Raw genomic sequence first — 72089 nt, 5'->3', positions numbered from 1 at the left:
AACACCTGAATTATTTAATGATTTGAAGATGAGTCCCAATACTTTTGTCCATATGTTGTATTTAGTATGTTTGTATCTCTATCTCAGCAAAGCTTGTTTCAGTTATCAGTAATTAGCTTTGACACTTTCTTACATAGGAACTAGTGGTTTTGTAACATTGCTGGAACTACAGTGGTTTTGCGGGAACGTTGTACCGGCACTCCCCTGGTGTATGACTCGGTGTACTCCGCACTAACACTCGTGAATGAGTGATGGGCCGGGAAACAGATAAGAGCGAGCGTGTTTCATTTCTCCTCTCTGAATTAAGAGAGAGAGAGAGAGAGACGAGTGGAAGCCATCAGGCTGTTCATTTCGCACTCTATCAGAGGGAATAATGGTGCTTGGCCCCCCTCCTGCAGATGCCTGTGGGACACAGACAAATTCATACAGCCTGCTAGCGTGAGCACGGCCACTTCTACACACAGATTGACAGACAGACAGACAGACAGACAGACAGATGAACATTTACACACATATACACACTCATACACATCCAATCCCTCCATCAGATTATGCTCTTCAAGGCTGGTCTGTAAAATAAATAAATAAATAAATAAAATCTAACAGTGCCAGACGCAGTAATGATCATAATAACCATGATATCTTATACCCCCCCCCCTTCCTCCCATCTCCATCCCCCAAACACACACACACACACACACATAGACACACATAGACACAAACAGTTCTGATGCACATGGCCATTGAAGATGATTTACACAAAATTGATGTCTCTGGAGCTCGATAAACAAATTATGATACACAGGCTCAATCGCAGCCTGAGAACACCCCATGAATGGCATCTACATATAAATGGAGTTTGCGGAACGACTCGACTCTGCGCTTGTTTTATTTGTAAGGAGATAAAGCAGCAGCTATCTATCCCCTCTGGTTAGATCTGCTCTGAATCAACATTATTTCAGTATTTTGCTGTGGAGCCGGTGTAATAATGTGCAGTCGAGGCCTGGATTTGGGTTAAAGTCGCGAAAAAAGAATGCTTTGGAATTGGCTGACGATTGTTTCCTTGAACAACCAGTTTTCCTCTATTTCACAGCTGAACCACGCCTGCCGTCTTAAAAATAACGGATTCTTAAGAGTAGTGGGTGTTTAAATTACGGGATACAATAGATATGAAGCTATTTGACGCTTGAATCCTGTAAAAGAAAAATAGAAGAGAAAAAAAATAATAAAACAGTAAATATTCTAGATTGTTTAGTATTTCCCTCAGTAGAGTTTGTCATGGTAAAGTCAAAGGGAAATTCCACTGAACGAGTGCCATTTGCTTGCTGTAACTCTGTAACCAAATTAAACTTAAAATATATATATATATATATATCTTTTTTTTTTCAACTCTGAATCTAATAACACATCTATTTAACTATTCAAAACATGTACTGGTCAAACTCAGGCAGCTTTACTTAATTTTTATAAGGTTTTTGAAGCCAAATATTTAAATCTCAGGTTTAAAAAGCATGTTTAAAAGCAAGTCCACTAATTTATTTGATTTTCTCTCAAGGAAGTCTTTATTTTGAAGAAATGCTTGACTGCATGTTTAAATAATTGATATTTACGAAAAAAATTAATCACTCCTGTTATTGGCACTCATTCCTGTTACTTTTTTATGTTTTGAGTAACAGGAATAAAAGTAACCATAATGAGTTTTTAGTTTAGAGTGAGCAAAAACATAAAAAATAGCTAAATAGCGGCTATGCTAATAGCATAAGGACACTGAGCTCATTCTAGTGATTTTCCCAAAATGTGTATTTTAAAAATAAACAAAAAACAACTAAGAATTAATGTAGGTAACATGACAGAGTGTTGAGATTGACCTCCTCGGTTATAGTTACAATAAGTATAAGTTACAATAATATAGTTAGAATGATTTTTTTTGTCATTTCCTAACCTACACCTCAATCTAAATTGAACCTACACCTTAACCAACACCTTAGCATGGCTAATATAGGATTGGGTGGCTGACAGTTGACTGTTGTCAGGGTTTTAATTGGTCAGTGGCGCAGTTGCTCTTATCTTTTTTCCACCCACCAAGATAGAAACACACCAGATATTTATCTCAACACACCTCACTTCTAGACCACTACACCCATCAGTGTAGATTTATTAATAAACTCTGATTCTATTTTAATGGCGTGGGCACAAGTCGTAAAAAATTAGAGTATTGCCAGGGTATTGATGGGGAAAGATAGCAACAAGCATTGCTACGTGCCTTGTGCAGGGTGTAAATTAGGTCCCCTTAGCTTAAACCTCAAACTAAACCTGATTGTAAGCTACACCTCAACCTAAACCTAAACTTTAAACAAAATAGAATGTTAAATCCTTGCTGTTTCCATCCATTAACAGGAAACAGTTTATGGAGTTGTTGTGCCACTGTTTTATTAATACTTTTTCGAGTACATGTCAGACAGGTGGTGTGTACTGTATTTGGCAAAACACAGCCGCTAGTGGTAAGATGTGCAAAAAAATGCACTGCACTAGTGCAAAAAATGTGTGCACTACAAATGCGAACATTTCTTGAGGTGTATATGTTTCAAAATGTTGAACATGTTGCAGAAAGAAGTGGATGAGAAGATGGATGTATGGATAGATGGATGGATGAGCGGCTATACTTCTAATCTTCCCAAAGAAACTTTTAGTGGATTGTTGTGTTAGAACCATGTTAAATGAGATGTGTGAACGTACAGAACATTTTAAAAGTTGAAAGAACTTTTTGCAGAATGTAAAAGTTGTGTACTGATTAAAGAAACCAAATCTCCAAGCACCGGCTCATTTAGGAACTGTTATGTGTTAAAAACTGGTTCTATCAGAAGGAAAATAGAGCTGTCAAGTAATAGAGAGAATAATCTGATTAGTAATTAGCTGGATTAATTTGCCTGATAACGATGTGACAGAGAAGATCCTTCAAGCAGAAGAGCAGAGATGGATGAAAGCCATGCGTCATCTAGCATGGACTTTATTTCCTCATTTATCACTGTACAATCGCAGCACTTGCTGTTCCTCTGGACGTGAGCGTCGAGGCTGTATCTGAAATGGCTCTCCTGCCCTGTTTGACATGGAGCACACTACTCAAGACTTCAGCTAATGGCTTTTACATCAGTGAACTTTATGTCAAGCAGAGGAACTGTTTAGGATTCCATCCACTGTCTGGATAATGGCCGACGTCTTATGTTTATGGAGTGGCTTCAGTGCGGTGTGAATGGTATGCAGTGGTGATCCTATAATGTGCTGTAATGTGGAGCATTATGCTACAGTTACAAATCACCTAACATTTCTACACAGTTTCAGTCTGATGCCAAAGTATATATATATATATATTTTTACTTTACTGCCAGCACAAGTAGCACAGTTAGATAGTTATACTTAATGTCTAAGAGTTTAAATTCTCATTGAATTGGATGCTATGGATGAGCCATACCTAAGCCTAAGGTCTCCAAACCTTTGATCCATTACAGGGTCTAAAGCTTCCCACTGCAGGTAAATTAATCCTAAATACAATTTTCACACCAAATCTGAAGTTTTTTTGTCTGTTTATACAATCTTTTTAATGTAACCTATACTCTATTTGACATTCATCAGAATTCATCATATTTTCGGCCGCCCCCTATTTTCACCCAGTTCCGCCTATTGCTCAGTTTTTTTTCCCCCCTCCGCCAACTTTATTTTTAAAAAACAATCCTGTCATAAAAAAGGTTATTTTAGTATTGCTATCAATGATGTAAATCTGTACATTTCCGTAGCGTGACAACTATTTTTTTTTTATTTTTTATGTTGTACACTACTTAGGGAGCCTCATTCTAAGTGAACAAGGGTGTCGCCATGTTTTCCTGATGTAATCAGAGTTTGTATGCACACACAGGACAAATACAATGTCATTAAACACCACTGCGAGACCCTGAATCCCATAGGCACAGTGCAGAAGCGCCATGTCTCCAATAGGTGGCGCAGGCAAAGACGCGGCCCACAAATAAATAAACCCAGCGATTCGAAAATGTGCATTATTACATACATTATCAGCCACTAATATCAGGTTGCTGTTATTATGTGTATATATTTTCCAGTTAATATGGGGTATTTTAAGCTGAATGTAAGGTGGCCAAAAATAGGGGACCCTTGTATTTCCGCAGGTCTTGCCGCTGGGGGCGCCATTGCATGTCATTGCATTCAATTTATCACCAGTCATTGTATGTGGACCTTAAGCCAGCTCGGGGCCCTAGGCAATTGATTAGTTTGCTTGCCTTTTTGTAATGGCCCTGTAAAAAAGGATACATTATTTAGCCATGCCCACTCCTTTGGCTTGTGTCATTGGTTTCTTTAAACTTGAATTTTTATGCTGACATTCCTCCAAATGCCCCCAAATGATTTTTTTGGGGGGGGCACAGAAAATACGCCTTGCGCAGCTTGAAATGTGCCAAATCTTTCCTTTCTGTTTTACTGGTGTACTTTTACGGATGGTGGAGTGGGAGAGTTTCACTAATTTGTGTGAAATCCTATTTGTTGTGCACATGCTCAACATGCACAGAACACATATCCTCTTTTGTGAGAAACAGGCCAAGTCATCAGGGCATCTATCAGCTCAAAACAGAGCACAGGACACAACATGACTATGCACTCTCTCTCTCTCTCTCTCTCTCTCTCTCTCTCTCTCTCTCTCTCTCCCTCTCTCTCTGAATGCCTCTGATTGTGTACGTGTGTCAGAGAGGCTGCTTAGCTTGTTAACTGTAAAATACAGTATAAATACATTTCTCATTCTGTGTTTAAATGGACTAAAAAGCAGACAGGCTGTATGTTGTGGGAATGAGTGAATTTAATGCAGCGTGAGAATATGATTGTCTTTACAGTCTCTTGTGATTAGCACCTATACGGTAATGGGGTAACATGGCAGGCAGTGAAGTAATTAAACATTTTGATGTCAGTCAGCTTCTGTAGAAATCATTGTGTAGGTTTAAGAAGGTCTAAGTTCTATATAATGTGATGTGTGGAGTAGGCGCGGGAATCGATGGTCTGCCCCACACCAGGATTAGCAGCCCCGGTCGGTCCCAGCTGGCCCTTGTTGGACAGATTGAGCAGCCAGCTCAGAATAGCATAAAAACCCTGCAAGACGGACCTAAGGACAACCAATATTTGTTATAAAAAGCGCAATATAAATTTAACTAATTTAATTTAACGGACTAAAATAAAGCGACTAGAGCCCCACTGGGCTGTTTATATGATTATTTAAGTTTGTTTTGGGTGTTCTACTTGAAGCTCTATCTGGACGGGATTACTTTCTCACGGGGATTGTCTGTGAAAATTATTTCACATTTTTACTCAGTGATAAAACTCTTGAATCTGGACTGCAATTGAAAAACAGGAGGACCAGTGAGTTTTTTTTTTTTTGGTTTTCTCGGTCACATGACATCACGTTTAGTAGCTCCTACATTTCCACTCGTGCCCAAAGTATAATTACGGTGCGTGGCAGTGGACAAACAGCTATTTTGTTCAGCGAAAACCAGTAGGTAATTCAGCCTGTAATTTTCTCACAGGACGTCTGAGAAAAACACATGCATGGTCGTTCTGGACGGGAATAAAACCACAGAGGACCCCTCCCATAAAAGAGAAAACTACCCCAGGATCCCCAGAGAAAATAATCCCGTCTGGATAGAGCTTAAGGGTTACGTTCTTTTTGAGTTCATTTACTTTCTGTGTCTGTATCTTTCTGTTCTTCCTACCAGTTGTGTCAGTTTCAGCAGTGAGGAGAAGAATTTGCATGAGCAAATATATGCCCCTATTATTAGCATTGTAAGCCTGTTGGAAGCATCAGCTAAAAGTGCTGTATTTCATAATGCTGGGGCGAATTGAGGTGGGCTATTTGACAAAAGTTTGCACTCATCACCATGTTTCACTACACACACACAAGTCCATTTTACACCAGATTTCTCCTTTAACCTTCTTAAGCTGCCCCAGAGACTGTAAAAAAAGATGGACGCCGTGTCACCGTTCCCATTCATTCAATGAAAATGAAGCCAAAATCTTCCACCATGTTGGCGATCCTGAAACCCGGGTCTGCGCAGTAGAGACCAGAGGAGGAAGAAAGACTGTGGAGAGACCGCCTACTCATTTAAATAGCCCCGCCCCTGAGGGCTGCCTCGAGGTCACAGGCTGCAGAGCGGACGGTCTGTTATTGGTCCCGCCCTTTTACAATAACCACACCTTTATGAATAGAGCTGAATAACATTTAAAAAAACGAATTCTGTGGGGATATAAAAATTTAACAATATAAGCAGAGGTTACACTAGCTGCTGCATTTAAATAATGGAGGTAGAATTACAGTATATATTACAGTATACAGTATATTATAAAAAAATGTGATTGAAAGTTGTTCTGTTTTGCCATTGAAACCTATGGGGATGGGTGGGGTTACACAGCTTTCTGAAACCGAACAGCAGGGGGCGCCCGACCTGTGGTGGCTTCACTTTTGAGAGACGATGCTCTGTCCAGCTAAACACAGTCTATAAGCTGCTCAGTTAATGATAAAAAAAAGTTTTTTTAGAGCTAGGCCTGGGCTCTTATGGGTTAAACTTTATTTAATAAAATTGCATTCGTCTTCTTTTTAATATCTTCAGTCCCAGTATGATTATGTAAGTACAGTGCGGCAGTGTTCACTCTTTTTAGATGTATTCAGGCCTAGCCCAGTGTAGCGCTGTGCTAATGATGACTTGTTAGTATCTTGGCTGTTTCTTCTTCTGAGGGCTCTTGTTAGGAAGCTCCCTCGCTGTAGCAGCCACCCTGCTGGAGCATGTGGCTGATGATGAATGTTGAATAATGCATCTGAACTTCGCTGAAGGAGAACTTTTGATTTGGGCCGTGGTTCGGCACGGCAGGGCTGCTGTTTAAAGAAGACTCGGGGTGTTGTGCTCAATTGGTCTTGAGGATCTCATCCATCTTTAGTGGAAGCCTGAAGAGGGTTGAGGGGGAGGCTCCCTCTGTGTGTGTGTGTGTGTAGGTGCAAAGTGCACCAGGCTGGCTCGGAACGGGCAGTGATTCATCTGTGAGCTACTTGAGCGTATTGATCTTAATGGAGTTCACAGCTTACAGTTTGGAGTGCCGGGGCGGTGGTTAAAGCTGTGGGTGAGATGCTGCTACAGAAGGGGTTGAGGGAGGAGTCTTCTCCACCTTTCTCTCTGAGAGAGAGAGAGAGAGAGAGAGAGTGAGTGGGGGTACCAGGCTCTACGAGCTCATCTAAACACAGATGTGTGTATTCCTTGGCACGCCGCTGAACCATGTGTCCTGGCACACTCGTAGTGCAAAGATAAACAACGATAGCAATCTCTTTTCACGTCTGCAGTGCTTCTTTCTCGCTTCCTTTCGTGCATAGAGGGATAGTTCCACATCATGCAACAGGTACAAGATTGAAACTGGTACAAAACTGAGGCCTCAAGATCTCAAAAAGCAACACATTATGCCCCGATCTGAAGAAATTCAAGAACAGATAAGAAAACAAAAGTCATTGACATCTATCAATCTGGAAAAGGTTACAAAGTCATTTATAAGACCACAGTGAGAGATATTATACACAAAAGGAGAAAACATGGAACACTGGTGAACCTTCCCAGGAGTGACCAGCCTACGAAATTACACCAGAAGGGCATGGACAACTCATCCTGAAGGCCAAAAAAGAACCCAGAACACAATCTGAAGAACTGCAGGCCTCACTTGACTTAGTTAAGGTCAGTGTTAATGATTCAATAATAAAAAAGAGACTGTGTGAAAATGGCATCCAAGGCAAAAACCACTACTGACCAAAAAGAACACAAATGCCAATCTCACATTTGCAAGAAATCATCTTCTTGTGATCATCCATCTTCCTCTTGATTATATTCTAGAGGTTTTCTTGTAGTACACTCCAGGAAGCACAGGGGGCTACTACTATTGTTTTACACCAAAAACATGGTCTAACAGTTGTGGGATTTTTTTATGAGAGGATAATTGCTCTTGTTTTTCTACTTTACTCACATAAAAACAGCAAGAAGCAGCAGCAGGAGCTCCTCAGATAAAGTGCTGTTAACATTCCTCTATGGGCAGGACGGAGCATTTGACTACACAGAGCTGACCTACCATTACTCCAGTGTGTTAGCTTGTTATGCTAACTGGCTAGCGTTAGCTTCTTTGGCGGTGCTGGTCCACCCAGCGCTCCGCAGCGCCTCTAGCGATATGGTGATATGTTAAAAATGCATACCGGTTTTAATTTTCCCTCTGATATATATAGTTTTAAGTGGTTTGTTATTTTTTTCTACAGCTGTATGTGTATTGATTTAAATGTTGTGTGTAAAATGAATGGGAAAAGAGAAAAAATGTGTGTATTGTTTTTGCAGAATGATTGCTTTCTCTCTTTCTGAGAATAATTCAAATATACACACACCCACTTAAAACACACACACACACAGCACTAATCTAGAGGAACAGGGAGCTGTCCAAACACGCAGACTAACAGCCTGGGCTTCCTGCCGCCGGTGTGGTTGCATAAGCGAGAGGAAATAGATGGGGGACTTTAGATTGGGTAGACCCTCATAAATCCTCCCAGGTGTGTGCATGGCATTCCTGCCGCCGTGGCCTCCAGCGGGCAGTGAGGAGTGAGCTGTCTGCGCGGCTGCGAGACGTCCGGCTGCTCCTTCAGACTGATCCTGCACCCGCAGCTTGGGGCAGTTCGAGAATAGATGGACGACATATTCATTACCGCCTCTATTTTTAATCTCTCTGTATTCTACAGCTCTGGAGGACTGCTGCCTGTCAAACACACACACACACACACATACGTACACCCACGCCTCAGCCTGCACTCTTCATAGCAGTGGCATGAAAACTAAAGTGTGGCAACGCTAGATAAAGCAGTCATCGTAATTACCCTACTCTTCAATGCACACACACACGCGCATCGCACTTCATTGTAATGCATTCATTTCCTTTTCCTATTATAGCACCAGCATCTCGGGAGACTGCAAAGCGAGTTAGGTACGATTTCATTTCATTTGAAGACTCCGCATAAATGGCTGTTTAGTCGCTGTCACTTCATCATTACTATTTATTGTTTTCATCACACGCCGTGTCTCATTCCCAGCTTTTTCCCCGCCGGCCTTAGTATCCCCCATCCTCTGTCTGGTGGCATACAGCTGCCATGTGGAAGCAAAGTCCAGAGAAAGAAGTAAATGAAGAAGAAAAAGAAGACAAGAAGCTGTGTTATAAAGTGTGTTACAATGGTATAAGGTAAGAGAGTAGCAAAACAGGGAGTTAGGGAGGAAGTGGGAGGCCCCGATGCACAACTGTGCAGGAAGATAAATACAGTAGCTTAGAGTGTGCAGTTTGAGACAAAGATACCTCACAGTTTGTGAACTGAATGGAACTTAATGGAACCCGTCAAACCCCGGTATCAGCATTCATGGTAAAGAGGCAACTCCAGGATGCATGGAGTGAAGTCATCAACATCAGATTACTTCCATAAATAGACAGATAGAATGTTGAATCTAGAATCTGCTAGGCTGTAATTGCTGCAAAGGTAGGTTTTGATCTAAAGTTCCTAGTAATTATTTCCATTAAATCCATATTTCTTCAGACGCTGACAATGTCTGCATGTAGTGTTTATTTTTTTCTATGTTTTAAATATATATCATGTGTTTTCAGTGAAAACAATACAATTTCACAGTGATCCCAAAACACACATTTGAGCGGTGGTGTATAAAACCAATAACCAAAACAAATAAAAGCTGAATACATTTATTTTAAGTACCATATTTTCCACACTGTAAGGCGCATTGGATTATTAGGCGCATTATGTGACACTAGTAAGGAACAGGGGTGTCGCCATGTTTTCCTTCTAATTCAGCAGGTGTCGGTGCTGGGGGGAGGTCAACTAAGTTATGTAAAGCTAAGCTAAGTAAGCAAAACAAATTAATTAAGTAATTAAAGTCAAACAAGTGTGGGAAGTTTTTCTTCTAAGAATGCTTATTTGGGTGAACAAAGCACTTTTTAGCACAGTTTATTTACAGTGAGCTTAGATTTTTCAGAGCTTAGATTTTCTCAAAGAGTGCAGCATTAGCATTACCGGCTAACCGCTAGTGGTTAGCAGGTAATGCCACCCGACAGCACTGCACTTAGGAACCCTGAGTGTTCTGGTAAGCCAGGGCAATATTAACTAGTGGTTCGTCCCACATAGCTTGTTTTAACACGGTAAACGTGCAGGATACAGTAAGATATACTCGTCTCTGAATGGCGCAAGAGCTAGCGCTTAGTGTGGTTAGCAGCTAATGCTAATACTGCTCCAGCAGTGCTAGCCAGGTCAGCAGCAGGCTACAAGCTCATATACTCACCTCTGAATTGGAAAAAAAGAGCTAGCGCTTAGCATGCTTAGTGGGTAACCATACTAATATACCTATTGATTTAACAGAGCCTCTGCATGCAAGGAACCCCTCAAACATCACACAGCTGAGAGAATTCTGCATGGAGGAATGGGAAAACTTTCTACTAGACTGTTAGATGGGTTAAGGACATTTCTAATTGAGGTTATTTTGGACAAAGAGCGATATATCAACTAGTAGGGCACAGGAGGTCCTAACTTTTTTTAATGCATTTCATTGTTACTTCAGAACAAACTGTTGTTTTCATTCCACTGCTTGTATTTTCCACAGCTTCCCCGTCGTCCTCCCTCTCCCCCCCTCCTCTGCTTGGTGGCATATGGGCTGCCGAATAGAAAAGTCCAGAAGAAGCAGAGATAAAGCAGGAGGGGAGCTGTGTACAGTGTTAATGGGTTAGCCGTCCCTCAGGAGTCGTGTCTGTAAGCTTGTCACACAGTAGCTCTGCTCCTCTCTGTGAGATTTTCTCCATTCATTTAGAACATTTCTTTAAAGGTCAGCACTAAAAAACGGCGAGCTCAGCTGTCAGAACAGTTGTTCATTTAGTTAAACTTCTTACCAATGGAGGAACTGCTCATTTTTCCATTGTTTTACACCAGAAAATGAGACATCATCTCTACACATTCAGTCCTGAAAACAGTCATCACACTCTGATAAAGCTCTTGAAGGTAGAGATAGCATCACCATCCCTGACTTGTCTTTTAAAACCTTTTTTCAGTATAAATGAAATACAACTAAAACCACAACAAACAATCCAGATATCTCATGTTTTGACGAATCAACTTCATTCCATTTGTAAAAGGTCTGCTTCCGCTAAAATCCACTTGTTCTTGTTCTCTCTGAGTTGTATATGCATGCTGCACATGAAACTGTTGCTCAGCCTCTATTGTCTTCAGTAGCTAATAAAAGAAAATCCTCAGAAACACGAGTTGATCAGAGAGACGTAATTGTGTCTACATCAACCAGTAAGTTTATGGCCTCGCCCACCTTGGCTCTGGACCGCTCACAGACAGAGCTAAAGCCAGGCAGCAGCAGAGCCAGTACTGTCAGCTAAAGAGCTTACAGCTGTGTTTACCCTGCTAGTTAGCGTTAGCTATCTTGTGTAAGTAACTATAGGTTTAAATCGGATCTCCGGTTGATTCTGTGTTTTACCAAGACCTTAAATACTGAGTGGTTAGTGGGTAACCGTACTAATATTCCCATTGAGATGCTGTGAGGTGATTTAACACAGCAAAACATCAAAGAGCTGAAAGAATTCCGCATGGAGGAGTGGAAAAAAACGATTTACTTTCATTCAGATTTTAGGACATACGTTTTTAACAAGTCAATGTAAAAACACATGCGTGGAGCAGATACTGTAAATATGAACCTGCTGGCACTGTGCCTAATGCCACAGGTTTCCAAGAGGGGTTTAAACCACCCAGCATTGGGAGATGCTCCAGATGAAGTCACATCAGATTACCCCAAAAAATAGACAGCTAGAATGACTAGGATCTGGTAGGCTGTAATTTGGAAAGTAGGCTTCTTGAATTAAGGCATGATTTAAAGTACTTGAGGAAATTTGAGACCATCTGTCCAAAAACGAAGCTGAAGTGGAGGTGGACCATGCAACATGACAATGACCCAACTATCTTAATTCTGTTGCGATGATGTGTGTTATTTTGAAACAGCCTGTGCATGCAAGAAAACCCTCAAACAGAAATCACACAGCTGAAAGACTTCTGCATGGAGGAGTGGGAAAAAAACTAACTTTGGCATGTGGAGCAATAGAACAACTATCTTATCTGGAATTATGAAAGTGGGGGAGTTGGGATGAAGTGGGGTTGGGTGATGAACCTTTTTGCTGCTGAATGCAAGCAAATCCTCACAGCAACGCTTCTGAATCTAGTAGGAAGCCTTCCCTAGACTGTAGACACAATTGCTCCAATAAAAGCAGGACAAACTCTGTTTTAATAACCTTAAATCTGAAAAAAAAAACTATGAGCAAATGATCCAATACTTTCTTTTTTAAATATACTGTATCGTGTATGAGTTACGTAATTTTTTAAATAGCTAACTGTACTGATATTACAACACTTCTATTGGATCTCTCAAACTGTGAAAAGCAGAGCTTGATGAACACACACATTTACACGCGTTAATGAGTTGTACTTTAATGAAGTCTTTTTAAAAGCTTCCTTGTTTTTAATAAAGTGTTTTGAAATCATAGAAAGGTTGTGCAATGCTGCGTTATTATTATTCAGTTTAATTTCAAGGGCAGGCACTGTATGTAGACCCGCACTTTATTTATTCATAACTGCTAAATTTCCCAAAGAAATGATTGAATTAAATAATGCATTATTTCTTAGAATACATATTCAGCATTTATATTAGTCTGAATTTTTCTGGTTTTTTTTAAATACTAAAACAGGTGCTTAATTTTTTTTTTTATTCTGACCTTATATTAAACCTCTGATTTCCCAACTGTCTGAACTGTCAAAACCAATCAGAGTAGACTAATTAATTAGTAGTACAATATGTTTTAAAGGCAGCGTTGTGTTAGTAACCAGCTGCTCATCCAGCATTTCTCCTCCTGAAATCTAGGGCATTAGGAGGGACCCCCCCCCCCCCCAACCCCCCTCTTATTTTCACAGTAACAGTCTGTGATCTTCTGGGAATAGTGAGTTCAGTTCCATTGTTCCACAGACCAAAGCTGGGCACTTGGGCTTGTGTTGGTGTCCCATTCTATTAGCAATGATTTTGGATGGGTATAATACAAGCTGAGGGTCTGACTGTATGGAATTGCTGTATAGGCCAGTTTCTGATATACAGTAATATGAAAAAGTGGGATACCCAATAAAAAAAAACTAATTTGAAAAACATTTGAACAGTATTTAAAGAAGCTAAGTATACGACTGAACAAATATAACTAAAGAAATCTAAGGACTTTTAAGGAGGTTTTAAGTAAGGTAATTGATAAAACAGACCATGCAACATGACAACGACCCAAACCATTCCTTAAAAAATGCCTGAAAATAAAGAAATGGAAAGTTCTGGAATCATATTCAACCCTTAACAGGCCATAGGTATGGTATAGTCAACTAAAAAAAAGCAAATATCATCCTCAAAATACCTTCATTACAAGATACAAGAATCAGGAACATAAGCTGGAGTTACAATTATTTTGTGAACAGCCTTAAAGAAAAAAGATTTGGTAAAAAAAAAAAAAATAATAATAATAAAAAAATAAATACAAATGTGCACACAGGACAAAATATGGTATAGTCAACTCAAACAAAGCTTATTTCATCCTCAAAATACCTTCATTAAAAAGATACAAGAATCAGGAAAATAAGCAGTTATCAATTATAGTGTGAATAGCCTTAAGGAAACAATAGATTTGGTAAAAAATAAAATAAAATAAAATACATAAATAAAATGTGCACACAGGACAGAATATGGTATAGTCACCTGCAAAAAAGCAAATATCATTCTCAAAATACCTTTATTACAAGGTACAAGATCAGGAAAATAAACCGGAGTAACAATTATAGTGTGAACAGCCTTAACGAAACAACAGATTTGAAAAAAATAAATAAGTTAATGAATAAATAAATAAAATATGCACACAGGAGAGAATATGGTATAGTCAACTGAAAAAAAGCAAATACCATCCTCAAAATACCTTCATTAAAAGATACAAGAATCAGGAAAATAAGCAGGAGTAACAATTATAGTGTGAACAGCCTTAAGGAAACACTAGATTTGGTAAACGAAAAATAAAAAAATGCCAAAATGTGCACACAGGACAGAATATGGTATAGTCAACTGAAAAAAAGCAAATATCATCCTCAAAATACCTTCATTAAAACACTGTAAAACCCGATAAGTTGACTGAACTCAAAACTTTTGTCGTAACCGATTACCTAATAAATTTTAAGTTCATGTAAAATATTTTTTAAGTACAGTGAACTTAACAAATACATACACAAACATATTTAAAATTAATATTTTCCTGAATTTGTATTTAGTCTTTTTTCTGGTTTCATTCAACTATTTGTTTTAAATACTCATAGAAAAGTAGATGAAAGAAAACAGTAAACAACTAAAAGTACTGAGAGCACAGGAAAAACACAGAGTTACTGCAGCTCAGTAAATGAGGCTTGTTCTACAGCCTACAACACAGAGAGCAAATATTTAATCATAATATGTGATCTACAAGTTTACCCAAGGTAGCCCCGGGTGAATCACTACACACTGATGGTGAGTGTCAGTAACTGTTGGACACACCCAGTATGCAAATAGATTGTGACAGAAGCCAATGGAAAAGAAGCTGTTAATGGCAACAGACTAAACTCAGTTATTATAAGTTGGTTCAACTCAAAGATCTCAGTTTTAATGTATATATGTGCCCACAACTCAAAAAAGTTGAGTATTGTTTAGAAATCTCCAATTTTGTGTAAAACAGACTTAATTTATTTGAGTTCAAACAACTTCTGGGTTTACAGTGAAGATACAAGAATCCGGAAAGTATGCACATTGTTCTTCTACGGCACAGAACACAGTTTAAGGCACATTTAAGAACGAAATAGAAAGAAAACCCACAAAACAAAGAACAAACCGTGTAATAACAGCACAGCGCTATTGCTGGTTTGGGATATTATCGGTGAGCTGTTATTATAATTGCCTATTTCTGAACTCATTGTAATTCTCATCTGTGCAGTTTGGAGCTACATTTCATTTGATGAAATTTGGCACCAACTCCCAAATCTGCATGTTTCACAGCAACTGAGAGCTTTTCAAAGACAAGCACGCAAGCCGGAAGTATTGAATGAACTTTATTATATATATTACTATCAAAGCAGGAACAGTGAAAATGCCTGTTGTGAAAGTACAGCCATTCCTCTCACAGCCGGCTCAATTACAGCGAATAGGAAAACTCTCACTTAAAAATCATTAACCCAACGCACTGCTTTGTTGTTTATAATAAAACACCTTGGGAGCTCTGCAGACACAGCAGGGGCAATTTGCTTCCTGTTCATTATTTGTCTTTTTGCCAAGCACCTGTCGAGAGTTTTGTCTGTCTGGATGAAGCTTCGGCGCACATTTTCATTCTTCTCATTACTTAGATTAACTATTAATCTTTAATTCTGCAGCTTTTGATTTTTGTTTTTTTTTTTTCTTCAGAATGTCTGTTTTACTACTTTCTTAAGAGCTGTTTTCCCTTGCCGACGTTCTTCCATGCCATTCTGAAAACCAATGGTAACGCTTTATGAAAGTTATATAAAAGTTCTCTTGTCTTATGGTGTAACTTCTCTGAATGAACCAGTACATTCAAAATACCTACTGGGTCCTGCAGTCTTTAATTTGATTTAATTTGATTCTAATTTTATTCGATTTAATCAGGTAAAATCCAGTCATTACACAAATAAATTGTCTTTCTAAATAAATTAATGAAGTCATAAAACAAACAGCGTGTACAACATGTTATAACATGCGCATAATTACAGCTTTAATGATTTTTTTTTCCTTCCTTTTTAATGGAAATTCATCCAGCATTATCGTGACTGGAAAACAAAGACTGAAAGAGACGTATCCTCACAGGGCCCTAATTAAAAAAGCAGCTGAAAATCACTTTGCCGCGCTGAAATCGAGAGCGAATCACGCCTGCCCCTTTCCTGCTCAACTACAACTCAAATATTCACACCATGTGTTTTCAGTGCACTCCAGTGTCACGACAGAATAGACTGAGAGAGAAATAAAAAGAACGAGCGAGAAAGAGAGGAATACAAAACCATTGTTTTGGCTTTACAAGTGATATTTGTCACTGCCAATAATGCGTTTCTGAAACAGAGAGAGAGAGAGAGCGAGAGCGAGGGGATGTGAGAATGAGTGAGTGAGGGAAGGGAAGAGGTGCAGAGTGCATTTGGAGCTGCTGTGCTGTTATGACAGTGAAATAGACGGTGGTATCAGTGAAGAGATGTTGGCGTGTCTGGAGCTGGCAGTGAATCCACCGTGCTGTCCTTATCTCTGCTACAGTCAGATCAGACCTGCCAAACAACATCTACTTCTTCTGCACTGTTTACGTAATTTTATACAACAGTTAGTTCCGACCTCACAATCTGATTGGTTGAGAAGTGTTCTAGCCGTGATAATATTTGTAATAACATCACGGCCTTCTCACACTAAACCTGTATCACTCCGCCGACGTGTTGCCGAGTAACGGCGTATATACACAGGACAGCTTAGACACAGCGGCAGCGTTAGCTTAGCACAGGGATAAAATAGATAAAATAAAATTTGATAAAACAGAAAAGCAGTTTCTCTGAGCCATACAGCTCTGCTAGTTTTCACGCCTGGAGCTGGAAGTGCACTGTCTCTCTTGCACTCAGCTCCGCCTGTGATCTTCAGTCTGCGGACTTTGCTACCCAGAATGCAACACACATGGACTACACTCACGCACTTGATCACATGACTCTGCACCCAACACCCTCAGAAAGTAATCCATGTCATTAGCCTCACCTGTTTCCTTGTGTATATATACCCCTTCAGCTCTTGCTCTCACTGCTGAGTATTATTTTGGTTCGTCCTGCTTTACAAATATTTACGAATATTTTTCTGTGCCCTTCGCTCCTGTTTGCCCGTGTTTTGACCCTGGACTGCCTCTCGTTTTTGGTTCTGTATGTCATTCCCTGTTGGCTCTTGTTCACCGGTATTGACCCTGCTTGCTTTGACTACTCTTTGTATTGTCCCTGATTTCAGTAAAGCTGTTTTTACACATCCGCATCTGCATGGCTATGACACTAGTATAGTTTCATGTCCATAAATTTAAACGCAACTTTTAACTGATTTTAAAAAATCAGATTTATTGTGTTTTTAGTGATCCGACTGCAGAAAACCTGTCCTACTCAAACTAAACAGACCCAAAAATAAAGGCAGTCTTGTTTTCCATGCTTTTATCTCTCCTCGTATTTCAGAGACGCCCTCAGTTCACAGTCCAGGAGGCTTCTCTGTGGGAGCTGCCAGATCCTACAGCGAGTTGAACACAATGATCTCTGTGCCGGGGCCATCTGGGTTAGCTAAAGCCTCGCTGGGTGTTCTGGGGAGGGTCAGGTCCTTTAGGCCGGGCTGCTGGCCGCCGAGGTCCACTTTGACTGGATCTGGACATTGCAGTTACAGGGCAGGAAATTGCCTGATGATAGGAGCTGAAATATCAGCATAATCTTTCCCAGCTGAATCCAGCTGGAGACGATGACTCTGGCAGCTAGCAAATCACTACACTAAGCCCATATCAGCGCTTTAGTGAAGATTTTCACACACACACTCACTCGCATACACACCCCTGCCTCGCCTCGCCAGCCCTGCCCGTGTACTGCTAACACTGATAAACTCCTGCTCTGTGTGGGGGAAGAAAGAGGCAGAAAACTGAAAAGAAAAATACAACAGTCTGCATTTTTATTTATCAGTGCTGGAGCTGCTGAGAGAAGAAGTGCAGAAAGTCTGGACTGCCGAGAATTCAACACAATTGATTCGTTGACAAATATTGCAATGCACACAACATTATGGGTGACATACCAGAGTTCAAAAGAGGACAAATTGTTGGTGCACGTCTTGCTGGCGCATCTGTGACCAAGACAGCAAGTCTTTGTGATGCATCAAGAGCCACGGTATCCAGGGTAATGTCAGCATACCACCAAGAAGGACCAACCACATCCAAAAGGATTAACTGTGGACGCTGTAAGAGGAAGCTGTCTGAAAGGGATGTTCGGGTGCTAACCCGGATTGTATCCAAAAAACATAAAACCACGGACACGGTGTAAAACAGATGTACAACAGTGCCCATAGACTAGTATTAGAAATTTATCATGGTAAAAAATGGATCTTCACATTCCATTCAGCCATATCCTCATTTGGATTTGTCCAGTCTTTGCTTTAATCTTTTGTCCTTTGCTTTTGGAATCTCTTGTTTGCATTTGCTTATTTATTTATTTATTTATTTATATTTGCTTCTGTATGTATAAAATTTGCAACTTTGATTATGGATTTTAGATTTTTGGCACAAAAATTTACTCCATAAAAATTTTCTGACCAATTTTACAAGTATTTTTACTGTACATAGACAAAAATCTAAAAATGCAGAATTTTATTTCTTTTTTAAAACATTTTTACTTTTTCACAAATACAAAAAATGCATTCACCTACGTATAATCTGATCCTCACCCTCATGCAAAGGACAGATGATTGACAGGACAGGGGCACTTCAGGGGACCAATCAAATATCATCTGGGGCCAATGCCCCTGTGGCCCCGCCTCTAGAACTGCCAGTGGCCATGGCTTTAAAATTCATGTAGTGTACCCAAGGCTTAAGCAGTACATAAAATATAATAAAGACACGAGAGATTTCCATCATAAAAGGAAAAGCAACCTCTTTTGTGTTGACATGAGATGAATTTAAGCATAAAAAATGTACACTATTGGTCAAAAGTTTTAGAACAACCTTATTTTTTTGTTGTAGCTGTAGTAGTTGTAGTTGTAGTGCTGTATGGTAAGTAGTGTATGTGCTAATGAAAATGTCTTGTGATAAAAAAGACAATCATGGCAAATAAACTGATATTTTTTATACTTTTCCATGAGAAAAAAAAAACACGTCAGTGTTATTGACCATGCATAACGCATCAACAACACAGGAAAACCCTCTACCGTGATCTAAATTCCATTAATAGCCATTAGTAGCTTACAGTATCTGCAGACATCTTCTGATGTTCTTCCAGAATGTGTAAAAGTGTGAAAAGTTCTCAGAGTTAATCTTCCACAGCTTTCTTTTTTTCCTGGCATGAGGCAGATCATATGCTCACATATGTGTCAGTTCACTAAGCCTGGAAGACGTTACCGGATGTAGAAAACATGAGAGATCCCACATGGAACATAAAGCATGTTTCACTGAGTTTTCTGTCCTGTGATTGCTGTCATTTATCAAAGTCCCCACACTACATCATTAGCTCTGAATTAAACACCACATGCTTTCAGATTAGATGCAAAGATTTTTTTTTTTTTTGTGTGTGTGAACTAGAGTTCCAACAAAATGCTCCAGCACTCAAAACTTCACGTGAGTTTCTGGTGAACGTCTGGCGAATCCAAGAACAGATGAACATTTCAATTCAATTCAATTCAATTTTATTTTATTTATATATTTATTTTTACAACAAAAGTTGTCACAAAGCCGCTTTACAGAGAAAAACAGGTCCACGCCTCTTATGAGCAGCACCACAGAGATGCCAATTTTTATGGTGACACAGTGGCAAGGAAAAACTCCCTTTAAGAGGAAGAAACCTTGGAAGGAACCAAGACTCAGTCTGAGGAACCCATCCTACTCGGGTTGACCCGCTCAGTACAAAAAAATAACAAACAACAAACAAATAACAGAACAAAACAGTACAGAGAATTAATGTGAGCTATAGCTAATGCAACAGGTACTAATTTATGAATATACAAATGTGATGGGCACAAACTATAGAGCTATGGCTAATACAGAAACAGATACTGAGTGTGCTAATGTTAATCAGTGCAGGGCTGCAGAGCCGGAGAACAACACAGCGGGCAGTGGAGAGCCAGGCTGGGAACATCAGGAACAGAGCATCTCCATACATGTAAAAGAGATAGATAGAGAAAACAGAAAGGAAGGAAAGGAGAAAAAAACAGGAGTTAGAAAGGTTGTGTAATGATTCTGATGATTCTCTCTTTGTTTGGTTTGGTTTCACACAGGCATAAAACTAAATGCACCAAAATGTGCATCAATAAACCACGCGAGCAGGCAAGAAGGTGTCTTTTGATTGGTCAGAGCTGTCTGGCGTAGGAGTAAATATAAATATATATGAATATATATATATATATATATAAATATACTGAATGCTGAAACGCTACACTTGCAGCGCGGATGTACACATAGTAAACTGAGTCACGCGGCTGTGAGCAGTGAACACAGCACAGACCGCACGTGCATGGACACAGCATTTGTTCATAGCTGAACAAATCATAAAGACCCAGTCAAAGTCTGATTTGGGGTTGTGATAAATATTTGCAGTTCAGGAGCACTGTAGGCCTGACTGCACTAGTAGTAGAAGATCATATGAGTAAAGACTGTATTTTAGACTCCCCACATCACAGGATAATCTGTGAATACTGTAATTTAAGATCACCCTGATCTTCTGTGATAGGTGGGAGGAGCAAATCACCCTTAAAATTGTCGCCGCGATCCTGTAATGACAGCCAGGCGTAGTCAGGCACTGAAAAGCATAGTGAGTTAATAATAATGACTGTTTCAGTGCTCAGAGACCTCCTGCTGAACCTGACACAGCCATAAATAGGAAACTAACATTATCATCTCAGGGTCTCAGTAGGGGTCTGATTCTGGCTGGACAGGCCCGCGCCTCTGCTTCCCTCCGACCATAAATAAAGCGATGACGTGCTGAGCCGGTATCTCTTTCGCTCCACATCCGTATGGAAGTAAAACAGTGTCACCAGACTTTGAAATTTAAAAGCACTTGAATTTTTAGCACTGAATTATTTTACATTGAATTATCGCATGTGATTTTTTTTGCCTCTGAATAAAATTTTTTAGTATATTTTTCACTTATTTTATTTTAATGTAAAAAAATTCAAAAGCAAAAATTCAAGTTTTAAAAATTCAATTAAAATAAATACAGGTTGCTCAAATTCGACCTGTCAAATTCGACTGCTAAAATACAACGCTCAAAATTCGCTGTCAACATCCGGGACACACAGGATGAGCAATCGATTCAGTCTTCAATCGAGCCAACAACCAGCCAATCACATCACGCTCCGAAGATCACGTGACAGGTAGCACCTCACGGCTCAGAGCCGCTCAACGCGAGTCACAGCCCCCTCCGCTGCTCCTCTCGAGAGGTTGAGTGTAAAACAGCTGAAAACAGGGCATTTACCTCACCACTGTGGCCATGTAATATCACTTAAACGGTGTAGAAATCATCACTTTAACCACGGTTTGCGCTGTGGTTTGTAAACATATTAAATTAAGATAGATATCCAGATATACCTTGTTAAACTAACTAACTAAATAAATAAAGCTCCTATGTTCATTTCAGAAAGAGCTTCAAACACGAACACTAGATCAATTATTTATAAATACAGCCAGACTGTGTGGAAGATAATTACTACTGTAGAATTTGAGATAGTAACTTAGTTTGCTAAATTATAGCTACCTATCTTGCTAGTTAGCTGTGGGACTGTGCGATTATAGATAAGATACTACCTAGTTAGCGGTTTGTTTAGCAATACCTTATTTACACTTTGCTGCAAAGTATGTTGCTTAGTGTACTGGCCACTGTCTAAATAAATATATTGAGATATATTACACTTACTGTACCCCTCTCAGGCCGGTCCTCTCATTAAATAAAGGAGATTTATTAGAATTGCTTTTTGTCTCTTTACTAACTAATTTAACAGAGATAATTTAAGATATGACCATTATTTATTTTATGATATTAATTTTAATGTTTATATTTAATATATATTTTATACATTTGTTAACAATTCAACTCAGGCTTTTACTGAGGATATCAACAGTAAATAATAGTCCTAAAATGCTTGTGTAATTAAAATACAGCATGATTAGTCCTGTTTACTAGTGCATCTCAAAAGTGAAAAATATATATTTGTGTTTAATATCGTTCAGTAAACGGTCACCTTATGTTTAAAGCGACACATTTAACTTTTTTTTATTTTAAGTTTAAACTACATATTCTAGTAAACTGGGTTAAGGTTAGGACAGTAATTCTGGTTTAATGAACTTTTAGCCAGGTAAAAATTTGGAATATGTCTCTTTACATGTAGTGTAATGTATAATTTCTGTTAAATTATGATATTCTCATGATCTTCAGATTTTCTGAGATGCATTAGTAATTGGTTTGTGCCAAAACCAATGCAATAATAATTGCAAAAATGTTTTATATAAATATAAATGAAGTAAATACTGAATCCAAACAACACCAAGTTTAACACAGTCATATTTCTTGTCTTCATTTTCTTAAACAGGATATTTTCTCCCAGAAAAAGAAAGGATAATAAAAGGTAGGTAATGTTCTTAAAATGTTTAATTATATTCATGTATCAAATGCAGTAATTTTTCAAGTTTCTTTTGTATTCCACAGGTTTCCTTTCTCCAAACTTTTAAAGACCAAATAAAGAAATCCAATTTCATGCAGTCTGTGCTGTGTTTATTTGATTTATTTACATGTTGCATGTTCTGTTTTTCTTTAGTTGTTTACATGTGTTCTGTATTTTTTTTTTGTATGTTTTAGGCAGCCTCCCTATATTCTGGCACATCATATCATGTTCATCTTGTTTGTATAAATAATAAAAGCTGTTGCAAATAATGTGGTTCCTATTCATAATCCAAATAATTCTGCATACAATCTTCAAGTGGTGACTTCAGAATATGGACAGATCTTTGTATTATTTGACTTCGTTCTTTTCGTGGTGAACTCTCCATAGCTTTAAGCTGAAACTTCTCCATCTTCTTTTCAACCTTAAATAAAAACATCAGATTCACTTTTAGCGACAGCATTTACAAAATGTGATAATTATTATTAACATAAAACATTTAATAAATATTACTAATAATACTCTCTCATGGGTTGCAATATTTGAATCTCATTTATTAACATGACCTAAATATAAATAAAAATGTATAAAAGACATCACTAATAAATATTGCACTGATTACAAATTAGATAATGCCCACACATACATCTAGACCTAGTTACCAGCCTGAGAGGTATATAGTAACTGTAATAAATCTCCTTTATTTAATGAGAGGACCGGCCTGAGAGGGGTACAGTAAGTGTAATATAGCTCAATATATTTATTTAGACAGTGGCCAGTACACTAAGCAACATACTTTGCAGCAAAGTGTAAATAAGGTATTGCTAAACAAACCGCTAACTAGGTAGTATCTTATCTATAATCGCACAGTCCCACAGCTAACTAGCAAGATAGGTAGCTATAATTTGGCAAACTAAGTTACTATCTCAAATTCTACAGTAGTAATTATCTTCCACACAGTCTGGCTGTATTTATAAATAATGTATCTAGTGTTCGTGTTTGAAGCGCTTTCTGAAATGAACAGAGGAGCTTTATTTATTTAGTTAGTTAGTTTAACAAGGTATATCTGGATATCTATCTTAATTTAATATGTTTACAAACCACAGAGCAAACCCTGGTTAAAGTGAGGATTTCTACACCGTTTAAGTGATATTACATGGCCACAGTGGTGAGGTAAATGCCCTGTTTTCAGCTGTTTTACACTCACCTACTCGAGAGCAGCAGCGGAGGGGGCTGTGACTCGCGTTGAGCGGTTCTCTGCCCTACTGCTGGCCGTGAGGCGGTACCTGTCACGTGATCTTCGGAGCGTGATGTGATTGGCTGGTTGTTGGCTCGATTGAAGACTGAATCGATTGCTCATCCTGTGTGTCCCGGATGTTGACAGCGAATTTTGAGCGTTGTATTTTAGCAGTCGAATTTGACAGGTCGAATTTGAGCAACCTGAATTTATTTTAATTGAATTTTTAAAACTTGAATTTTTGCTTTTGAATTTTTTTACATTAAAATAAAATAAGTGAAAATGATATACTGAAAAATTCAAGTGTTTAATTCAGAGGCAAAAAAAATCACATGCGATAATTCAATGTAAAATAATTCAGTGCTAAAAATTCAAGTGCTTTTAAATTTCAAAGTCTGGTGACACTGTTTTACTTCCATACATCCGCCCCCAGCCGTCACCTGAACAGCGATTTATACTGTGCAATACTTTGACTGAACCTGGTCTGCTGTGTTAAGCCAATATTAGCTGGGGTCCAGGACTAGCTGAAGTGCTGAATTACATTTGGATGAAAGCACATAGATCATTAGATTAGCTGCTTTTCCAATACGCCCGAGATTTATACATTATGAAACTGCATAGCGACTGGAATTTGTAACACAGGTTTACAAGCCTCTGGAAATAACGCAGTAGAGCTGAAATATGTTTCTGCATGTTATAAAAATACATTACATTTAAATTTACCTCACATCTGTTTTAGAATTTACTTTATTGGCAACATTATTCCAATATGGCTGACACAGTGGCGCTGATAGTATGTGTGTGGGCTTAGATACAGACAGAGACTGAGAGAGGCAGACTGACAGACAGATACAGACAGAGACAGACTGACAGACCGACAGACAGAGACTGACAGACAGAATGCCAGACAGAGACTGACAGACACACATACATAAATTGACATACAAACAGAAACAGACAGAGACTGACAGACAGACAGAGGCTGAGAGACAGAGGCTGGCAGATTGAGACTGACAGACAGAGACAGACAGAGACTGACATACAGACAGAAACAGACAAAGACTGACAGACAGAAACTGGCAGACCGAGGCTGACAGACAGAGACTGACATATAGACACAGACAAACAGACATAGACTGACAGACAAAGACTGGCAGACAGAGATACAGACATAGACACAGACAGAGACTGACAGCTGGACTTAGACTGACATACAGACAGAAACTGACATACAGACAGAAACAGACAGACAGACAGAGACTGGCAGACAGAGACTGACATACAGACAGAAACAGACAGAGAATAACACAGACAAACAGACTGACAGACAGATACTGACAGACAGACATAGACTGATGTACAGACAAAGACTGACAGACAGCTAGACATAAACTGACAGATAGCACGCCAGACAGAGAATGACAGACAAACAGACAGAGACTGACAGACAGACAGAGGCTGACAGACGGAGACTGACAGACAGATATAGATTGACATACATACAGCGACTGAGAGAGACTGACATACAGACAGAAACAGACAAAGACTGATAGACAGAAACTGGCAGACCGAGACTGACATACAGAGACTAACATATAGAGACTGACAGAGAGACAAACACTGACAGAGAAAACCATACTGGCAGAAAGACAGAGACTTACAGATATAGACTGACAGACAGAGACAGACTGACAGACAGACAGAGAGTGAGATAGAGAGCATCTCTATGGTTAAAACAAAATTGACGATTCCATGCAGCCAATAGGGTTCTGATTTGCTTGTTATTAATGACAATAACAGTCATGAATCCTTCAGACCCACAGCAGTCAGCTGGTATACACAAGCCTCTCTGAAATATCTGCTAAATAAATGTACTTATTGGCAAAAATAAATAACTTAATGGCAGTTTAACTGGAAATGAAATTAAAATAAATGGAGGGTCGTTTTTGAAAATATGTGAAATGTAATTATCTCCTAAACGGCGACTTTAGACGAGAAGATAAAAATGGTGTTAAATTGTCATTTAAACAAGATTTTATTACAAGTAATTAAGGGGGATTTCTGTTGGTCATTCATCACCGTTCAACCTTATAGACTAAAGGGTAAATAGTAAAGGGCAGCTGCCTGCTGTGAATAATGTAGAACATAAAGATACAGTGTAAAGATCTACAGCCTAGTTAATAACACATAGCACATAACACTTCTCTGCAGTAGTTGTGGAAGCTTGAACTTAATAAAACTGTAATCAACTCCTGTGGTTCAGAGGTTGTTAGGTGAGCTCATTGGTTTTATTGTGCCGCGTTGAGCTGGATAAAAGAAATGACTAATTCTGCGCTAACTTGTAGATTGACTCTGTTCCTAAGCTTAATGGGAAAACCTGTCCAAGAAATTCCTTAGAGTAATGAAAAAAGCTCGGCGATGAAAGACTTAATGCAGTGCTTGATATTCTTGGCATGTTGACTCCCAAGATGAATGCAGTCACTCTTAAATCAGAAGAAAACATAATGTTAAGAGGAAGCCATTATTCATTTGAAGACATGCCATCAGAGAGGTAATAGTCCTGTTTATAATGAGAGAGAGAGAGAGAGACGCATCAGGTACTTCGCTGATGGTCTAAATGAAGCATATTTTTAGTGTAGTGTAGACTGAACGAGGGATGAAAAAAAACAAGAAAAAGAAAATTGCAAAGAGTCAGCTGCCACTATGATCGGGAAATCGCTGGTTCGAATCCTGTTCATGCAGCTTGCTATCGGCTGCCGAAGACCTGAGAGTGGGTGGCTGTTGATCAGCACAAGGCTGCGTCTGTGAGCTGATGTATCGGAACCTAGTTGCTGCGCTTTCCTCCGAATGCACTGTGATGCTAATCGGCAATTAGAAAAAAGGCGATGGCTGACTTCACATGTATCAGAGAAGGCATGTGTTAGTCTTCACCCTCCTGGTGTGTTGGGGCATTATTAGTAATAGGGGGAGTCCTAATGAGTGTGTTGAGTATTTGGCCTTGTAATTTGGGGAGAAAATGGGATACAAATTTAAAAAGAAAAAGAAAAAGAGTCAGTATATTTGTGTATTACAGCTCAGTCACCTGCCCTGATGGAGTACAAGCTGTTTGTTGTCTATCAGGACACAGGAACTCTATGGCTTGGGCGTGTGTTAAAATTAATGAATTAGAGCAAATAAAATAAATTATAGATGAAAAACAATAAATAGAAGAGTGGAGATCAGGGGTACGTTTCCCAAAAGCGTAGTTGCTAACTACGTTAGCAACTTACTTAGTCTGGACGATGCAGCTGCGACGCAGGTGTTTCCCAAAAGCGTGGTTGGAACTATGGAGGTAACCACGTTAGTAACTTGCATAGTGCGAACCTTAGTTAAGCTACTCAGGTGTTTCCCAGAACCGTGGTTCCAGCGAATGTTCGCAACTACCGTGGTTCAGCTGCGTCGTTCCAACTACAGCTCTAGACCTGTCGTTAGGAGCTTAGTTCCTGGTTATTAGTGCAGACGATGGACGGTAGGATTCAGAAAGCTGATAAATCACATTAATATTGCTGCACAAGGATTTAAGATATCAAGTGTACCTATTTTTTTTAATGTTTGTGTTAATTACATTAATTGAGCCACTTCACTTTTACCAATGTGCGCCCAGGTAAAATAATAAAATTCAGTCCTTTTTTTAATGTATGTCTTTAACATTTAGGTTTATTTGGCAAACATGAATTCAGTGTAGTGAAAAGAGAAGTGCTCTTTAGCTAAAATTTATTTTACAGTCTTGGAAAGATGTATGTCAATTATTCAAGCAGGCATCTCTTGAGTAAAGATAACTTGTGCTGTGAACATTTATGAAATAGGTAATAATTATTTTTTTTTAAACCCTTTGTGCTATATGCACTCTGTGAATAAGATATGCAATAAGCAGGTGTTTTGAATTACCTAATTATCCTCTGGAGGTAACAGGGCCAGACAGAGTGTGAATAAAGAAAATTTATTATTTAGCCAATACAACGTGTTTCTAGGCCTATACAAATGTTATCAATTAGTATTTGTCAAATAATATATTACAGGAAATACGTAGAAATATGTAGGCTACATTAATATATATGTAAAAAATAATAACATTAATTGCCATTATGAAAAAAAACATTAAGAGAATAAAACCACGACTGGGATTCGAACTAGGCTTCCATCCAGTGTCTGTCGAGTTTTGCTACCCTGTCAAACCGTATTATCCTAGTGCATATTTAATTTTTAAATATAAAATTGCTAGAAAAAGCCCCATATTTAAACATGCTTTCGGTAGAATATTTGGAAAGCCTGAATCAAAATATCAGGAGACAGTTTAGGGTTATTAGGGGTGATTATAAACCTTATTTTTTTATTATTGCTAACTTATAATTACTTTCATTATCATCAGCTGTCATTTACGCATTTGTAATACTCAGAAATAATGGCAAGGGGTTTCTGGTTGTTTAATGCAACCAAAAAGAACAGAATTACCATAAAAAAACAATAAATAAATAAAAAATGTTTCCACGCATGGGCGCTGGAGTTGAGAAGCACATCTCGATGGGTTGCACAATTCGACAGAACACCGCGCGCTGCACGTCGTAGGCGCTCTGCTGAACCACTGAGTAACACATTTCTCATGTCTCATTTTAATAAGACTTCTTCAGAATGGTGATTATTTTATTTAAAAAAAATATTGCAATAGCAAATATGTGTATGTTTTTTTTTAAGTAACACTGTCTGTTACAAATAATAATGAATATATATAGCAATTATTGTCTACATTTTACTTGCAGTTCATTGTTATTTTATTAATGGTATTGTTGTCCGTTATGTTCTGGTGATAATTACAATATAAATAGCCTAAATGATACATTAGTAACATATTTTTGGCATAATATTTTAAAGATTGTGAGTTTTGCACGTTTTCTGCTGGGAAAGTCTGGCCGAACACATCTGGAAACACCTTAGTTAAGACCACGGTGGTTCAAACCAACATAGTTCAGACTTCTGTGATACCAACAAAGTACGATGGTTTCGGGAAACGGTCGTACTTCAGATGTTAGTTAGTTTAACGATGCATCGTACCACATTAGTTCAATGCTAGGCTCCGTCGTTGTACAGGAAACGCATCCCAGAATAGTTGTGTATTAGAGATCAGTTATCTGTCCAGATACCATACAAGCAGTTTATGCTGTGGGGGTTCTATGCTCTGTGCTGTGTGTTTAATATCTTATCAGATTCTCTGTGCTCCCACCACATTTACTGTATATAGAGTATATTATTAATATTATTATTATTTTATTGAGTAAATACTATATTCACCGTTGTTAATACTTGACTTCAATACCAAACTGTGATGTCTTCTTACTGGACTTTACTTCACTTTTGAAATCCTTTAGAATTGCTAAGAATAAGAAATGCCTAAAAAATAAATCTGTAAGAATTTATGATGAGCTTTGACTGGCCTCTGGTTAATATTTTTGGTAACACTTTACTCGGATGGTCCATTTGATGGCCTCTTTGATGCTCAACTGACATTCAACTAACATTCAACTACATGTCTATTAAATGCAAATGAACTAACTAATTACTAACTAACTAATTACTATGACTGTAACTATAACGCCATTACCATTTCCGACACCCTGTTACTGCACCTTACTTTAGCCGCTCAATTAACTTTTTTTTTTTTTTAACTTTGCGCATACAGACAAAGGCACAAGTGTGTGTGTGTGCGTTGTGTGTAGAGGTGGGCGGATCGATCCAAATATCGATAATATCGATACCAACGCTGGTATTGGTATTGAGCAATACTCGTGTAAAAATATCGATATTCAAGCTTTTTTCTCTGCCGCACGCACTGACTGCTTCGCACGAGATTCACCACAGTCTACTCTCTGGTCTCTTGCGTCACGTGGCTCAGCCTGGCCCCGCCCACTCAGCGCTCTCCATGAGTTGACAAGAATCTACCTCAGGAGATTTGTGTTGAGTGGTATTTTTTTACACTCTGTTAATTTAAGAAAAAAACTGAAAGAACTGCACTGAAAGAAAGACAATTCCTTTTTTTTTTTTAGAAAAGATGCCTAGAATTAGAAAAGATGTCTAGTGGGGTAGAATTTTTATTTTATTTTTTTAAAGACATATATTTTCCTAATGTTAAGGCAAACTTTGTTTTGTTACTGTTCCATTGTTTCTAAACAAAAAATGTTGATTGTGATAAAGTATTTTGCTATCACTTACAATGTTTGGCAAAATTATATCCTGGATTTTTGGATCATTTGCATGTATAAAGCTTAAATATTAAAAAGTATCGGTATCGGTATCAGTATCGATATCGGCAATACTGGCTCTGCATTTACTTGGTATTGGATCGATACCAAAATTCCTGGTATCGCCCACCTCTAGTTGTGTGTGTGAGTCACAAGGGAGGGGAGGAAGAGATAACCGCCTAAGCAATGATTGGCTAAGGTATAGTAAGATTACGTCTTCAGCCAATCAGAGAAAATAGGTGGGTGGGTGTTTAGAGCGCGTGCATAGTGGCGGGTATTTACAGCGCATAGTGAGAGATGGTGAGTGAGGAGGACTCCAGCGGAAAAACAGCCTTTTCCAGATTGAAATACCCACACTATTTCAAACTCACTGAGGTCAAAGGTAAAAATGTGCACGTCGAGTGCACGTTATGTCCTCGAACAAAAAAATTGTGCAGGTACTTGTCTTTGCTGTTGCGCACTCTATTGGTCTGGCTCTGAGAGGGTGGGGGGTGTTTACGGGGGCGAGTAACACAAAGTAATGCAATAGTTACTTTTACTGGTAACTAGTTTTGACGCCCACAAAGTGATGGTCACATTTGTAATTATTTTTTTGTTATTGTTATCATTTTTTGTTTATTTTATTCTGCTACCTTATGAACTTCTGCTGTGAAAGCTCAAATCAGATGTTGTTGTTGCCTAAGATGTCCAGTAGGGTGCACTGTGGCGTTTGATATCTACTGCAGCTAGCAGCTCTGCTTCTCAGACTTGAGAAGCTGCTGAACAGAGAAGCCACGTTTCCTCGTGTCTCATCCTTTTCACCCTGTTTACAGGTGAGAAATGTGGTAAAAGTACACAAAATCTACACTCAGTCGGTCTGTAGACTGTATAAACACATATTTTTTACATATGAGTTAAGTTTGAGCACAGTAGAAGTTCATAAATCTGTTAGACCTTTGTCTAGAAAATGGTGTTGGAGATCAGAAAATGGTGGCTGTGTTAGTGTTCGTGTTTTAAAGCAGTACTCCTTGGCATTTCATTTTCATTATTTTTATGGTTCTTTGGTTGTATAAATTGAAACTGCAGCAAAATTTGCCTGTTTTTGATTATATATTTTTTTATCTAATAACAGTTAAAAGGCAGTATGTTAGTCTTACTTACCTCAGTTTGTATTACTAGTGTGTTAGATATTTTCCTAAGCATGTTAGCCTGTTGGCATCTGAACATCTCTCTACTCGTGTGACTTTATAAATATATTTTTACAGACACAACATATATATATTTCTGTAAAGCTCTTAACACATAAAAAGGGTATCTGCTGATGTGTTATGTGTTAACTTTATGCTCTAAAAGTGTTTAAATATTGCACTGTATCACTAAGTAAGTTACAGTGGGGAAGGAATGTCCTATTAAGCCTTTAGTATACATGAAATTCATGATGTAGTTTAAGAGATGTATCTATATATGCATATATTTTGTGTTAAATGTATATTTTATATATGAATGTGTCTATATAACTGTATATGTACGGCTATATTTTATATTCTTTTCTTTTATGTTCAATTCATATTATTGATACCAGTAATTAATATTAAAAACACGAGACAGAGACTATAAAAGTAAGAAACTGCTGTTGTTTAATAAAAAGAGACTTGAGAAGCTGCTGAACAGAGAAGCCACGTTTCCTCGTGTCTCATCCTTTTCACCCTGTTTACAGGTATTTAATTTGCTTACACTGACCCTGGGCTCGGGGAGTGTAACATAGTTACTTTTATAGTGGAGTAACTCAGTTAGTAACTCAGTTACTATTTTGGAGAAGTAACTAGTAACTATAACTAATTACTTTTTCAAAGTAACGTGCCCAACACTGTCTATGGTCAATGTCAATAGTCTTTTACCACATTTTTGCAAAGCAAAAAGTGCTTTAAAATACCAATATACACACTGTTGTTACGCATTGTTTTTTTTTAAACTACAGAATTACAGTAGTTATGCATTATGCGATTCATTTCGGACTTGACGCCCTGCAGTTTGGTTGGTCATCCTAATTAGTCTCTGTGCATCAATAACGCAAAGTTCCATGGAGCTCAGAGATCAGAATCGGGTTCTGTTAAAATAATGATTATACAATGTTTCTTTTAAAACATGAAAAGAAAATGTTGGGCCTGCGGCAACTTCAGCGGGAGAACCCCCCTCACCCACCAATCCCCACAACACCCCCCCACAAGCCATCACGACTGGAGGCTTTAAATATTCAAAGTTCACTTGCAATAACCCAGCAGGGGGCGAGACCACAGGGCGACGGTAGCAACAAAAGCTGCTCGCTGAATGACGGAGACAATTAGCCCATTAGAGTCACTGGTGCTAAGAAATGAAACGCGCCGCAGATTCGATTGGAAGACGACGCCTTCCAGCCAAATTAGTTCCAAACAGAATAGTATGCATGGGCCTGATATTTTGGGCTAATCAGATGATTTATGGAAAGTAGCTTGCTGACTTATGTAACGATTGGGAAAGCTAGAATTGACTGTCTGGCAGCGGAGGAGACGGGACTGCGATGCTCTCTCATTACCGACTTGTACGTACATGTGTTTAAAAAGTGTCCGTCGTTTTTCACACCTATACTCTAAGAAATATAAGTACAGATTTGTACCTAAAAGAGTACAGAGCTTGTCGCTGGGGCTGTACCTTATACTGAGGTACAAAAAAGTACCTTTCAGTGAAAAGCCATTTTGGTACCCATGGTTTTTGTGCCAGTAAAGATTATAAAGATTATAAACATTATCATCAACTAAATATGGCTCAAAAACCTGATGATCCAAAATTGTCTGTCTTTCAAATAAAAAATGTGCAATTTAAATATATATTGTTTATTAGTGCAGTGATACAGAATACTGACTGTACCTTTTGTCTGCTTAAATGGTACAAATTTGTACTTATTGCTGTTAGAAATGACTTTGAACTTCAGAGAAAACAAATCTGACCCTGTAAAGACCAATATTGTACCTTTGAGGGTACAATTATGAAGAGTGTACCTTTGAGTACAAAAAAGTACTCATATCACACCTCTGTTTTTAGAGTGTAGCCACTGTAGCTACCCTGATGAAAAAAAAATACATACCTAATTATACTTAAAACATATTGAGAAATGTCTAAGTCTGCTGTAAATATCGTCGCTGTCCAATAAAAAACACTTATCTGCAAAACAGCAGCTTTTTACAGGAGAGAGAAAAAACCTTGTAAACTTTCAATGGAAGTCAACGTAAAAAGAGTTAATTTCAGGTCATTTTGAAGAGTTTCTATTGGTCCATTCATCAAGAAATTTTAGCACAGTGTAAGGGACACCCTTTATGTTCAAATTATGTAGTAAACTAAAAATCGACAAAAAATGGAGATACGTGTTTTTCATAGGACAGCGACGATATACTTACAAATGTATGTACTCAATTAAAATGTATTTAAAAAGTAGATTAATATCATGCTTTCATCAAATGTTTGAAAGTAAACTGTAATCATACTTTTTAAAAAGTACAATATAGTGTATTTAAAAAAATAGACTACTATGAATTACACTTTTAGTTTAATGTAATTCAATATACTTCTAAAATACCTATTTCCAAATATAATTTTGGTCTTTTTTTTAGCAAAGTGTGTTAAAATCAGCTGTTACAGTAGTTCACTTAAAGTACAAGGTATCATTGTAACTTTTTAGAAAGTAAATTAAATTTCTACATTTAAAAAAAATTAAGTAAATTTGTAACATGCTAAAATTTGTAGTATAGTATATTAAAATATATATTTTTATACCCAATAAAGTGTACTAGAAGTGAGCTACTGTCTACAAAAGACAGGAACATGAAGCATACTCGTATTCTAATGTAAATAGATCACATATATTTAACATAAATTTTTAGTACATTTCTAATATACCTGGTGATACAGTTGTAATACTCATTAAATGTATTTTAATTTTACTGTAAGCTAATTTAAAATATGGAGTTACATACATGAAGTAGTTTGTTTAAACGTTACTTGAGTATATTTTCAAATTAGTTCTATTTTTGTACAGTTAAGTAGCCTACACTTAGCGCAATTTAAGTAAGACTTATGTGGACTATTTTTTTTTTAATCAATAAACTATAATTAGTATAAAAAGGTTGTTGCATTTTAGCACTCTTTAAATATACTGATTAATAATAAAGTGGCTACAGGTACACTTTAGTGCACTGTAGCATAATAATGCTTCATATGCTTTAATTAATCTACTTTTTTTTTCACTAGGGTATGGTAGCCTTTATGAACGGTGCTGTGCAGCATTGTGTTAGCGCAGATGCTAGCAGCATGTGACCAATTAGCTGCTTGTTTTGGCATGGACTTCTTTCTTTCTTTCTTTTCTTCTCTTGTACTCCCTCTCACTCTTTATCTGTCAGTCTGTGGCCCCTCACCCTCGCTCTTTCTATCTCTTTCCCCCTGTACGCCCGACCATGTTCTTGTAATCACCTTTTAATAGATTATTAAGTATGTAATAAATCATGCCTTCCTGCCGGTCGGCGTAGCGGCTCGCGCTGCAGCGCCGGGCTGAGAGGAGTTTGCTTGCTCGGCTGCAGACATCAGGAGCCGGCGCTGGAATAAAAAGCGAGCGTGTTAGAATATTGATGAGCGTGCCTGGTTAAGACCATGTGGCTGAGAGTGCATATTATATGAGTGCCTTATGTGTGTGTGTGTGTGTGTGTGTGTGTGTGCGCGCGCGCGCGTGTGCTGCTGATGGAGCTGTAGCCGGGAGCATATGGTTGAATTCTGCATTGAATCCTCCACCCTTTACATCAGTAATGCACAAGGACTTAAAGTACTGTACATACTGTATTATGAGGCTGGTTGAGGGTGGGCGGTGGTGGTGGTGGGGGGGGGGGTTTAGAGTGATATTCTAATCAGTGCTAATTAATCAGTGATCAGTGAGGCTGCAACCAGTGATTATTATTTATATATGCAGCTATATATGTAATGTATGAAGTAGTAAACAATATTCTATTATTAAGAGCTATTAATCGCACTTGTTCTTCTTAACACGCAAAATGTCATAGTGGATAGTGTATTTTCAACAAAAAATGTAATTACATTTATATTAGTGGTGTCAATAAAAATAAAAACACTAGCATATACTTGTATGCACTTGTATTGCACTGGAATAAAGAATGCATGACAAATTGGGTAGAGGAAACCTTTTCTCAGCTTAATTGTAAGGATTTCTGAATTATAACTTACTTTGCTGAGTATAAAAGGGCAATGAGTTGATGAGTTTGTTAACTTGTAGCGTTTTCTCCCTTTGTTTGGTTTGGATTCACACAGGCACAAACCTAAATGCACCAAAATACGCACCAATAAACCAAGTCTCCTCTGATTGGTCAGAGGAAAGTAAATATAGTCAGAAGGTTCTGTGTTCCAGCATGTATAACTGTGCAGTGTGGAGCCGATCTAACAAAGAACGCAAAAAAATTGTTGCTGTGCTTTTAAACACAGTGTTTTTAATTGGACAGCGCATATACAGGTCCTTCTCAAAAAATGAGCTTATTGTGATAACGTTTATTATTTTCTGTAATGTACTGATAAACATTAGACTTTCATATATTTTAGATTAATTACACACACCTGAAGTAGTTCAAGCCTTTTATTGTTTTAATATTGATGATTTTGGCAAAAAAGTAAAGAAAAATAAAATCTCAAAAAATTTGCATATTTCATCCGACCAATAAAAGAAAAGTGTTTTTTTTTTATATATATATATATAATTTTATTTCTGATTTTTCCCCATTTTCTCCCAATTTGGTTGTCCAACTGTCCCAACCCTTTGTGCGTACCCATCACCGGTGGCACCTGCGACCCTTGGAGGATGCGGACGAGCACACGCCTCCTCCGACACGTGTGAAGTCAATTACCCTTTTTTTCGAGCTGCTGCGGATGAATCATTGCCTGAGCAGCTAGCGCGCTCGGAGGAAAGCACAGCGGCTAGGTTCCGATTCATCCGCTCACAGACGCCTCGTGCCGCTCGGCGCCACCTTCAAGCGTGATGGGAAGAGAGCGCCATCTATCTACCCACCCGGAGGGAGCTGCATGAGCGGGGGTTCGAACCTGCGACCTCCCGCTCATAGTGGCAGCGCATTAGACTGCTGGACCACTCGGCGCCAAGAAAAGTGTTTTTAATACAAAAAAGTCAACCTTCAATTAATTACCTTCAGTTATGCACTCAATACTTGGTCGGGAATCCTTTTGCAGAAATGACTGCTTCAATGCGGCGTGGCACGGAGGCAATCAGCCTGTGGCACTGCTGAGGTGTTATGGAGGCCCAGGATGCTTCGATAGCAGCTTTAAGCTCATCCTGAGTGTTGGGTCTTGCGTCTCTCAGCTTTCTCTTCACAATATCCCACAGATTCTCTATGGGGTTCAGGTCAGGAGACTTGGCAGGCCAATTGAGCACAGTAATGCATGGTCAGTAAACCATATACCAGTGGTTTTGGCACTGTGAGCAGGTGCCAGGTCCTGCTGAAAAATGAAATCTTTATCTCCATAAAGCTTTTCAGCAGATGAAAGCATGAAGTGCTCCAAAATCTCCTGATAGATAGCTGCATTGACTCGGCCCTTGATAAAACACAGTGGACCAACACCAGCAGCTGACATGGCAACCCAGACCATCACTGACTGTGGGTACTTGACGCTGGACTTCAGGCATTTTGGCATTTCTTTCTCCCCAGTCTTCCTCCAGACTCTGGCAGCTTGATTTCTGAATGACATGCAAAAATAGCTCGATTAGAGAACCTTTTCATGATATGCTAATTTTGTGAGATAGGAGTTTTGGGTTTTCATGAGCTGTATGGCAAAATCTTCAGTATTAAAACAATAAAAGACCTGAAATATTTCAGTTGGTGTGTAATGTATCTAAAATATATGAAAGTTACATTTTTATCGTTTCATTATGGAAAAGAATGACCTTTATCACAATATGCTATTTTTTTGAGAAGGACCTGTACACGCACAGTAAACAACTAGTCGACTGGCTGCGAGCAGTGAACACTGCACATACCGCATTCGTAGTGTGTAAACAGCATTTAGCAGCAGAGACAGCATTCATAGTTCGTGTTCATAGCAGTTTAATATCTTATGGTTTATGGTTTAATTAAAAAGAAGTATATTTGATAGCTGGGTCGGATCGAGACCGGATCCCGTTCTCACCACAAGCGAAACACTCCAGAAAAAAATCTACGTGTTGGGTTGATGGTGGGTTACGTTATGGTGGAAGTTGGGATCGAACTGAATGGCATTGGCATTATTTCAATAAATAAACCAATCAAACAATCATTCTCAAGTGGTCCAATTCGTGTCATAGATGCCTCTATCCTGGAAGACGACATAAAAAAAAATAAAATGTGAAAATGAATGGAAGTGAATAGAGGAAACAAGGGATGAGAAAAAAACTACAAATAAATGAGTGCAGTTCAAAATGACTCGGGGTTTGTTCTAAGGAACCTGCCCTGAGATATGCCCTGAGTATACTGTAAGTCTGAAATACTGTGTATTAGTTTATATCTATAAAACCATAGCCTTCTACTGAAGGAAATGCAGAATTTTTAAGAAACATTAGTGGTCTCCATTTCCAGGTAGTTGCTAAGCTGTTGCTATGTGGTCACCAGTAGGTGGTTGCACTATGGTGTTGCTAGGTTTATGAATTGCTATAGCATATAACTGGTTTCTAGGCAGTTGATTTGGTGTTGCTAGGTACTGTAGGTGTAAGATGGGTGGTATATGGTTGAATTCTACATTAATTTCTCCATTAATTCCTACCTTTGCGTCAGTAATGCACAAGGATCTGCAGTACAATACATGCTGTATTATGAGGCTGGTTGAGGGTGGGGGTGGGTGTAGAGCACTACGCTCATCAGTGCTAATCAGTGATCATTAAAGCTTTAACCAATGAATACTTTTATAATTATCTATGTATATACATAATGTATAAAGTGGTAAATCACTTCATAAAGTAATGAAACGATTATCTCTGATCTCATAGATGCTGCCTGACTCCATTACAGGATGATTTTAGGTTAAAATTAAGAGAGCACTTCAGTTTCTGAATCAGTTTCTCTGATTTTGCTATTTATAGGTTTATGTTTGAGTAAAATGAACACTGTTGATTTATTCCATAAACTACAGACAACATTTCTCCCAAATTCCAAATAAAAATATTCTCATTTAGAGCATTTATTTACAGAAAATAAAAATGGCTGAAATAACAAAAAAGATGCAGAGCTTTCAGACCTCAAATAACGCAGAGAAAACAAGTTCATATTCATAAAGTTTTAAGAGTTCAGAAATCAATATTTGGTGGAATAACCCTGGTTTTTAATCACAGTTTTGATGCATCTTGGCACATTCTCCTCCACCAGTCTTACACACTGCTTTTGGATAACTTTATGCTACTCACTCCTGGTGCAAAAATTCAAGCAGTTCAGTTTGCAGGTTTGATGGCTTGTGATCATCCATCTTCCTCTTGATTATTTTCCAGAGATTTTTAATTTTGTAAATTCAAAGAAACTCATCATATTTCAGTGGTGTCTTATTTTTTTTCCAGAGGTGTATGTCCTTTATGGCATTACCGCTCACAGTGGACAGGGCAGTGGGTGGTAATGATTGTGACCAAGAGTGTCTAGCTAGAATCCTCCAGGTGGAGGGTTGTTTCCGGTTGAGAGTACTCTGTGTGTCATTGGCTGCTGCTTCTAACTGATGTGTGTATGGATGAGTGATGAGTGAGAATGGCTGTGTGTAAAACATGATTATAAAGCATGCTTGGGTTTCTAGAAGGTGCTACATAAAGTATAACTTCATTCATTCATTCATTCATACTGCAGTTTAATGAAGGAGATCCTGAAATAAGTGCAGCTTCTATGGGAAATGGCAAAAGTCATGGGATAGTACTAGTCCCATGTCAGTGTGCTGTCTTTGTCATTACACAAGACACCCATATGGTCAGAAGTATTGGAACACCTGCTCATCCATCTCATTGCAATCAAGGGTATTTAAAAAGAATTTATCTTGCTTTTGTTGGAGTAACTGAGAATTGGCAATTAGGATTATAACTGTGAGTATTTGATTGTATTCAGCAACACAAGTGCTATTGGGGCAGGATGTTGGAAGTCCTCCACCTCATCCCCAGAGAAGGAAAGCGTGAGGAGTGTGAGGAAGAAGGAGAAAGAAAGAGAGAGAGAGAGGGAGCCAGAAGACGCAGCCAAACGGATATGCTGTCTCATATCTTCATGAATGACCAATTTTGGGACAAGCCCTCAAGTGGGAGTGGGTGATATGTGTGTGTGTGTGTGTGTGGTGTGTGTGTGTGTGTGTGTGTGTGTGTTGGCTCCATTAGCTGGTAGCTCTTTGCAGCTGGTAGGTCAGCTGGTGTAATTGGAGACACATTTTCAGCAGGCTGTGCCAGGCCTGTCATGCATCGTCTTAATTAACCAAAACTCGCCTCATTGCACTGAGAGCGCACACACACACACACTCCATACACACACACACTCCATACACACACACATGCTCACACACACACACACACACACACACACACACACGCTCACACACACACACACACACACACACACACACACACACACACGCTCACACACACACACACACACATGCTCACACACAGGTCTCACTTTTCTCTTTTCATTTTACTACAGGATGCGTTGCATTTTTTCCCTTCCTCCCCCTCTCAATTTGCCTTTATCCTCTCTCTATCTCTCTTTCTCTCTCTTTTTTTATCTTCAGCTCTCTCTAATATTTCTCTTTTTTTCTCATACACTTCTATCTCTCTCTCTCTCATTTTGGTTCTATCCATTCAATTTCAATTTTCAATTCATTAAAGCTTTATTAGCATGACTGTAAATTACAGTGTTGCCAAAGCTTTATAACAATTAACAACAACAATGATATATGAACATACATAACAGACATAATAACATTTATAACAGAAATAATGATTATGATTATTATAATAATTATATTATTTATAAATAATTATAATTATATAATAATAATCATTTTATCTGGGATGCGGTCCCCAGTATTTTAAGGGTTTTATTTTGAGGTGTTACCCACTGTCTCTCAGGCTGTGACATGTACTGCCGTATTTGGCAGCGAGGGGGGCGGTGTGCCCCTCCCCCATAGTGATCTGGAATTTTTTTAATTAGCAAAATTTGGAATCAAATCTTTAAATTTGTTCATGAAGAAATTTCGTGTTTCTTTAAATTTGTCACACTGTAGAAGGAAGTGCATCTCTGTCTCTCTCTCTCTCTATCTCTCTATATATATCTCATTTTCTCTCTATATATATCTCATTTTGGATCTATCCCATCTCTATCACTCTTTCTCTCTCTTTTTATCTTCAGCTCTCTCTACTATTTTTCTTTTTTTTCTCATACACTTCTATCACTCTCTCTCTCATTTTGGTTCTATCCTCTCTGTCTCTCTCTCTCTCTCTCTCTCTCTCTCTCTCTCTATCTATCTGTCTCTATCTCTCTCTCTCTCTCTCTCTATATATATATATATATATATATATATATATATATATATATATATATATATATCTTGTGCTCTTCATCTCATTTTGGATCTATCCCATCTCTATCACTATTTCTCTCTTTATCTCTGTTTCTCTCTCACTCTCTCCATCATTCTCTCTCTTGTGCGCTCCTCTCATGTTGCCTCTACACTCTAAAAAACAGAGGTGTGATATGAGTACTTTTTTGTACTCAAAGGTACGCTCTTCATAAATGTACCCTCAAAGGTACAATACTGGTCTTTACAGGGTCAGATTTGTTCCCTCTGAAGTACAAAGTCATTTCTAACAGCAATAAGTACAAATTTGTACCATTTAACCAACCAAAGGGTACATTCAGTATTCTGTATCACTGTACTAATAAACAATATATATTTTAGATGCACATTTTTTTATTTGAAAGCCAGACAATTTTCGATCATCAAGTTTTTGAGCCATATTCAGTTGATGATAATGTTTATCATTTTTATAATCTTTACTGGCAAAAAACCATGGGTACAAAAGAGGCCTTTCACTAAATGGTACTTTTTTGTACATCAATATAAGGTACAGCCCCAGCGACAAGCTTTGTACTCTTTTAAGTACAAATCTGTACTTACTTTTCTTAGTGTGTATCCTCTCTCTGCCACTTTTTCCTCTTTTACCCTTTCTCTCACTCTCTTTTCTCTTGATCTCTCTCCATCATTCTCTCTCTATATCTCTTGTGATCTCCCTCTCATTTTGGCTCTGTCCTCTCTCTCACTCTCTCTCAATCACTCCATCATTCTCTCTCTTGTGCTCGCCCTCTCATTTTGCCTCTATCCTGTCTCTGCCATTTTTCCTCTTTCACTCTTTCTCTCACTCTCTTTTCTTTCTATCTCTCCATCATTTTCTCTCTATATCTGCTCTGATCTCCCTCTTATTCTCTCTCTTTCTCTCTCTCTCTCTCGCTCTTTCTCTCTCACTTATTCTCTCTCGTTCTTTCTCTCTCTATCTTTCACTCTCTCCTTTATCTCTTTCCATCATTCTCTCTATATATCTGCAATGCTCTCCCTCTCATTTTGTCTCTGTCGTCTCTCTCTCTTTCTGTCTCACTCTCTCCTCTATATCTCTCCATCATTCTCTCTCTCTCAATCTGTTCTCTATCTATCTATCTATCTATCTATCTTGTTTTAGCTCTATCCTCTCTCCCTCTCTTTCTCTCTCCTCTATTTCTCTCCATCATTCTCTCTCTATATCTGTTGAGCGCGCCCTCTCATTTTGTCTGTCCTCTCTCTCTTTCTCTCTTTTTTCTCTCTCCCTCTCTTCTCTTTTCCATCTATCTCTCTCCTTCATTTTGTTTCTCAATATCTGTTGTGCTCTCCCTCCCATTTTGGCTCTATCCTTTCTCTCTCTCTCTCTCTCTCTCTCTCTCTCTCTCTCTCTCTCTCTCTCTCTCTCTCTCTCTCTCTCTCTCTCAGTCAGTCAGAAGGCTTCAGGCTTCCAGCACTGAGTACTCTGGGTGATGAGGGGAGAACATTTTTCAGCGGAGTAGAGAGAACACACGTTCTCTCTCTCTTTCTTTCTCTCTCTCTCTCTCTCTCTCTCTCTCTCTCTCTCTCTCTCTCTCTCTCTCTCACACACACAACACACACGCTCACAGAGACAGAGGCACGAAATGTGATTTGGCACTTTTTCAGCGGCGGATATGGAGCGGGGTGTTAATCCGGAGGCTTTCTGTTAATGAAACCACTCCCATTTGTTTTCTGTTACATGCAGAGGTTAATCACATTAGCCCATTCCGCTAATTTGATCATTTGTACATGAAACTGTGAGTAACTTTCTCCTCGGTTCCCGCACAGCAGAAATGTGTGTTTATAAGTGTAAGTGTGTGTGTGTGTGTGTGTGTGAGTTTGTGTGTGTGAGTTTGTGTGTGTGAGTTTGTGTGTATGCCTGAACAGTCTGAGAGTTTCAGAGGGATTGTGATGCTGATGGCGATGTTGATTATGTCTTGGCAGTAGCGGGTCCCTCTATGCTCATCAGCAGCATGGCTCCACCTGGTGTGGAGATAATGGCCACTCAAAAGGCTGGAAAATAACAAAATACCACCAGCGGAGAGGCTACCTTCAGACTCGCTCATTAGCTAAAACCTCCGAATAAGAGCTTTCGGCTAGCAAAGCGCTTCTACTCTACAGGCTTTACATAAAGCTATTAAGGCAGTAATAGGTTTAACTCTGGAACAGTTAAAAAGCGAAAAAGCAAAACACGGACTTCTCTTACTTTTGGTACTTTTTTCTCCCACTTTCTGCTACTTTCTTCACAGACTAGCCTCCCGGCTTCTTCCACAGCCTCCAGCTTCATCTACTCTGTACACTGTGTTCTTTCCAGTAATGTGAAGCGATGATCACAGAAAGCATTCGGGTTCTTTGAGCCAGAATCCTGGATTACTGTACTGTTCTATAAGAAGATGTAGCTGCGGATATATTATAATTTATAATCTTAGAAAAAGAGGAAAAAGTTTCAGCCAAAGATAAACAGTACATTTCCAACTGTTATAGCAACACACCAGCGGATAGCAAAATATCAGGCTTGTGAAAAATAATCGTCATAATAATTGTAATCATAATAACGGCATATTTAAAAAAAAAAACATATGTAAAGCATGTTAATATATACAGGGGTTGGACAATGAAACTGAAACACCTGGTTTTAGAGCACAATAATTGATTGTGGTGACGGACAGTTCTGGTGGAAACAGGAGAGTTGAGATGCACATTAATTCTGCCGTGATTTGATCAGCCGTGGTTTTATGTTTTTTTGGATACAATCCGGGTTAGCACCCGAACATCCCTTTCAGACAGCTTCCTCTTACAGCATCCACAGTTAATCCTGTTGGATGTGGTTGGTCCTTCTTGGTGGTATGCTGACATTACCCTGGATACCGTGGCTCTTGATGCATCACAAAGACTTGCTGTCTTGGTCACAGATGCTCCAGCAAGACGTGCACCAACAATTTGTCCTCTTTTGAACTCTGGTATGTCACCCATAATGTTGTGTGCATTGTAATATTTTGAGCAGAACTGTGCTCTTACCCTGCTAATTGAACCTTCACACTCTGCTCTTACTGGTGCAATGTGTAATCAATGAAGATTGGCCACCAGGCTGCTCCAATTTAGCCATGAAACCTCCCACACTAAAATGACTGGTGTTTCAGTTTCATAGCAATACAAAAATAATGTACAGGTCTGGAAAAAATAAGAGACCACTTAAAAATGATGAGTTTCTTTGATTTTACCAAATTGAAAACCTCTGGAATATAATCAAGAGGAAGATGGATGATCAGAAGCCATCAAACCAAACTGAACTGCTTACATTTTTGCACCAGGAGTAAAGGCATAAAGTTATCCAAAAGCAGTGTGTAAGGCTGGTGGAGGAGAACATGATGCCAAGATGCATGAAAACTGTGATTATAAAAAAGGGTTATTCCACCAAATATTGATTTCTGAACTCTTAAAACTTTATGAATATGAACTTGTTTTCTTTGCATTATTTGAGGTCTGAAAGCTCTGCATCTTGTTTGTTATTTCAGTCATTTCTTATTTTCTGTAAATAAATGCTCTAAATGAGAATATTTTTATTTGGAATTTGGGAGAATTGTTGTCTGTAGTCTATAGAATAAAACAACAATGTTCATTTTACTCAAACATAAACCTATAAAAAGCAAAATCAGAGAAACTGATTCAGAAACTGAAGTGCTCTCTTAATTTTTTCCAGAGCTGTATTTGTTTGATAAAAAGATGAATCATACAGTAGCTGCATGCACTGTGGAGCTGGTGGAGCAGCTGCGCACACTTCTTGTGCAGAGACTAAAAATAGAAATATGACAAGTTTTACCACCCAATAAACACAATTTAACCAGGTCTAATCAACAAATATACAACAGAAAGACCAGCATTAATTAATCGGTAGAACAGTTTACAACTTTGAGAAAGCAAATGTTTCTCTTACTAAAAATAAAATACACCTGTTTTTAGGTTAAATCCACACATTTTTTAATAATTGTTTATGTATAGACCTTTTTTATGTAAGTCGTATTAAAGATCAAAATCAAGGTGATTTCAAATGAAACCATTAATGTTGTGAAAAACACTATTTTCTATAGTGTTAAGCATGTATGTTTCAAGTAATAATACTGTAAGTATGTGAATTAATGGGATGGAAAATGTAGGAAAATTGCATATTTTGTTGTATATAGACCAAAGTTTAGAATGCTATAAAACATTAAAAAAGGGTTATCACATCATACCACACAATATGTAAAGATCTCATTCTCTTGTATTCAAGCTCTGTGTTCACGTCCTGGGCTTGTCTCATGTCTCTGTGTGTGTCCCACGTGACCTGTGCCCCTGTGTTCTGTCTCAGTACTTTTCCACCTGTGTCAATTTGTAAGCTCCACCCCCTAGCCCCAGGTGTTTACACTTCCCTTGTGTGATATAAAGCCTTCCTTTGTCTCTTGTCCTTCGTCGGTCTTTGCACTAACCTCTGTTGTTTTGACGTTCTCGTGTTCTCTCGCTTAGCCCTCGTTTTCATAGCCTTAGCCCTTGTCCTTTGTTCTTTGTTTAGCTTCTTGTTTATTTCCTTGTATATATAAATCCCTGCCTGGTTTAGTTTTGTACTTATTCAGTCCCTCGTTTGTTTCTTTGTTTATTTACTCTCTGTTTGTTCATCATTAGTACTTCTTGTGTGTTTAGTTTATGTTCACTAGTTTCTCTCGTTTGTTTTTGGTTTACTTTATTCTTCCGTGTTCTTTTTTATATGTTTATCTTTATTATTTATTTATATATATATATATATATATATATATCTATATATATTTATTAAATTATTCGTTTCGCCCTTACCTGCACTTGCGTCCGCTTTCCTCGTCTCCCTGCCTGGGTCATTTGTGACACTTTGTGTTTAATTTAGTGTTCATTGGTTAAGGCCTGAGGGTTTTTGCATTATTTATCCCCAAATGTACTCATAATTTAATATTTCAGAGAAAAAAGTAAAGAACAGAAATTAAACATGTTCTGACATGAGAGAAATAATGTGCGGAAATTGTGTGACAGCCATTCAAGCTGCTATTTCAAGATTTATTCATGGTTCAATCAGTGTGATACTTTTTCAAGGTTGAGTCAATGTTTTATTGTGTTTGGTTGTGAAAGATAGATCAGTGTTCATATTGAGATTGTTTCAATGTCTTACTTTTCAATTGTTTATATATATATATATATATATATATATATATATATATATATATATATATATATATATATATATATTTTTTTTTTTTTTTTTTTTTTTTTACAGATTAGTTTCTGTATCAGTTTCTCTGATTTAGCTATTTATAGGTATAGGTTTGAGTAAAATGAACATTGTTGTTTTATTCTATAAACTACAAACAACATTTGTCCCAAATTCCAAATAAACATTTAGAGCATTTATTTGCAGAAAATGAGAAATGGCTGAAATAACAAAAAAAAAAAAACACAGAGCTTTCAGACCTCAAATACTGCAAAGAAAACAAGTTATTAATTTCATCATTACATTTTTTATTCACAGTTTTCATGCATCTTGGCATGTTCTCTCCTCCAGCAGTCTTACACACTGCTTTTGAAAAGACAAACCCACACAGCAATTAATTATTGAACATACAGTACAAAAGTAAAAAAAAAAAAAACACACATTTTATGTTAAAACATTCTTAATTGTAGATTAATTCCAAAGTAATCTAAACTATAAAAAAAGACATAAAAAGTGGAAAGTTGTAAAGAGGTAGAGTTGGTATGAAGTGAATAGCCCTATTATAGTAATGTTCTGATCCAGATTATGGCAAGAACTACTCAGCTAAAGTAAAGAAAAATAAAATGACTAAGAAACGAAATAAAAAAAAGTAGGAAATTTGAAAGGAACCTCGAGTGCAGTTGAAAAGAGTATCAAAAACCGTAGGGTGAAACTGGCTCTCATCAGGACCGCACCAGGAAATGAAGAGCCAAAGTTACCTCTGTTATGCAGGATAAGTTCATCAGAGTTCCTAGCCTGAGAAACCCCAGATAAGAGCACCTAAATGCTTCACATAGTATTTTTAAGTTTAATACATTACTCCTTATTTTTATTCATAGTCTGGATGGCTTCAGTATTAATTAACGATATAGGAAAAAATAATAGAGAAGAAAAACATTTAATGAGAAAGTGTGTCCAAACCTTTGACTAACAGTGTATATAATTAAAGTTCAGCTATTATTCTTATGATTAAAACATAAAAAAATCTAAAAAAAAAACATGGTTGATTCAAGTTAACTGTATTAATCTTTTCACAACCATTTGCTGTTCAACCATTTATAACTGCCATTATTTCGACCACATTTCAACTTTAAAGGTTGGTCATAAGTCAGCTGGGGTTCCTCTAAAAGCTTTTTAATGCCTCTAAATGTTTGGAATCATTTCTCAGAACAGCTACAGTAAATGTGGTGTGATATAGCCACAGTTAACTCTGCAGTCATTGTTATTATATCAGAAAATGTCATTTTTTAGCCAGAGAACACAGAGTTCATTTTAGGTGCACTGTGAGTTCCTATTCTCTTCACATTAAGGAACATTTTGCACTGTACTGTGCCTGCTTTCAAACCAGCACCTGACCCAGAGTTACTCAGCGTGAGTAATCAGTAGGACACTAGGAGGCTGATAACGGAGACAAATGAAGAAATGATAGATGTGCTCAGAATGATAAACGAAGACGAAGAAGATTCTACCAAAACAATAGGAGAAATTGTTCCGTAAAAAAATTAATTTCGGAGCAGAAAACTCGTAGATTTAGCTATTTATAGGTATATATTTGTGTACAACGAACATTGTTGTCTTATTCTATAAAAAAATGGACAACATTTCTCCCGAATTCCAAATAAAAATATTGTCATTTAGAGCATTTATTTGCAGAAAATGAGAAATGTCTGAAATAACAAAAAAGATGCAGAGCTTTCAGACCTCAAATAATGCAAAGAAAACAAGTTCATATTCATATTCAAGTTTTAAGAGTTCAGAAATAATCAATATTTGGTGGAATAACCCTTTTTTAATCACAGTTTTCATGCATCTTGGCATCATGTTTTCCTCCACCAGTCTTACACACTGCTTTTGGGTAACTTTATGCCTTTACTTCTGGTGCAAAAATTCAAGCAGTTCAGCTTGGTTTGATGGCTTGTGATCATCCATCTTCCTCTTGATTATATTCCAGAGTTTTTCAATTTGGTAAAATCAAAGAAATTCACCATTTTAACAGGTCTCTTATTTTTTTCAGAGCTGTATTACCAATCAAGCATTTATTGGATCAGCTGGGATTTCAGTTTTGGTAACCTGCAAGTGTGCAGGTCCAGATCTACAGGCCCAGCTGCAACATCTGTGTGCGAATGCGCCACAGGATGCCATACAGAACCTGCATGCCTCTAAGCTCAACTATATCTTCAAGCTAGAAACAGACCAACAGAGGTAACTCTTGGTCTTCTTTTCCTGGGTGGTCCTGATAAGAGCCAGTTTCATCATAATTTTGCTTAAGGATACTTTAAAAGTTCTTAATAATTAAGCAATGAACATGTACAGCACAGCTGTTAACTGAGAACCATTCCAGGTGACTACCTGTCAGTCCTGACCCTGTCAATCTGTCTGTTCAGGATACTGAACTTCACAACAAAACTCACTTACTGGACTTCCCTGACTCTGCTGATTCCGTGGTGCTACGCTGTTCGCGCTCGCTGAGCTTCTGATTGCTCACACCTGGACTGCCTTGTATAAATCCCCCCCCTCCCTGTTGTCTTTGTTACCTCAGTTTCTTTTTTATTAAGTGTTTCTTTTAAATGTTTTTCATGTTTCTGACACCTTTTTGTATTTTTTGACTACTCTTTTGCCTTGCCCTTCCTATTGATTGTTTGCTGTTTCCGATCTTATTTTTGTTTTTAGACTACTTTTACCTTGCTCTCTGCCTTTTGGATTTAATAATTTGTTAATAAATTGTGCGTTTGTCTGTCCTTGCCTTTGACTGAGAAAAAATGTGCAAAGCTGCCATCTAAGCAAGAGGTGTTACCTTGGAGCATCTAAAATATAAAATATATTCTATTAAACCTTTTATCTAACAAATGGTTCCATAAGTTTTTCTCCATAGTTTGAATGACTTTAGTGTTAAACTACACTGCAGAAAAAAATAAATAATGAAAGAAACACTGAATTTATCAATCTTTACAGACTATCATAGTGTACCTGCAGAGTATTGTATCACTAAAAAGTACCATGATAAAAATTAATCAGTTTAGATTAGATTATTTTAAACTGATCTCCACTCCTGGATCATTTCAGCATAAACGTGAATGATGAGGAAATATCCAACGCAGACAGAATACGGTTCAGGACCTCACATTTAGCTTCGAGGAAAACTCTTAGCCTACCCGCTTCCCTCATTCCATCTGCTCTGAATACAAATGAGCAAGGGTTGGCTTTGATAACAAACTTGAGAAACTTTCATGGATTAAGCCTCTCAAATTGTACATCTGGACTTAGTTATCATCAAGCGTGCACACCCTGCATCACCGCCATTACTGAGACTGTTTCCTCACTTCTCCCAAATAAATGTGTTGGTGGAGAGGCTCATTATCACAGGTTTGTTTTCACACGGGAGATTTTCTTCTAAACTGTGGATCCATTGTATAATTCCGAACGTCACCTTTCTGCAAACATGTTTCGCAAAAGTGTGGCTAATTGGCTTGTCTTTTAACGTTGTTTTTTCATAATAAACGGAAAACAATTGTCTCATACCTTTTATTATTATTTTTTTTTTTTGTAACTATGACCCAGGTCTTTATTTCAATGTATAATAGAGGAAGGGTAGCATGGAGGCATGGGAGTTATCACGTTTACCTCTCAGCATTGGGGTGGGGGTGGGGGGTCTTGAGTTCAAGTCCTTATCTGAGTGAGATGTCAAAGTTCTTCCTTTGTCTGTGTTTTGACTGTGTTTCCACCCACAGTCCAAAAACATGGAAATTAGGTGTGAAATTATTTAATATTATTTGGCAATAATAGCTATTTGTTAAGAACATTATAATACAAAACAAAGGTAATGCAATTACAACCTTTTAAAGAGCAACTGTCCCAATGGGAACCAAACACTAGACAGACAAGTGCGGATAAAAAATACATTTTAAAAGATAAGGGGTGCGGCTTATAAGAATAGTCGGGGACAGGCAGGGCCAATCACAAAATGGCAGCATAAAAAAAAACATACCAGAGCATTTATTTGTAGAAAATGAGAAATGGCTGAAATAACAAAAAAAGATGCAGAGCTTTCAGACCTCAAATAATGCAAAGATAACAAGTTCATATTCATAAAGTATTAAGAGTTCAGAAATCAATATTTGGTGGATTAACCTTGGTTTTTAATCACAGTTTTTATGCGTCTTGTCATGTTCTCCTCCACCAGTCTTACACACTGCTTTTGGATAACTTTATGCTGCTTCACTCCTGGTGGAAAAATTCAAGCAGTTCAGCTTGGTTTGATGGCTTGTGATCATCCATCTTCCTCTTCCTTCCTTATTGATTATATTTCTATAGGTTTTTATTTTGGTAAAATCAAAGAATTTCTTCATTTTTAGATGGTCTCTTATTTTTTTTTCCAGAGCTGTATATTTAATGTTGTCCCATAAAAAAAAAAAATTAAAAATCACAAGAATCTAAGTGGGACGGTCACTTTTGTGAGATACTGTATTTGTACAGGAGCATAAGAAACAAAAATGTTGGTTGTCTTCCTTGGTAAAATAAATAAATAAATAAATAAATAAATATATATATATATATATATATATATATATATATATATATATATATATATATATATATATATATATATATATATATATATATTAAAAGTAGATTTACACTTTTAGTTTAATGCACTTCAATATACTTCTAAAATACTTATTTCCAAATATACTTTTGTACATTTTTAGCCAAGTGTGTTAAAGTAAATTCGTAACACACAAAAAAATGTAGTACTATATATTAAAATATATTTTTTATACCCAACAAAGTATACTAGAAGTGTGCTACTGTCTACAAAAGACAGGAACAAGAAGCATATTTGTACTCTAATGTAAATAGATCACATATATTTTACATCAATTTTTAGTACATTTCTAATATACCTGCTGTATAATAGAACATTTGTAATACAGTTGTAATACTCATTAAATGTATTATTAATCATTTTACTGTAAGCGTATTTAAAATATGGGGTTACATACATGAAGTAGTATGTTTAAATGTTACTTATATAGTTTTTTTTTTTAATAGTTCCATTTTAGTACAGTAAAGTACACTTAGCACAATTTAAGTAAGACTTTTGTGTACTTTTTTATACGATTAAAGTATAATAAGTACAAAAAAAAGTTGTTACATTTTAGCACTCTTTAAATATACGGAATAATAATAAAGTGGGTCCAAGAACACTTTAGTGCACTATAGCATAATAATGCTTAGTATGATTTAATTAATCTACTTTTTTCCACTATAGTTTTTTACAGTTTTTTCCCAAATGTTTAAACGCATTTCTAGAAACTTGGCTCAGTTTCTCAAAACTCTAAACACAAACTGAAAATTATGAACTGCTTTGTTGAAACTCTACAAATCTCTAGCAAAACTGATTCATTCCACCAAAACAACACACACAGCTATTTATATACTCATCTCTTACAGAGCATCAAATACACACTGACAAGATCAATTCAGAGCACTGTTATCAGAAGTATTTGGTTGTGTTTTTGACTTCATGAGGCTACTGTACGAATTCAAATGCAGACAAGTCAATGGAAATATGTTGGCTTTCTGTTCTTTATATTTATGTGGTGCGGTGTAGGACCCCCCCAACCCCCCTCCCCCCCCATCCCATATAGCATTACAGTACTACACGTATATGTGACACACAAATGTAAGACATTTTTACTGTATGTAGTTTGCTGGAAAACTGTAATTTTCACTAATGTAAATACAATGAGAAACATGACCAGGAAAATCAGTTCACATACAAAGAGGAAACAAAAATGTATTTATTATTTATGTATTTGAAGGTCAGTGATCCTTAGGTGACCAAGGTGTGCTAAATGATGCAATTTGTGTTTAGCGATTTGCAAAGCTGTGATTTAGAATGATGATATTTGATATTTGATGAATGATATTGTACTTGACTATTGTAAGTCGCTTTGGACAAAAGCGTCTGCCAAATGTAATGTAATGTAATGTAATGTAATGTAATGTAATGTAATGATATTTGAGTGAGAACATGTGGAATTGTGTTTAGAGTTTAGCAGTTTGGAGTCACAGTGTCGACACATGAGCTTCATGTTTTTGGATTTATGTGCATAGTTCCACATTTTGTGTGTGAACAATGTGGAAAAAACTGTCAAATGTAAAAACAAGTGTTTGAAGGCTGGATGTACTTTTTACTGCATAGAAGCCACAATGCATGTTGTTTTGCACGCAGTTTTGAAGTGTGCCTGTTTTTCATTCTGCTGATGCTCGTTGCAGCTATCATACTATTTAAAGTGCACATATGGCAGTAAATGACTGACATTTAAAGCCCATTTCTCCATCTTTTATCCATTAGCCTGTCTGAAGCCCTCCACGCCACCTCCTCCCTTCTCCATCTGTGTCAGACTCCTGTGGTGTCTGGTGACAATTATTCACCTCATCTGTCTCGACTTAAACGTGGCCCCTGTTGATCACTCTGTTACTCGCTGGATGCCGGTTGACTTTTCCTGCTCCCGTCATTTACGCTGTCATCTTTTGTGTTTTCTTTCGATGATGCACGGAGATGCCGGGCCAGGCTTTGGAGATGTTTAAGCACGCTCTTGTCTGCCGAACCGTTTTTGATGTGCTCACCCATCGAAGCGAGTCGCCTGACAGCATCACCAATGTGGGGAAATGAATGCTTCACACTTCATGTGCCGCCAAGAAAAAACCTGCCAGCGCTTCTGCTGAAACCAGCGCCCGCCCAGCATCGTCAAACCTTCCGCTGCACTCAGAGGGGAATGCTAATGGTTCATGTCTGCCACAGATCCTTATAGACACCCAACACTTAGTGACAAGCGAGAGGGAGAGAGAGGCACTCCCATTCCCGCCCTGTGAAAACTGCATCCTGTGAAAACCACTGAGAGCAGATATGGAGAGGAAGATTCAAACCAGAAGCCTCAGGCTAGGAAGCTCAGTGCAGGAAAAAGCACACCTGTCCAGTACTTACAGTTTCTCCACATTGTATACACACCAAATGTGGAACTATGCACACAAATCCAAAAACATGAAGCTCATGTGTCGACACTGTGACTCCAAACTGCTAAACTCTAAACACAATTCCACATGTTCTCACTCAAATATCATCATTCTAAATCACTGCTTCGCAAATCGCTAAACACAAATACCATCATTTAGTACAGCTTGCTCACTTAAGTATCACTGACCTTCAAATACATCAATAATAAATACATTTTTGTTTCCTCTTTGTATGTGAACTAATTTTCCTCGTCATGTTTCTCATTGTACTGACATAAGTGAAAATTACAGTTTTGCAACTAACTACATACAGTAAAAATGGCTTACATTTGTGTTGCATATACGTGTAGTACTGTAAATGCTATGGGAGGGTCCTACACCGCATCAAATAAATATAAAGAACAGAAATTCAACATATTTCCATGGACTTGTATGCATTTGAATTCGTACAGTGGCCTCATGAAGTCAAAAACACAACCAAATACTTCTGATAAAAGTGCTCTGAATTGATCTTGTCAGTGTGTATTTGATGCTCTGTAAGAGATGAGTATATAAATAGCTGTGTGTGATGTTTTGGTGGAAGGAATCAGTTTTGCTGGAGTTTTGTAGAATTTTAAAAAGCAGTTCATAATTTTCAGTTTGTGTTTAGAGTTTTGAGAAACTGAGCCAAGTTTCTAGAAATGCGTTTAAACATTTGGGAAAAAACGTAGTACAGCTTGATCACCTAAGAATCAATGACTTTCAGGGCAGCGAGTGGGCCAGCGGTCTAAAGTGCCGCCACTATGAGCGGAAGGTCGCAGGTTCAAACCCCCGCCCAAAGCACACAGACACATCCACCGCAATAAAAGCGTTTTTTTTGGGGGGGTAAGGAAATGTTTCTAAAAATTTTAATCGGGACACATTTCAGCTATTAATGAATAAAATATGGTTTAGGGTTTAGTGCTCACTGTCCCTATTTCATCCTTTGATTATAACCTTTCATAACAGCAGCTAATAACAGTAATAATGATATATAATATCTAAAGTAGACTTTATATCACAATTATTTCACTGCAGGAAAACCAATTCATCCCCATGCTCTGGACTAAAGGTAAAAATCCCCTCAAAAAAGTCCAAAAATGCTACTCTGCACCCGGCTAACTTGATTCATTTGGGTTAAACATTGCTGTTAATGGGCAACATGTTGACCATTATCTAATAACCAACACTACGAGACCTAAATTGATTACAGTCCGTAGAAGGAAATTGCTCTTTGTAGCAACTTTCCTCAACAACCTCATTCCAGCATTGTTCGGTGTTGTTATTCTTTCTCTTCCTTGCTAATTAGGCTAGCCCGCATGACTTGTGCGCTAGCTAGCAGACTCATTAGCGGAGGGGAAAGCCCTGTACTGTAAACACATTTGAATTCCGAACACAGTCGACACTCTACAGGCTCTACAGTTTTGACATTTTTGAGAGTTATGATGGGGAATAATGATGAGGACGGTCCGCCATCATTCCTGTAGCGAAGCGAAGCAAAACAAAGCAGAGTAAAGGGAGTGGATGGTGGACTGATGTCTGGAACTTAGCGTAAGCCTGTGAGAAACGTCTAAGAAGATGAGGAGTTAGTGTGTGTGTGTGTGAGAGAGAGAAAGAAAAACAGAGCAGGACTGAAAGAGTGTGTGTGTGTGTTTTAGCATTAGTGTTGCAGTTTGAGCTCCTAATGAGCGTGGCTAGCAAAATGGGATGCGCTGTCCCAGTGGGATGTGGGATACACACACACACACGAACACACAAACTCACATCTACACACTGTCAAAACCCCACCAACCCCATGAATATATTGCCACGGCCAACAAGCGCTTGGGTTCTGTGGCTAGGTATACATTTACACGGCTAATAAAACCAAAGAGAGCTATTAGCAGTTTTCTCCTCTTCTGAAAACAACCCAAGTGAGAAACGCAGCTCGGGTGTCTTGGGAAATTAGAATTCTGCAGCCTTCCTCGCGCTGCCTCGGCGAGAGCGCAATCCTTCATTAACCTCTCTTAAACGGCCGCACTTGCCACAAACACTGAAACTGTGCCCGGCTAGCCTACGACTCTACTGAACACAATTGAATTCACGGCGCTCCGCTGGCATAACAAATAGCCGTACAGTTCTGCTGGAGCTCCACAGGGAAGCCTGGAAAAGTCCAGGACAGTGGTGATAAAGAACACAAAGGAATCCTGCATCACATTTACATTACATTTACAGCTCATTATATAAATAAATGTACAGCATAATGACTGAAATAATTGTGTAATTAATAAGCGTTCTAATGTAATGCTTCTAATGTAATGTCTTTACATTTTGACAGCCCTCTTAAAGGGGACATATTATATTCAGGGTTTTTTTCGTCTTCACCTTTTTACACACACGTTATAAAAGGTCTATGGGCTCTAGAAAACATGTTCATGAAGTTCTTTGCACAAAATCACGCTCACATAAAGAGATCTCGCTAGTTTCAGTGCCTTTAGAATAAGTCATTTAAGGGCTCTGATACTTTTTATTGCAAGTACTGTAAACTGTTGCTGGCCACACCATGTATACGTCTATGTTAGCTTGTACTAAATAGCAAAATATAAACAAAAAAATAACTTTTATTATTTGAAAGCTCCTGTGTCATCTCCCTCGTCTGTTGACTTGCCACAGGCAGTAGGTTTAGATTCCTCCCTCAAACAAAGTCTGCTGGCTAATTCTGCTGTGTACTCTCCGAAGTTCTCAACCAGCAGGCCGAAATGGTGTTTCTTCAACTGATCTAGTTTGGCTTGAAGGGTGGTGGTGGTGCCAGGAAAGTTCTTTGCATGCTTCCTTATTGTGACATCACAACAAATGAGCCATTCAAACTACTCAAAAAAACTGACTCACAGAAAATAAATGGATTGTTTTTTTATTTAGTTCTTAGAGTGTTTATATCTCCCTCATCTGTTGACTTGCCACAGGCAGTAGATATAGATTCCTCCCTCAAACAAAGTCTGCTGGTTAATTATGCTGTTTACTGTCTACATTTCTCAACAAGCAGACCTAGATGGTGTTACTTCAACTGATCTAGTGTGGATTGAGGGGTGGTGGTGGTGCCAGAATGGTTCTATGCACGCTTCCTTATTGTGACATCACAATAAAGGAGTCATTAAACTACTCATAGAAACAGATGATTCCCGACAAAAAAAAAAAAAAAAGAACTCAGTCATGATCTTCCTCTCCTGAATTCTGATTGGTTATTTACTTGATTACTCCCAGGAATCCCCAGTATTTAAGGCATTCCCTTCTCTTCTCTCCCTGCTGAGTATTACCTGGTCCTTTGCTTTCCTGATTCCTGCCCTGTTTTCTGTTCCTTGACCACTCTTTAGCCTAGCCCTCTTACTACTGTCTTTGCTACCGACCTCCTGCCTTGTTAGACCACCTTTTAGCCTGGCCCTTCTCTGTTGCCAAACCCCTGGCTGGTCAACGACACTCCTGGTATGTCTTGTGTTTTCTTTGTATATAGCCCTTGTTGTAAATAAACCACAGTTTTACATTCAGCACGTGCGTTCGCGTTTCCTGGTTCCTGTGTTCATTACAACTGGACAATACTGGCCGGGCCGGACACAAGCCAGAACTGTGTAATGATGCATAGCCATTACATCAAGTCATATTTGTGTAAAATCCTGTAATATTACTCTACCACCTCAGTCCTCATGGTTATGTGTTTCTCAGCTTGTCCAGAAATGCATGGGTAAAGCATGTCTTTTAGTGGGGGCTCAAAGAACAAATCTCATTTGATTACTGTAAGAGGAAGCCTAAAAGAAGGAAGTTCAAATTCAGAATAAGCATATTTCAGAAAGTAATGTAAAGCAATGTTTAAGTCTAACCTTCCCTTTAAACTTTTAAGAGCATTCTCTGAATCTTCAGGTCACTAAGCCATATTTGAAATATTAATAATATTACATCAGTGCTTATAACAAGCTGCACATTTAAACAATGCTGCATGAAATGACTAAAATTTAACACTGAATGTCAGCTATTTTAAAACTTCCACATTGGTCAAAGCTTGTTTGGGCTATTTTACTGCTGTTGTTAGCTTGTACGCAGCAACATTCATATTTCAGCTCCCTCATGATCTCATTATTCAGGTAATAGAGTGACACAGAGAGGGAAATGTACCTACTGCAGACTGTTCGATTAGATTAGAACGAACGAGTGTGATTTGTTAAAACAAATGAGTATAAAAAAAGGGTTAACACTGGCATGCTAATTCTGCTTCACTCCAGATAAGCAGAGCAAGACCCCCTGAGCATGTTGGTTTTGGTCCAAAATTTTGATGTTGTTCTGACAGAGTGTGTCATGAACAGCAATTATCGCAATTATAAAATCGGTATAATAACCAGTTTCATCATTTGTAATTATAAAATGGATCTTTCTGTTTTTAAAATGAGGTTAGGACGCACTCAACAGCACTATAAAATACCCCACATCCACATATTCCCATTAATTACAGGTTACATATGTATGCAGCATGGTTTCCTTTTGTAAAGTAGTAATCAGCTTCATTCTGTGGGAAACCCATGGTAACAAATGGCTTGTTATATCAGATACTGTGATCAATATGCATACTGCTATCCCATGACTTTTGGCATGCAAGTGCACTAGTTAAAGCAGCATTATGTGAGAACTGTTATTTTGGTTACTGCTACCAAATTGTAGTAACCATATGATAGACACTATTCTACCTCTTTATTACATGTTAGAAGAGCATCACAATACTGTTATATTGAAGCTGTTTTAATTTTAAAGGTTTCATTCATTTTAAAATGTCTAGTTGTGGTCTCTAGTATGAATGAATGCCATTAGAGCTGTTTTTTTGCGGAAAAAAGTGCTCTGATGATCCGATATAACTCTTCTTTAGACAGATGACAGTTAGAAATTTTTAAAAATTGGGGCTTCCGTTATGCGGTCGGAGTAGACAGACGTGGGTGCATCGTGCTCCAGCCAAAACTCGATAATTTCGTACTTAAAACTCGTTTCTCAGGTAGGGAGAGAGTTTTAATACAATAAAAGAGAAAACAGGACAGCGAGAAGCTAGCTTTAGGAACCAACCATGCCTAAAAATAAGGAGAAAAACGGCCAGACTTCAAAAGCTAACGAGGCAACCTCACAGGCTAATGCTAACTCAACCGAAACACCAAAGCTAACTGGTGCGGAGGTAACACCGAGTGATCTCCCGGAAGCCATAAAGGAGCTTAAGTCCGATCTCAAAGGGGACAATGACCAATTAAGAAAGTCTATAGATTCAATACTTCGAGAGATGAGTAGCAAACTAGAAATGTTTAAAAATTACGTCATTTAATAATAACAGTCTTTGCAATGTCATATGTTACTTTATAACATGTAACGCTCTGTTAAGTGCAGGTCAGCCACTGACCTAATCTTAGAGTTTCTGTAAAACGCCAAATCCACCGGAGATCCTATGTAAATCTATAGTTGCACAGAGGTCCAGAAAGTAAAAATGCACCCAGGATTTTGTTGGCTGGGGTGAATTTTTACTTTTAACTAGTGTAAACAGAACTGTTTTCAACATATACCTACCTATCTCATTTTTTTTTATTAATACTTAATGATCATCTGATTTTGTAGATATTTTGTCAATAAAGGAGCAATGCGCTCACTTTCTGGCTAGTAAAAAAATTGAGGGCATTTTCACATCTTCGTTTCTATCTGTTTCTATGGTCTGGATCAGTTGATGATTTGTTTACTTGGAGTTTTTTCTTTCCCTGTTTGGTTTGGTTTCACACGGGGATAAACCTAAACGCATCAGAATACACACCAATAAACCACGTGAGCACATTGTCTCCTCTGATTGGTCAGAGCTGTCTGGTGTGGGAGCAAGAAAGTTAAAAAATAGAGAGAAGATTCTGTGTTCTGATGTGTATATCTGTGCAGAATGAAGCTGCTTTAATACAGAACGCTGAAAATTTGCCGCTGCGCTTTCAAACACAGTGTTTTCAATGAGACATGCAGTGCAGATGTACACGTAGTAAATGAAGCTGCATGGTGGCGAGTTACACTGTGAACACTGCACATGCTGTGCATGTAAACAGCATGGAGCAGCAGAGACAGCATTTCTACGTAGTAGTGGTAATTAGTAGGGGTGGCACGAGATCTCGTGGCACGAGATCTAGCGAGATTAAAACGGACGATATTTCTCGTCAGGCTTAAACCTGTCTCGCGAGGCAAAAAAACAGTTAAGTGTGGACTTTTAAAGAGGGATCTGGCAACCCAGTAGCGATAGCGATAGAGTATGATGGCTGAGCAGTGAGAGCAGCTCTCAGCAGAAGAGGAAAATTCAGGTATTTGTATAGAAGATGCTTCTGCTGCTTTTAAGTTGTATGTCTGGCTGCATTTTGGCTCCAGTGGAAACAATAAACGGTAACAGAGTGACCAACAAGACACAAACCATATATAAATACTGTAAGTAAATCCTACTCGTGACTGTTTCATAGGCAGGAGTACTAATCCCTTAGCTCTGTACTGTATTAAAAACATGTTCTGTCTCTGTTTCACTTCAAGTATAGTCTTAATATGACTGGTTATGGTTATGAATAGTTAAATTACAAGAGATTTAGGAGAAAAAAGAAACACAAACCATAGTCTTAATATGACTGGTTGTGGTTTGCACTTATTGTTTGCACTATATAAGACCTAGAAAAGTTTTTTATTTTATTTTTTATTCTTATTTCTATTTCTTATAGAATCAATTTGTGAGAGAAACCAGTCTGTTAAGTGGGCGTTATAGGATTTTGTCAAATAAAACTCTAGTTTTCAAGTTTTCTATTTTTCATTTTTGACGTTTTCCTTTAAAATTTTATTTTTAAATTTTGTCTCGTCTCGTTCTCGTGAACCCAATATTGTGTCTCGTCTCGTGATATTAGTGTCTCGTCACACCCCTAGTAATTAGCAATATCTGGCTAATATATCAGATATTATTATCAAATAAAAGGCGTATATTTGATAGATGGGTCTAATTGAGACTGGATCACGTTCTCACCACAAGCAAACCGCTCCAGAGTTCGTTTGGGGCCGGACCAAGACTACCTTCTTTAGCAGGTTATTGTCTGGTTGATCTGCACCTGAGTGTAATTACTGTTTTTATACCATCTCAATTGAACTGCACTAAGGGTTAAAAAAAAAGTCAATTTTAACTGGACCCACTGCGATTAAGTGCTGTTTAACCGCGATAAAAAAACCTCAGTCCAACACCATGCCTGACTCTTTTAGTGACATAAAAGAGCTTGAAAGAAACAAAGGGGTTGACATACTATTCTGACTGGACTGTGTACTTTGACTGTACTGAATATATGACAGCCTCAGTGTGTGTGAGTGTGTGTGAGAGAAGACAGTGTGTGTGTGTGTGTGTGTGTGGACAGTGAGACAAAGGCAAAATTGAGCACGGTGGAGCTTTATGCATTATTAATAAGAGTTAAAATGAAGGGGCATCACTCTCTCTCTCTCTCTCTCTCTCTCTCTCTCTCTCTGTGTTTTTCTCTCTCTCTCAAACACTTCTTTGCTTTTTTTACCCATTAATCTTCTACCACTCTCTCTCTCTCCCTCTCTCACTCACACATACGCACACACACACACACACACACACACACACACACTGGCATGCACATACACACAATGAAGTGTTAATCCATCATATTAGAGCAGATGCATTAATCATTGACGGAGGGATGGGGGGGTGGCAGGATGATGGACTTGCAGAGCGGAGTGTGTGTGTGTGTTTGTGTGTGTGTGTGTGTGTGTGCGAATGAGAGAAGTGTATTTTAGGGATGTCACTAAAAAAGAAGCACACAGCTGTCTCTAAGGGAGCAGGGCACAAGTTTGTGTGTGTGTGTGTGTGTGTGTGTGTGTGTGTGTGTGTGTGTGTGTGTGTGTGTGTTCACTTGCAGAGATGTGCCAGCTCTACTGGCTGCATGATTGTGCTGAGTGCATCAAACCATTAAAGTAACACACACACACACACACACACATTCCCTCCATCTGTTGGTCGTTCATATAACTAACCAAACAGGGGGAGGATCAATCCATCCTATACATGATTGGTGTATGTGTGTGTGTGTGTGTGTGTGTGTCCATATGACTGAACAGAGAAGAAGAGCTATCATTTATACACATGATAATGGTGTAAGTGTGTGTAAGTGTGTGTGTCTGTCCATACAGCTCAATAAAATAGAAAATCAATCTTTCCTCTATGTGAGAAAAATATTGTCAGTTTATCATCTGTCAGTTTTTTTTTACCATATCTGACTCAATCAAAGCCAGATCTACAGTAAAATGTGTAAAACTAACGAGTCTCATGGAAAAGTGCAGTAAATACTTCTAAAACTACTAAGCTGATACATACCAATGGCATTTGGTGGGTTGCCATACCAGGTGTTGTGCCAAATTCTACCTTCCTGACAGAATTTGACTCCTATTTAAGTGGATGTGCGTCACACAGTAGAATGAAAGTAAGAGATTAATCTCTGATACATTTATTTCTCTTTGTTTTTTCTACAGTTACAGTAGATACAGGAATCACCAGAGTAATCAGTTGTGCCTGCCAACAGTCTCTGTTGAGCTAAATTTCAGGCGTGTTTCTATCTTGGTGGTGGAAAATACAGGTGCGCCACTGACCGATTAAAAACATGACAACAGTCAACAGTCAGCCGCCTTATCCTATATCTTAGCCATGCAGGAGCTCTGTGCACAAGGCACATGCATGTACACAGTGTGTGTACACCCCTGCTTATTACACACACAAATAAATGTGCTGCAGCTCGCAAATCCAGCTTTTACATCAACAATAAACAGAATAAAGAATAAAATAACATTGCTGTTACCTTGATTGAGCTGCTAGCGTACCTTCACAAGCCAAAGTGAAAGTGCAGGTCAGAATCCTCTGCTGAGATGCACAAAAGCATCACACTGTTAAGATAGAAAAGTGCCAGAGCTTACCTGGCTCTTAAAGGGAATTACACGTGGCGCACAGATTGGTTTCTTTTATGCTACACACAAAACACATCCATAATTAATTAAGAGAATTAGTACATGCATTTTGAGCGGTTTGAGCCGCGCAAGGCGTATTTTTTTTGACCCCTTACAATACAAAAGGCACATCGACACGCCCTAAATCAAGCTTGAATGCTAAAATAAACCCCCTGATATTATTATTATTTTTTATATAGTCTGTTCCAGCTTCCTGTAATTGGTTTGAAAGTTCAAACCATCTAGAAAAGAACGTTCACAGCTGAAGAATTGAAGCATGGTTGAGTTGATCTGGTGGATTTGCGATTTCACACATTTTCTTTAGATGTAGAAGAGAAAGCACCATGAGAGTCCATCACTCCTATTTATTTGAATGACAATGGAAACACAGTAAATTGAGCACTGTTAGATATCTGAAATAAGGTCACTCTGGTATGACAGTGGAGAGCAAAGGTTTTTTGGGTTTTTTTTTTTTTTTGCTACGAAACCGAATATAAAAGATAAAGATTTGGAGGCTGAAGGTCAAAATACTTAAAATTTTTGTAGTTTTTTTTAAACCATTATATGAACAGAAGAGCCTGATTTGCATCTTGTCTAGCTATTAGCTATTCAAATAAAAAAAGCAATTACACAACTACAATTTAAAAATTGTTCTAAGAGCACTGAATATTTTTAACATCCCAGCAGTCGAACCAACAGAACAAGAAGAATGTGTTTTTTAAGGACATTTAAACTTGGTGAAATAATTAAGGTTGGCAAATAATCCCTTTATTTTTCCCAGCACAAGACTCTACATACAAACATGTAAAATAAAATAATAAAAAATATAAAAGCAGTTTAATATAGAACATGAATTGTAAGTCTCTGATCAAAGCTCTTCGACGACCAAGGTCTCATCATGTCTGGACTCGTTAGATCCTGCTTTTCTTTTAAAGGCAGGTGGAAGGTGGTGATTGGCCAGGATACAGTATTTTTAAGTGATGTTGCACTACTGTCGTAGAACTTTCACTAAAGATTTATGTTTTTATTTTGCTAATACTGAAATAAAAAATGATCCAATCCTTGATCTGCATGTCCACACTGAAAAAAAAAAATGAGTAAAATTTATTTACAAAAAAAGGTTTTACAACTTTCTGCATTTGCTTTTTTTTAAGTACATTTAATTTCAGATCAATTTAAGTAACTTTACCTCAGTTTCAAGACTTAAATGTTACATAGAGCAAATAAGTGAACTGAACTTCAGTCAATTCTTTCCTTTAGTAAACTTTACTTAATTTCTGCATACAATATTACCTAATTACAATTACTTAATTTATACAATATTACTGAAATAATTTATGACACATAATATATTATAATTCCTGAAATGTAAATATTTTTGTTAAAACACAAATATTACACTTTCTCAACTCATACAAACAAATAGGTAACACTTTATTTTAAGGAACACAAATTAGGCATGTATTAATGTCTTATTATTTGCTTAATAAAGTCTTAATTAGACATTTGTGAATGATTTATTCACTACGTATTAGGCTTTATTCTGTGCAAGGGTTATTGGTGCTTAATTTGTGGTCTGTTGTAATGTGTAAATGATTAATAATGGCTGTATTAGTTCTTATAGTGCACAATAAACAGTTATGTTAGCACCCTGTTAAGCAGATTAGATTATTAAGCATTAACTATTAGCTAATTCTACGTGTTATTAGTGTTATTATAATTGGCAGCAGTTTGATCTATGTGAGTTTGGTAAGGTTATGGCTGTGCTGGAGTTTATTAAAGTTAATAAGGGGTTAATAAGTCACTAATAGAACGAGATTTGCACCATATTCTAAAGTGAGCTTCTGTTCTTCACTAATTAGACACCAAAAAAAACTGAATAAATATTTAATCAATCACAGACCCCTAATTAAGCACCAATAACACTTATACAGAATAAAGCCTAATACGTAGTGAATAAATCGGTAACACTTTACTTGGATGGTCCATTTGATGGCCTCTTTGATGCTCAACTGACATTCAACTAACATTCAACTACATGCAAATGAACTAAAAGGTGAAAGTAAATGATTCTCTATTGAATATAACCCTACATTCAACTCTAACCCAAACGCTTATCTTAATATTTTAGGGTTAGATTTTAAGGTTAGGTTGAGGTTAGGGTAAGGGTTAGGTGTAGGGTTCGATTTTATGGTTGATTAAGGGTTAAGGTTAGGGTTAGGTGTAGGGTTTGATTTTATGGTTGATTAAGGGTTAAGGTTAGGGTTAGGTGTAGGGTTCGATTTTATGGTTGAGTAAGGGTTAAGGTTAGGGTTAGGTGTAGGGTTTGATTTTAGGTTTGATTAAGGGTTAAGGTTAGGGTTAGGTGTAGGGTTCGATTTTATGGTTGATTAAGGGTTAAGGTTAGGGTTAGGTGTAGGGTTAGATTTTAGGGTTAAGGGTTAAGGTTAGGTGTAGGGTTAGATTTTAGGGTTGATTAAGGGTTAAGGTTAGGGTTAGGTGTAGGGTTAGATTTTAGGGTTGATTAAGGGTTAAGGTTAGGGTTAGGTGTAGGGTTAGATTTTAGGGTTAAGGGTTAAGGTTAGGGTTAGGTGTAGGGTTCAATTTTAGGGTTGATTAAGGGTTAAGGTTAGGGTTAGGTGTAGGGTTAGATTTTATGGTTGATTAAGGGTTAAGGTTAGGGTTAGGTGTAGGGTTATATTTTAGGGTTGATTAAGGGTTAAGGTTAGGGTTAGGTGTAGGGTTTGATTTTATGGTTGATTAAGGGTTAAGGTTAGGGTTAGGTGTAGGGTTATATTTTAGGGTTGATTAAGGGTTAAGGTTAGGTGTAGGGTTTGATTTTAGGGTTGATTAAGGGTTAAGGTTAGGGTTAGGTGTAAGGTTAGATTTTATGGTTAATTAAGGGTTAAGGTTAGGTGTTAGGGTTAGGGTTAGGTGTAGGGTTTGATTTTATGGTTGATTAAGGGTTAAGGTTAGGGTTAGGGTTAGGTGTAGGGTTTGATTTTATGGTAGATTAAGGGTTAAGGTTAGGGTTAGGTGTAGGGTTATATTTTAGGGTTGATTAAGGGTTAAGGTTAGGGTTAGGTGTAGGGTTTGATTTTATGGCTGATTAAGGGTTAAGGTTAGGGTTAGGTGTAGGGTTATATTTTAGGGTTGATTAAGGGTTAAGGTTAGGGTTAGGTGTAGGGTTTGATTTTATGGTTGATTAAGGGTTAAGGTTAGGGTTAGGTGTAGGGTTATATTTTAGGGTTGATTAAGGGTTAAGGTTAGGTGTAGGGTTTGATTTTAGGGTTGATTAAGGGTTAAGGTTAGGGTTAGGTGTAGGGTTAGATTTTATGGTTAATTAAGGGTTAAGGTTAGGTGTTAGGGTTAGGTGTAGGGTTTGATTTTATGGTTGATTAAGGGTTAAGGTTAGGGTTAGGGTTAGGTGTAGGGTTTGATTTTATGGTAGATTAAGGGTTAAGGTTAGGGTTAGGTGTAGGGTTAGATTTTAGGGTTGATTAAGGGTTAAGGTTAGGGTTAGGTGTAGGGTTTGATTTTATGGCTGATTAAGGGTTAAGGTTAGGGTTAGGTGTAGGGTTATATTTTAGGGTTGATTAAGGGTTAAGGTTAGGGTTAGGTGTAGGGTTTGATTTTATGGTTGATTAAGGGTTAAGGTTAGGGTTAGGTGTAGGGTTATATTTTAGGGTTGATTAAGGGTTAAGGTTAGGTGTAGGGTTTGATTTTAGGGTTGATTAAGGGTTAAGGTTAGGGTTAGGTGTAGGGTTAGATTTTATGGTTAATTAAGGGTTAAGGTTAGGTGTTAGGGTTAGGTGTAGGGTTTGATTTTATGGTTGATTAAGGGTTAAGGTTAGGGTTAGGGTTAGGTGTAGGGTTTGATTTTATGGTAGATTAAGGGTTAAGGTTAGGGTTAGGTGTAGGGTTAGATTTTAGGGTTGATTAAGGGTTAAGGTTAGGGTTAGGTGTAGGGTTAGATTTTATGGTTGATTAAGGGTTAAGGTTAGGGTTAGGTGTAGGCATAGATTTTATGTGTGTGTGTGTATCCATATGACTAAACACGGCATAAGACCTATTCCTCCTACACACAATAATGGTGTGTGTTAGTGTGTGTGTGTGTGTGTTTGTGTATGAATGACAATTATAGGATATGTTTCATTTTTTAACCCTGATCACTTCCCCTCATATTTAAAGGGGTGGGAGTGGGTTTGACATATTAATGTTCATTATTAGTTAAATCCAACTAAAGGTATCTATACAATCTAAACATGTTACTTCACATTACATGTACTGTTGTTAGAAAAAATTATATACATTGTGAATTACATACATATTATTTATAAGAATATAAGAGTATATAACAATATAACAGATTTGGTTATTATTATTATTATTATTATTATTATTATTATGTATTGGCATGTCAATTCTATTATATATTTACATTTTCTCCCCTTTAAATAAACCCAGTAGGGTCCTGTTTTTTTTTTTTCTACTAAAAAAAAAGTTGTTGTCTTTTTATTAAAAACAATGTAACTTTACGTTTTATAGAAATTTTTGGCAGCAGTTAATATATAAATGTTAAATAACCCAAACCCTCTTAGTCTGTTAGTCTGTAGAACAATACATTACCCAAAAGCCGTTTATATTGCAGTATATTGTTATTGTTGCGATTTTTGGAGGGGACAAATCCACCAATTTCTGATATTGGGGTTCCTATGTCAATGCTCATATTTATGATAATGGCGTGTATGAATAATATGTGTGAAGCATAGACTGTGTATAGCTGGACAGAGCATCGTCTCTCAAAAGTGAAGCCACCACAGGTCGGGCGCCACCTGTTGTTCGGTTTCAGAAAGCTGTATAACCCCACCCATCCCCATAGGTTTCAATGGCAAAACAGACAACTTTCAATCATGTTTTTTTTTTTCGAATATACTGTAATTCTACCTCCATTATTTAAATGCAGCAGCTAGTGTAACCTCTGCTTATATTGTCATATTTTTATATCCCCACATAATTCGTTTTTTAAAACGTTATTCAGCTCTATTCAAAAAAGGTGTGGTTATTGTAAAAGGGCTGGTTATGGGCGGGACCAATAACAGACCGCTCTGCAGCCTGTGACCTCGAGGCAGCCCTCAGGGGCGGGGTTATTTAAATGAGTAGGCTGTCTCTCCACAGTCTTTCTCCCTCCTCTGGTCTCTACTGCACAGACTCGGGTTTCAGGATCGGAAACATCGAGGAAGATTTTGGCTTCATTTTCATTGAATGAATGGGAACGGCGACATGGCGTCCGTTTTTTTACAGTCTCTGGTGTAAACAGTGGAGAACTACTACCCATCCTACCCATGCTAATGGTTTGTGTGTGTCTGTGTGTTGAATTGTGTGTTGAAGTGGGAGGTGTCCATTCCTCCAGTGGTTGTGGTTCAGTTCCGCAGTGTATTTATCATTCATTATCACCTCCACATTCAATTACTCTCACAGCCGGACGTCTCATGCAAAGTTAGTGTGGAAGCAGCTCCCGGTCCAATCAAAGAGACTGAGTAATACAGGAACAATAGCCCCAATCCACAACATCAAAGAGTAGCAGCGCTCTGCCATCGCTACCACGATGATGTTGCCATATCGACTACTAATCCACTAACACAAACATCTACCCAGCAATAATACACTACCTGGTAAAAATAAAGGTCACACACTTTAATATTTAGTTGGACCGCCTTTAGCTTCGATTGGGTCATGCATTCACTATAAAATTGTTTCCATAATCTTCTGCAATGTAACCATATTTATTTCAATCCAGTGTTGCTGAGTTCAATTTTCACCAAGATATTGCAGCAGCATTGATGATGGTAGAGTCTGACCAACCGCTGCACAAAGCAGCTCTTCTCCATCCAGCACATCCCAAAGATTCTCAATGAGGTTAAGATCTGGACTCTGTGGAGAACTCTCTCTCAATCCATGTGTGAAAATGATGATCTCATGCTCCCTGAACCCTGAACTCTTTCACAATTCCAGCCCCATGAATCCTGACATTGTCTTATCTTGGAATATGGCCGTGTTCATCAAGGAAGAAAAAATCCATTGATGGAATAACCTGGTCTATATTCAGTATATTCAGGTAGTCAGCTGACCTCATTCTTTCAGCACATACTGTTGCTGAACCTAAACCTGCAGACCAACTGCACCATCAACCATCAACCCCACATCATTTACTTGCTGACTTTTTAGTTTTGGCCAGGCATTGTATGATTGTAATCCTGTTAGAATTGAAATTGTAATCTTTTTAATGATTTATCACATTTATACGACTTCAAATTACACAGCTCAATTACTTTTTACATACAGTACCAGTCAAAAGGTTGATGTTTTTTTCATTTTTTGGTAAATTAATATTAAAGTCATCTAGTCTATGAAGGAACAGATAGGGAATCATGGAGTAACTTAAAAGAGTAAAACAAAACCAAAATACTCTGTGAAGAAGCATTTAGGTGCTCTTATTTGGGGTTAAGCTGTTTACTTGCGGTTTCTGATGGTGGTAACTAGGGCTGGGCGATATGGCTCTAAAATAATATCACGATATTTCATTGTATTTTCACGATAACAATACTTTTGGCGATATAACAAAAAACTGAATTAGAAAAAAAATATTTAGAATTATATTATTGCATGCAAGATAATATGGCTAACTGAGATATTAAAAATAAAAGTTTTTTATCAGATTTGTAACAGAAGTCAATGATCCAGAATGTCATGGTTCTAGTACTGCACTCCAAATATCTCCATATACCCAGGATTAAAGTAACATAAATGATACTGAACAGATATAATCTTTAGTAGATATATCATGGAAAATGAGAACAGTGTGAATTTTTTTTTTTATAAAAACAGCAAAAAGTAGTACCCTGATGTGATAATTAGGGGTGAGTGATATGGCACGATATTTCAGGGTCTAATATCGTTCACGATATTCAACATTTTTGGCGATATTATATATTATAATGTACAATACGATATGGCACACCCCTAGTGGTAACTCTGATGAACTTGTCCTGTACATCAGAGATAACTCCTAATCTTCCTTTACCGTTGCAGTCCTGATGAGAGCCAGTTCCATCACAACATTTTTGGATGTGTTTGCGACTATTTGCGACATTTTTATAGATTGACTAACCTTCATTTCTTTTTTTTTCACTTAGTTGAGTATTTTCTTGGCATAATATGTATTAGAACATTACTCAAATAGAGCTATTCACTGTTTACCTGTAACTCTACCTCTTCACAACTTTACAACTGATGCTCTCAAATAAAAAATGCTTGAAGAAGCACATTTTTGTGTTTTAGCTTTATAGTTTTGGATGATAAAATAATAAAAAAACACTTGACCTGTATTGTATATTTTATTTTTCTAAAATAATTTTAATTACATTGATTATTTACCTCGACAGAATGGAAAGCTTAAGCTTTCTCTCAGCTAAGTATGGAGACTCTATGAGAAATATTAAGTGAAAAAAGTTGTTGAACATTTAGAAATGTCTTCAATTCCCTTGAAAATAAAACAGTAGAAAGTTTATGTCACTGATGTCAAATGTTACTTTCTTATGGCCACCTGGTGGTGCCCCTATGATCGCCACTATGATCACTGGTTCGAATCCCAGTCATGCAGCTTGCCATCAGCTGCTGGAACCATAAGAGAGCACAATTGACCTTGCTCTCTCTGGGTGGGTAGATGGTGCTCTTTTTTCTCTCATCAGTTCTAGGGTGATGTCGATCAGCACAAGGCGCCTGTGAGCTGTAGTATCAGAACCGAGTCGCTGCGCTTTCCTCCGAGTGCGCTAGTTAGGTTAACATTTCTCTACAGTATGTTGTAATAACATGATCAGTCAGAGTGAATATTGTTAATGTACTATTCTTATACAGTGTTTGTATGAAATGCAACTATGCAGCAGAAACGAAAGGCATGTTATACAGTATTGATTCTCACTCAAACATGGACGTTTGATCTCAGTGTCAGTGTTGGGCAGAGAGAGAGAAAGTGTGTGTGTGTGTGTGTGTGTGTGTGTGTGTGGGTTTCTCACAGTCCATTCTGCTTTCTCCAGCCTGCAGACTCTTCATTTCTCTTTCTATTCAGGTTCAGTAGTTCTTCAGTATTGTGTAAAACACTGTCTCTCCTGCAGCCAGTTCAAATACACGAGCAGGGGTCCGCCAAGCGCCCACCTCTACATTACAGCTTCATCATTTCTGTACCCTATACACTCCTATTCTACTCCTCTCACCCAAAACCTCTCTATCTCTCTATCTCTATCTCTCTATCTCACTTTTTCATATACGCAGTTTCCTTACCCATCTTCAGTCTCTATCTCCCCTCTATCTTTCTTTCTAACTCTGTCTTTATTTCACCTTGTGTGTGGAAGCATCTCTCTCTCTCTCTCCCTCCTTTCTTCTGCCTTATTTCTCTCTCTTTCTTTTTTCCTCTCACGCTTCATCTTCATCTTTCTCTACCACTCCATTTCACTCATTATCAATATCTCTTTAGTTCTCTCCATCTCTCTCTCTCTCTCTTTCTCCCTCCTTTTCTCCACCTTATTTCTCTCTCTTTCTTTTTTCCTCTCACGCTTCATCTTCATCTTTCTCTACCACTCCATTTCACTCATTATCAATATCTCTTTGGTTCTCTCCACCTCTCTCTCTCTCTCTCTCACTCATTCATATTTTACTGATAGTCATGATAGTACTGATATATGTCTCTCTCTCTTTCTCTATCATTCCTCCCCCTCTCTCTTTCTTTCTTTTCTTCTTTTTCTCTCTTCATTTCACTCATCTCTTTGGGTATCTCCATCTTTTACTTTTTCTCTTGCTCCTTCTCTTTTTCTCTATCGTTCCTGTCTCTCTCTCTCACTCTATCTCACCTTTCCTCTCTCTATTGTTATTCTCCAGTCTGTTTTACTGACAGGCCTTATTTCTCTCTTTCTCTCTATTTCACACAGTCTTTCTCTACACCTTTATTTCATTCATTCTCTATACCTCTTAGGGTCTCTTATTTTTCTCTCTCTCTGTCTGTCTTTCTCTCATCCGCCTCTCTCAGTGTATATTTATCTTTCCCTCTCCATTTCACACACTCTCTATATTGCCTTGTTTCTCACTTATGCAGTCTTTCTCTACCACTCCATTTCACTCATTATCAATACCTTTTTGGGTCTGTCCATCTCTTACTTTCTCTCTCGCTCCTTCTCTGTTTTCATGGCAGTCCTTATCTCCCTCTCAGTCTGTCTCTCTCTCACTCCTTTCCACTCTATCTATTGTTAATTTACAGTCTATTTTACTGCCTTATTTCTCTCTTTCTGTCTCTTTTTCCTTTCTCTCTCTTTTTTTCTCATGCTATCTTTCTTTACATTTCTATTTCATTCATTCTCTATGCCTCTTTGGGTCTCTCTCTCTTCTCTCTTTCTTGATCCTTCTCTTTTTCTCTATCATTCCTTCCCAGTCTGTTTTACTGACAGTCCTTAATTCTCTCTCTCTTTCACTCCTTCTCCATTTCCTTTTTCCCTCCACTGATTCTCTATAATTTACTCTGTGTTTTGCATGATATCCCTCTCTCTCTCTCTCTCTCTCTCTCTCTCTCTCTCTCTCTCTCTCTCTCCTTGCGCTCCTTTCCTGCTTCATTTCATTCACTCTCTTTAATTCTCTTTGGGATTCTTTCCCACTCCATTTTACTTATTCTTTCGTACTTTTTCTTTCTCTCTCATTTTCCCTTCTCAAGTCTTGTCTTCTGTTTCTCTTTAATTTTTTCAGTGCTCATGCTAACCTTTACTCTAACCTTAAATCAAGACAGAGGTGCTCTACCAGCCAGCACCCAATGAGCGGTACCTCCCACCTTACATATGTATTGATCAGACCGAGCTGAAAGCTGTCCAGCAGTTCAGTTATGTTTGGGTGAACCATCTCCTCAGATGCCAAGATTGATCAGGAGATGGACAGTAGGCTGGCCAAGCAAGTTCTTTGGATGATGTTTTGGGGTCTTTTGTGACTTTTTGGATGAACACTAAACACTTTTCACACAGGACCATGTAGGTTTGCATTTTTTCCCTTAATAATAAAAGCCTTCATTTAAAAACAGCATT

At 37.9% G+C, this 72089-nt stretch overlaps 2 long non-coding RNA genes across 4 annotated transcripts; both read left to right on the top strand.

Annotated features, from left to right (window-relative positions):
• Window positions 1–30631: 30631 nt before the first annotated feature.
• LOC111194987 (uncharacterized) lies at window positions 30632–48659 on the top strand. Of its 2 annotated transcripts, none has more exons than XR_007427568.1 (3): window positions 30632–30874; window positions 47942–48129; window positions 48312–48659. It is a non-coding gene; the product is annotated as an uncharacterized LOC111194987 (long non-coding RNA). The 2 variants fall into 2 exon arrangements; XR_002651403.2 differs by lacking the exon at window positions 30632–30874 and adding an exon at window positions 31501–31758.
• A 15887-nt stretch (window positions 48660–64546) lies between these two features.
• LOC125784881 (uncharacterized) lies at window positions 64547–65763 on the top strand. 2 transcript variants are annotated; one of them, XR_007427491.1, is made up of 3 exons: window positions 64547–64796; window positions 65050–65241; window positions 65537–65763. It is a non-coding gene; the product is annotated as an uncharacterized LOC125784881 (long non-coding RNA). The 2 variants fall into 2 exon arrangements; XR_007427490.1 differs by having other exon boundaries at window positions 65002–65241.
• Window positions 65764–72089: the final 6326 nt, after the last annotated feature.

The sequence above is a fragment of the Astyanax mexicanus genome, chromosome 20, assembly GCF_023375975.1.
Source record: "Astyanax mexicanus isolate ESR-SI-001 chromosome 20, AstMex3_surface, whole genome shotgun sequence".
Classification (NCBI taxonomy): domain Eukaryota; kingdom Metazoa; phylum Chordata; class Actinopteri; order Characiformes; family Acestrorhamphidae; genus Astyanax; species Astyanax mexicanus.
This window is presented reverse-complemented; position numbering and strand designations above follow the sequence as displayed.